Here is a 69,503-nt window from a genome sequence, read left to right as displayed (position 1 = left end):
GCGCGCCCTCCAAGGGAGGACCCGGGACACGAGAAGACACCCAGCTCTCTCTCGGTTGAGCCCCAAATGGATGAGATCAGAAAAGGCACCATGAGAGAGTTCCTCTCCTAAACACCGGCAGTACCACAGGGCACCGGGAAGCGTGGGCATCTGGGAAGCCATGCGGCTCCTCCCAGAGCAGGGGCCTCAGAGTCAGGGTTGCACGGGACGCCCACCAAGACCCGGCTGCCCCGAGCCCCCTGGGTGTCCCTGCGAGGCACATGGGGTACGAAATGCGGAGGGGCTTGTTTTCATCTGCAGTTATTCTTTTCTGTCCAGGTTTTCTCCCTCCAAGCCTCTAACCTACAGCCACGCACACAACCCACCCATGCACACACCCACCCATGCACACACCCACCCATGCCACACCCACCCATGCACACACCCACCCATGCACACACCCACCCATGCACACACCCACCCATGCACACACCCACCCATGCACATACCCACCCATGCACATATCCACCCATGCACACACGCACACACCCACACACCCACCCATACACACACACACCCACGGCTGTGCACATCTTTCGTGTGCGTGGTTTCCCTTCGTACGGCCAGCATTAAGTCCTTTCTTGGTCCTTCGGAAAATATTGCAACAGATTTGCTGGTCACGAGGAGGCTGCAGAGGCCGGGGTGACCGGGCCGGGAGTCTGCTGGTTTCCATACCCTGACTTTTGTTCCCTCTTCCTGCTGGGCTCTCTCCTGCACTCCATTTTTAGTTTTTCCTCCATCCCTTGGGCAGTGATAAAGCCTTTCTCCGTGACTGTCATGCAAGCCCTGTGCCTGACCCTGAAACTGCCCGGCAGAGCTAACCCAGTGCCCGCCGCTGTGCTGGGCATGGGCTGTGGAGACAGGACCCGGCTCTCACACGCTGCTGGCTGCACGGGGACCCACGACAACCCCCTGGGCCGTCAGTCCGGAACAGAAAGTGCGCTTATGCCTGGATGCCCCCTGCCCCTGCTCGGGCCTGGTCTGTAGTCAGGGGCGGCCATGCTCTGAAAGCTGCCCAGCCCGTCTCTTTGTGGGGAAGCCTGGAGACAGCTGCGTTTGGGGGCGCCTGCCTAGCAGCCCAGCACTTTGGAGGCCGAGGCAGGAGGAGCACCGGGAGTTCAAGGCCAGCCTGAGCTACTGAGTGAGACCTTGTTTCCAGAAACCAAAACCTAAAACCTGAAACAGAGCTGGTGTGGAGACACAGCAGGCGCTCACAGCAGATGAGCTGGGTCAGTTATGACGCGTCCGTGGATGGGGGAGGAAAGCAACACAGCCATTAAAAAGAGAGAGGAGAGGCGGCCACAGAGCAGGCAGGCGGGGCGCCCAGCCATGCGGGAGAGGACACAGCCCCAGTGATCCTGCTGGGCCTCGCTGTCCTGCTGTGTGAGTGGGGCTGGGCCTGGCACCCACCCTGGGCCGAGCAGAGCTTAGGAATCAGTGTCCATGGGGGCAGGTAGTAAGTGCCGCACTGTCACTGTCACCGTGTCCACTTGAGAGGTCAGCATGTGAGTGCTGGGCGGCATGGACACCCTGGAAGGGGACCCAGAGCCCTGGGCCCGGGATGAGGGGTTGCGACACGGGTCTATGGAAGGGCTCACTCTCCACTTTAGGGACACTTTTAATAAAAATTTCACAGTGGAGCAGAACTGCAGAAGGGAGATCACGCCGCCCACATCTGTGCCTGTTACGCCCCGTCCCTCTGCCTGGCCTCCCGCCTGTCCACCTTCAGCGAGTCCGACGTTTCTGTGCGTTGCAAAGAGCAGCCCAGCCCCGAACCCCTCTGCTCATCCTTAGCAGGCGCGCAGCACTGCTATGGGGGCTTTTTGTTTTAGACAAAATTAACGTAGAATCACGCACAGACGTGGCTGATGGCCCTGACGGTGCAGCATCCGTTTGCAGGATGAAACGTGAATGGCTGCGTACTGCAAAGCCAAAGGGCATTTTGTGCCCACAGAGGGGAAAGACCCTCCTGGTGTCAGCGTGTAGCCGTGGGCCGGAGTGCTTCCCCTTGCTGTGGGCTTCTGTTCCTGGGAAGTTCTCGGGTGGGAGGCAGAGCTGGAGCTGCCGGCTGGGCCGGGCTGGCGCCTCCCTGGGCCGCTGAGTCCTGGGCACGGGTGCTGGCCTCCCGGGCCTCCAGGCCTCTGCTGGGGCGATGCCGCTGCCGCTCCCGGGCCTGGGGTCCTCGGGGCCGCGCACAGGGTGCTCGGAAAGCCTCAGCGTGTCCTGCAATGATTTCCTGCCTTCCCTTGCCTGTAGTCTGGAGCAGCGGACGTGAGTCCAGAGCTTTGGTTCTCCCGGCTGACCGCACCCCCGGCTCCCGCCTCCCCGGCCTCCCTGCAGAATCCCGGGAAATGAATCCGCCCGCAGCCTCGCGCTTTGCTGATTCTTTGATTACTACATGATTGCAGCGTCCACTCATTCCCGGGGTAAAAAATCGAAAGAAAACAAAAATTTTGAGTCTTTTCCAGTTCCTGAACCCGACACCACTGTTCCTGTCTAGGCTTTGGCAAACCTGCAGCCTGAGTGCCCGAGCGAGCGGGGTAAACAAGTTTAGGTAAACACTCCGCACTGGCTGGTGATTTATCCCCGACAGTTAGGTTCGGCCTCCTTCACCGCAGTGTTTTAATGTCATTAAGGACGTAACTTCTTAGGAAAACTAAGAGACTCTGTTTTTAGCCCAGACATGCAATTAAGGAAATTAGTAACGTGATACACAGTCCTCGGCAGCCCGACATGGTAAGAAATCTCGTGCGACCCTTTAAAAGACGTCCTCGCAGCCCACGCCGGAATGCGCCGAGCTTCCGCGCTCCCCTCCGAGGCAGCGGAAGGAGAGGGACGCTGCCCTGCCCCGAGGCCAGGCGGTGCAGACAACCGGTCCCCTCCGGGCCGGGCACTGGCCTGTCCCTGCTCTTGGGAAAATGGAGGGGGATCTTCTCCCTTTCATTTTAGGGACCATGACAGAGAAGAAGCCTGTTTCTGACCGGCTTTGGGGCTCAGGCACAGTTTCTGGGGACCTGGAGCGTCCATGCCAGGCCTTGCGGTGGGGGGCGTCCTGTGTACGGGGGGGCGGGGCTTGGAGAAGCTTCCTGGTACGCCCTGCTAGGTGCCAGGAGCAGCCCCTGGTTGGGGTGCTGGAAGGCACTCCTGGACAGCATGGTACAGCAGTACCATGAACCTGCTTGTGCTTCAGATGTGGGGAAACTGAGGCCAGGGCCAGTGATCCACCAGACGCAGGAGCACAGCAGGGGAAGGGCACGGGACAGTGCAAAGCGGGCTCGGGGACCAAAGCCCAGCCCTGCTGCTTGGTTCCCTGGAGTCCTGCTTGAAGGTCTCAGTCTCCAGAGCCCAGCAGGACTCGGTCCAATCGGGCTGACACAAGGGACTTGTGGCCTCGACTGGCTCAGCCAGGGAGGTCATTCGCAGAAATGGTGTCACACTGAAGTCAGGTGTAGCAACCAAAGGCAGTGGTGCTGGGGGGCCAGGTGTGTGGCCAGGTCCACAGGGGAGGACGCACCCCAGTCCTTTGCCACTAAAGGGGGTGCCGCCTCAGCCACCTCTCTGCTGCTGGAACGGGAGACCCTAGATGAGGAGGACAGGGGGCACCGGCTCACGGTGAAGGAGGGTTCCATCTGTGGTCACTGGGCCCGTGGCTTTGGGGTCCCAGTGCCCCCTTGTGGGAACACCCCGATATCCCGCTTGCTTCCCCTTGGCCCCACCCCCTGGGGCGCCACCGTCTCCCAGGTCACCGCACCTCCAGCCTGTAGGCCTTCCAGGGTGTCGCCTGCCTCATGGTTCGCTCAGGCCCCCGAGGGATGCTCAGCGTGGTGTCTGCTGTGACTGATCAGGGCCAGAGGGACCTCTCTGGTATTACTGTGGTGGTTGCCTGTGTTGCTGTGGGGGGTGGCGTTGGTGGTGGGGTTGATAGCATTGGTGCTGTGGTGCTGGTGGATACACCACTGGTGATGGTGCTGGTGCTGCCGGGGCCGTGCTGGTGATGCCGCTGTCAGTCTGATGGTGGTGGTGATGTTGGTGACGTGGGTGGTGGTGGTGGTGGTACTGGTGTTGGTACCAGAGATGCTAGCATCATTGATGGTGCTGATGTCTCTGACTTAGACACTGGTTTTAGTATCAACAGTGTCAGTGATGGCAGTGTTGGAGGGAAGGTTGGCGCTGTGGCACCTGGGGGCACAGCCTGAGCACTGCTGGGCCCTGGGACACTGCCCTCCGCTGAGTGTGGTGATCTCTGCATCTGTTTCCTGCCCCAGGAGGACGCTGGGAGACCTCCCACGGGGCCTGGAGCTGGGTCTCCTTGCTCGGAGCAGGACTGTACCCTGTGTCTTTGCAGCTCTGACCCCGGGCCACCTTCACACTGAGCTTGTGGCAGGTGCCCGGGGGAAAGAGGAACCCGAGAAATTCTTAGATACACTTTATGTGGACAGAACAAAGGTCCAGCCCTGGAAGTCACTTCATACCCCGGTTCAACCTTGAGGGTGTAACTTCAATCTGGTTCTCTCAGAGACCAGCGTGGCACAGAGGACTCTGACATGTTCGTTGATGACAGGCACTGGGTGGAGCATGGCGGTAGATGAGGTCCAGATCTTTCTCCAAGAACATGTTCCCAAGGAAACCCGGCCCCCACAGGCTTCTGCTGTCCTCTCCCGTCCCGTGGGCCAGTCATGGGGCATGTCCCTGACGCTGGTGCAGAGCAGAGTACGGGGAGCAGGGCCCCACCAGACACACCCTCCTTGCCCTGTTGGCTCACCACCCGGCCTGTGCCCTCTTCCTGGAAATCCAGCCACCGCTGCACCGTCATGGCCGGGCGCAGAAGCTCTTGGCTTTGGAGAAGCCCAAGGGGAGAAAGGCGGCTGGCTCCTGTCGCCTCGGAGGTGGCCCCCGAGCACACTGCGCAGTGAGTGGGCCCTCTTTCCCCCAAGGGACACGAATCGGACGCCCACAACTTGCAGGAAGAAGTGATTTCTTTGCCTCACAGCCTCAGAGCGTCCAGTCCACGGTCAGCGGGCCCCGGGCAGGAGCAGCACCCTGGGGAGGGGCCTGGAGGCGGAGGGCCGCCGTGCTCACAGGCTGGGAAGCAGAGGGCAAGGGCAGAGGACCCTGAGAGAAGGGGCCGGGCCACGCACAGTCCTCAAGGTCAGCCTAAGGTCACGCCCTGTGACCTCCTAGGAGTGTGCTCTCCTAGTCTGCTAGGCAGCTCTCGGGGTGACGGAGTGACACGGGTGAGCCACAGGAGGAGAGGCGTAGGTCATTACAGCACGGGTGGCCTGGGTCCAGCGGGAGGGGCCTGTCACCCTCACAGGAGCTCTCGAGCCCTGACCCCTGCGTCCCTGCCCCGCTATGGAAGAAGGGGGCCCGGGGCCAGGTGAGGGGCTCCCCGCTCCCGGAGCGCTGAGGGCGAGCCCAGCTCTGCGGCTGCATGGCAGTGCCACGGGTCACCCCCCGTCTGATCCAGATATCTCTGAGTCCTCAAGGTGGGCGGCCTTGGGGTGCAGTGTCGCAGGGCTGGGTTCAAGGCTCGTGAGGGGCCGTGGCTCCCCATCCTGCTGACCGACCGACCAGGTGGGGTTTGGCTGAGAGGCTGCCTGAGAAGTGTCCTTTCCCTAAGAGGTGGCTCCTGGGAACTGAACCCCCACTTTACCCCGCACCCCTGGGGATGGAGCGAGGCAGGCCCACTGCAAGCAGGCTCTGACTCTGGGCGAGCCAAGTGGCCCTGCTGTGGGCGGTCACCCCAGAGCCTTCCGGGGAAGGGATTTTTGTTTTTTGCTTTGTCCTTTGAGGCAGGGTCTCACTCTGGGTTCAGGCTGGCCTTGAACTCACTACAGAGCCTTGAACTCTCAGTGATCCTCCTGCCTCAGCCACCCAGAGTGCCGGGCTGACAGGCGTGCTTCACTACGCCCGGCCCAAGGGGACGAGGTTTCCTTCTGCAGTTTCCTAGCAGAGACCGACGCGCATGAGTAACTCACGGCCACAGAAACACGACACCAGGCGTCAGTGCTGGGTGGCAAACTTCTCCGTTACCACAAATACCCTTTCTGCTCAGGGCCAGCCTGGACGCATTTGGGGTGTCGGTTGTCTCCACCGCCGTCCACGCGGGAGGCGTGGCCCTGGTGGCAGCACAGGCCTGCGCCCTCTGTGCCATCCCCCTCACCGCTGGTGCGGCCTCTCCTGGCACTGTGTGCGCCAGGCCCTGCTGCCCGGTCCCCTGGCCCCGTGTGTGAGGTCCCCACTGTTCAGGAGGCGCAGCTCCCCCAGGCTCTGCCCACGCGGCCCCGTCTCTGGTCTCCTGGCCTTGGTTTATCCCGGTGCCGGGGGCTCCATCAAGAATGAGGTCACTCTGGACGAACGGGGCCCCAGGGCTGCATGGTCACCCGCTGGCCGCTCTGTCCCACGGCGGCCAGGCACCCTCCCCTCCTCCTGGTGCCCACCTTCCCAGCCGACGCACCGTTTACAGCACATGTGGATTAGAGAGCGGAGGGAACGGCAGAGCCCCGCATTCTCCGCCCGTTTCTGGGCTCCGCTCCCGTCCTGCCCACATGGTCCCAGGGCCGAGCTGATGCATCGCTGGCCACTGTGTCTTCCTGGGCTCCTCCGTGTGGTGACGGTCACTCAGACTCCCTGGAGCAGTGCTGCCTGCTGGGGTTTGGCTGCTGTCTGTCCAGGGTGAGGCCAGGCCGGTGTCAGTCCCAGTGCGAAGGTCCTGCCTAGACACTTCGTTTCCTTAAGCCTCGGTTTCCTCCCCTGTAAAATGGGCTTGTAACTGTCCTTCACCCAAGTTGTGTCCAGGGTGAATGTCGTCTCAGGACACGTGTGCTGTCCCTCTGTTTGGACTGCCTGCCGGTCTGTCTGTCTGTCTCTCATTTCTTTTCCTCCTCCCCATCCCTGTCCTGGGATTTGAACCCAGGGCCCGCACACTGGGCTGCATCCCCAGCTCTTTTTATTATTTATATTGAGATGGAAGTCTTGCTAAGTTGCTAACCGCCCAGGCTGATGCGTGCTTGCGTCCTCCTGCCTCAGCCTCCTCGGGTGTAGGAGTCACAGGTGAGCCTCAGCACTCGGGGCTCTGCCCGTCCCTCTCCACGAGGTGATAATCCCGGACACTTAGGAGGCTTAGTCCCTCAGACTGCAGGCGCTCGGGTGGACGGGGCTCTTTCCTGCTTGGTCCCCAGATGATGAGGCCCGGGCACAGGCGTCCTGTCTCCTCCCCGCCCCACCGTCTGCCGTGCACTAATCCCGGCTGTTCCGCGCCCGGCAAACGTCCTCCTAAGAATGAAGGGAACGACACCCTTAATCCATGGAGCTACTTTATCATCGCTGCAAATATTTCTTTTTTATTGGCATGACAGAGATAAGCCGGGACAGCAGATGGGCCTGGCCGCCGAGGGAGCCGCTTCCCAGCCGGGGACCAGGCCTGCGGGGTGGCGCCTCCCGGCTGCTGGCGGGGGCGGAGGGCCATAAAACCAGACCGAGCAGTGGCCAGCGGTCTCTCGGCTGGGCCGCAGCTTCTGGAAAGTTCTGTGCACACAGGAGGCCAAGATGCCAGGCTGAACACATGCGAAGTCTCACTTGCAGATGACGTGGCCTCCGGAGAAACCCGAGAGCCACAGCTGCGTCCGCCCTGCGCAAAGCGGACCTTGCCCCGAGTGCACAGGGACAGGGCCGACACGGGTCACTCAGCCCCCATCACGGGGTGGGCCGGCCTGAATAATGGACCCTGGCCCATTGGGCCGGATGGAGGCTCGGAGGCCACCGTCCCTCTGTGTGAGGAGCTCAGAGCCGCGAGGCGTCCTGCTGCCCCCACAGCTCATGGGTTCCCATCTGACAGAGGAGGAGGCAGAGGACCAGGCGGGAGGGACCCACCGGGGACCCCAGGGTGGCCTGCAGGACTGCAGCTCCTTCCCTGAGTGCTCTGTGCCTGGTGCAGACTGGAGCAGGTCAGGGGGCTCCCGGCTCTCACAGGGGGTGCCTCTGCACCCCCCAGCCGGGCTCATTGGTTACCATGGTTTCCAAGCCCATGAGAGGCAGCTTTGGCTCCTGGCATCCTGAGCACATCTACCTCGTCTCCAGGGCTGCCTGGTGCACGAGGGCATCTCTGGCTGTCTGTACCCAGTCTGCATGCAGGATAGAGTGAACAGAGGTGCTTAGATCCTGTGTGGGCTCTGTGCGTGATCACAGACTGAAACTCCTCACCCGAACCCTGAGCGGAAAGGGGACCACGACCCCAGAAGCCCCGAGATCCTCCCATCCCATGCCACCGGACTCCCACTCTGCCTCTGCAGGTCACTATCACTCCTGCCATCTTCACAGCTGCATAGTATTCCATCGTGGAGCCATGCCAAGCCACACACACGTGGCTGTTCCTGTTGAGGTCACTGTGGGGGCGTCCCATCTGGGGCTGGACAAAGAGGCACATGGCTCACTCTCGCGTGTGTGTATGGAGGTCTTCCTGTCCTGCGTGTCCCCGTGAACAGAACTGCTTGGTCATCCAGCAGGCACGATGTCCGGCGTTAGCAGCAGCAGCCAAAACTTTTCCAGAAGGGAAGCTCACGCCCCCACAAGCAGCCGCTCACATCCTTGCCAGCATTTAATTTTAGCCGTGCTGGTGGGCGAAGCATACGCACATTTCAAAGTATTCAGCGGCTTTCCAGCTCCTTCCATTTCCCCGCCCTCGAAGGCATTTTTCCTAGTCACCCTCATCTGTGACTCACACGCAAATCAGCTGCAGCCTGGGGCTCCGAGACGGGGCCCGAGCACTGTGGTCCTGGGGGGAAGGGGAGCCGGGGTCACGTGAGCCTGGGGCCCAAGGAGCCAGGCAACGACCCTGCCCATCCCGGTGTCCTGGGGTTAGGGTCAGGGTTGGGGGAATGTTTAGGGTTAGGGTTGTGTGCATCAAGGTCAGCCCTTAGGGTTAGGGCTTTGGGTTATGGTTTAGGGTCAGGCTTAAGGGGTAAGGTTAGTGTTTTTGCTTTATGGGTTAGGGTTAAGATTAGGGTTAGAGCTAAGAGTCAATGGTATAGTTTGGATTAAGTTTAGGGTTAGTTTTAGCCTTAAACTTAGGTCTTAGAAGTAAGTTTAGAATTTTAATTTGGTGTTGGTTTTATGGTTTATACTATGACTTTGTGTTAGGGTTATGGTAAATTTTAGGGTAGGGTTAGGACTTAGGGGTACGGCTAGGGTAAAGGTTAGTGGTTTGGTTTATGGATTAGTGTCAGTTAGCATCACTATGTCAGCTGGAATCAGCTTTGCTCCGAGCAGTTTCCTGTGGCTCTGGCCAACTCTGAGGTTCTTGGCTGTTTGGGATTTTGGTGACCCTGGCGGTGGTCTTTAGGATCCCGAGATGGCGTACAGGACTTATCTCCTCAGCCGTCACTGTTTGTCTGTAAGAGCTGATCCCAGTTAGGGGTCCCCAGGGTGCCCTAAGCCCAGTGGACCTTGGCAGAGGCTGTTTGTCTTGCTGTCCTGCTGTCCAGACTCCATGGGACCTGCCCTGAGCCACACTGCTGCGGGTCCCAGGTCAATGCAGCACAGAGTGGCACTTTGAATGGACATTGCCCTCTGCCAGGATGGCCTGGGATAAGAGTTTGCAGACCTGCCCCAGACCACCCTCGTCAGGCCTGCGTGCTGGGGAGCTCAGCGTCAGAGCTGATCGGGTCTGGATACCAGGCTGTGGTCACTCAGAGCGGCCACCGGCCCTCTTCAGCGGCTCACCATTCCTGTCTTCCCTCTGCCCTGCGGAGGACTAGAAGACCTCTGGAGTCAGGCGGAGCCCCCAGTCACCCTCAGCCCATCAAAGAACAGCTGAGCCCCACCCCATCACCCCTGCCTGGAGCTGACCCCAAAGGCACTGCTTTCGCTGATTCATTTGCTCAGCCGCCTCTGTGTGATGTTTCAAAACCAGCTGAAGTCCTAGAAATAGAGAGGAGAGATGGACCCTGGGGGAGATTCCGGTGGACAGGGAAAGAGGTCCCATGACAGGAGGTGCGTGCTGGGGAGGGGACCTTATGGCTTTACCACAGAAACAGGAGGAGGGTGTCTGTGAGGGGCGAGACACGCAGGGAGCTCGGCTGTGGTAGTTGCTCCCGGTGCACGCATCCGTCGCCCTGTGTGCACCCCTAAACACCCACAGTCTGTGCTGGCCAGCTGCGCCTCTGGGTGCCAGGGGAAGAGGAACGCTGCTTCTCCACCCCCTCCTGTCTCCTCAGAGGGGCAGGCAGGGCTGCCCGGAGTGAGGTGACCAGGGTGACCCTGGCCTCTGCTACTGCTATGACGATGTGTCCTCCCTGCCCAATGCTGGGCAGCTGACCTCTCTGTCCGTGTGCCCTTCCCCGCCCTCCTGCTTTGCTGCTTTTGTGTCTGGCTGTGCCCTGCTCTCCTCCCTTCTCCCCAGGCCGCTTGTGCACTCAAGCACACATGCGCACATATACTTGCACACGTGCCCAAGCACACACATATGTGTATACACACCCACCTGCAGATGCGTGCACGGCCCCCAGGGCACACATATACAAGCATGTGTCCACGAATGTGTGCATCTGAGCACACATGCAATGTGTATGTATATCCACTTGCATGTGACAAGTGTACCCGTGTATATGCTATATGTATGCCTACATCTGCACACAGCGTCACATGCGTGTACCCATGCGCACAGGCAACCCACAGTCTGTTTGGAGGAATCCCTGAGCCACACCAGAAGCAGGCTGTTTGTATCTGCAGGGGGTGTGGTGCACACACTTTGGTGATTTTGGACCAGCGTGGCGGGATGGCCAGTGAGGACCTGCGTACTTACAGCCGCCTGGAGTCCCGCTTGCCACATGCTGACTGGGGGTGGGGATGGGTTTACAGTTGTGTACAGGGAGGACAGTTTAATTTACCTCTGCCTTTGAGTGTTTTGCAGACTGCAAGGGTGTCAGGAGCAAGGCATGACCCACAGGGTCCCTCCCTCACTGTGCCACAGGCGGAGACCCGAGGGGACACGGGACAGCTTCCCAGTCCACACAGGGCTGGAGCAGGTCTGTGCTCGCCTCCACAGCCCCCCATCACGGATGGGTGGGCCAAGGGGAGCGCAGAGGGGACACCGTAGCCACGAGCCTTGCTGGGCAGGTGCAGGGGACCTCGTGCTGTGATCCGGATGCTCAGATGAGCAATGGAAGGGTCCTCAGCAAACACCTGGTTTCTGCCCAGTGTAGATTAAACCCCTGTTGCGCTGGATGCTGAATAAGCCTCTGAGTTCGCCCTGCTCACCCAACGCGGAGGGTGTGCGTCTGCGTCCAGGCCAGTCCAGGTAGCTGGACACTTTGAGGGACAGCTGCTCAGAACCGGTCCTGGGACAGCTCACGAGAGCCGGCTGCAATTCTTTCCGGGGCCCAGTTGGCACCTTGGTTGCTCCGAGGGGCGGCCGTGCTCCCCAAGCCCCTCCCACACTCCCCTGTGTTCCGATGATGGGAAGAGGAGTCGCTGTGTGTTCCGTGTGATCTCATTATACAGACACATAACCGATCGCCAGACCCTCGATCTGAGACTCCGAGACCCCAATGGGGCTGTGCAAATCCAGGAAAATCGCCCAGGAGGTTGGAGCTGGGAACTCTCCCGTCACACTGCGATGTCATGAGTGTGTGTCACCGTCAGTGAGACCTCGCAGGACCCGGCACCTGCAGCAGGGGACGCTGGCCAGGCTGCATATAAAGATATACAAGTAGAGGAAATAGCTCTCAGGGCACATTTCTGTGAAAATGACTAAAGACAAAAGCCACATGGGGAGGTTTGAAGGGGTGAAGGGGGCTGGGGTGGCTCGGGGGGCCATGCTCACAGGCACAAGGGAGACCCAGGGCTGTGAGGAACTGCAGAGCCTGTGTGTGCGCCTGCACAGCGGGGAGAGCGGGGAGGAGGCGAGGCTCCAGGTGATTCCGCAGTGACGGAGAAGCGAGCTCCTGCTCCCCAGAACCAAATGCGCCCAGCTTGGGCAGAGGAGGCTGCCCTGCACCCAGGCGTGAGCTGCTCCCCACTTTCTCCCGAATCTTTTAGCAGATACTGGGCATGGAGGGGCAAGTGTTTCAGTTAGGGTTAGACTTTACCTTCTTTATGAAGGCAGAAAATGTGCCTTTATAAAAGACAGGCGACATTCTGCCTAAATCAAACCCTTTTTTCCTTCCTGGGCACACAAGTTCTGATCCCGTGTGAGAGGCAGGACGACCAGGCGGGCTCTGGGAGCTCTGGAGCGATGCCTCTCCCGCTGCGGAGGTCCCTGCGGACCTCACGGAGACTGCAGCTGCGTGTGGACCCACCTGCGCCACAGCACCGAAGACCAGCACGGAGGGTTGAAGGAACAACGGATCCTTCCAAATCCTTGAGTGTTTATTTCCCCGAAAATGCCCCAGAAAGGATTTTCCTCCATTTCACAGGATGCTGAGTTCTCTTCGGCTTCCCCACAAATCCTGAAATTCCTTTGTTTAAAACAAAACAAAACTTGTGGCTTTTCTCAACATGACAAACCAAACACGCAGAATCTAAAATTCCCAAAACACAGCCCAGGCAATAAACCTTTCTGACTCAACAAGCAGATTTTATGGAGACCCCAGTAAAACCCCAGGCTGGCCATAAATAAGTCTTGGACTGCCTCTTCCTACAGCTGCACCTCGGAGCCCAGAGTGGCTGCAGGCTGGGGGAGGCCCCGTGTGCGGTGGCCCTCGGCCGAGGCCTCCGGAGAGTCCTGACTGAGGACCTGGGACCCAGGGGGCTGGGGCTTCTCCTGATGCGTGGCCCCCGGGTCCCCGATCCCCAGCAGGTAGGCAGGAGAAACCTTACAGCCCAGCCACCAGCGAGAACGTGAAGGGATCGCACGGAGACCAGAGTGCAGAGGGCAATTTGTGGTCTTGGGGCCCATCGGTGTGCGCCCAGGCCTCTCATGAACCCAGCTCCATTCCACTGTTGGCATCACCACGAGGCACAGCCAATCCCACCCCAGGGCCTCTCAGCCAACTCTGCCCCATCCCCTGCCACGCTGTCCCTCCTTACCAGGCATCAAATGCAGCCTAAGAACCTGGGTGATAACTGTGCACCCTGAGCATGGAGGAGTCCGAGCCCCTCCCCGCCCGTGTGGTCGTGTCCTCGTAGGAGGGCCTCGGCCTGAGAGCCGAGTGCTGGGCAGCCGAGGGGGGACAGCCTCCTGTCGCCGTCCCTCACGGGGCTTCCCTGAGCTGCTGCTCCCTGAGGCAGGCACTTCCTCTGGCGGGGCCCTGATGTTGTTCCCTGGAAAGTTGCTTGGCCAGCGGGGTTGTCCACCAGGGATTGCAGCAGGAAAATCGAGTTTAGGGCCACTTGTGTGCACACACAGGTGTGCATACTTGTGCACACGCATCACATGCCTGGACACACTCATCATTCACATGAGCCACATGCCAGGCACCCACATGTGTGCACACTCACACACACACACTTGATACCCACACTCATGCACAGTCCCGTGTCACATCCCGACACCCTAGTGAACACACGCATGTGTGCACATCACACACTCAGACACCCACACCAGCTCAGGCCACAGCCAGCCACCAGTGCTGGGGCATCCTCACGTGTGTCCATGTTGCCCAACACAGTGTCCTGCACACCCACACATGTGCATGATACACACCGATGTACAGTTTTGTCACACCTAGCCGTGCACTCACACAGGTGTGCCATACACACTCATGCATCCTTGTGTGTGTCACATACCAAACACCCACAGCCACACTCAATCCCGTGTCAGACACCCAAATTTGTATCCACACTGATACCCACTCTGAGACCCACACACTCACACACACACCCATGCTTGAGCACGCACACTCAGGCACACGCCACCCACCGCCCCTGAGCGCCTCCGCAGCTCTTTGCCCGCAGGTGTGCTGTGAGAGGCAGGCCGGGCGCGGGGTGGGGTGGCCCATCCCAGGACAGCCCCTCCCCCAGCTCCTGCTTGCCCACCGCACGTGCGCCCCAGCCCAGCCCCACAGGCTGGCGCAGGCTGTCCCTTCCCCGCCCGTGCCTGGACCGAGGTCTCTTCATAGCCGCGGCCCTGTCACCTTCCCCATGGTGCCTGGCATGGCACTGGACACAGGGCTGTCTCAGTGGTACCTCTCCTGCCCACTGAGCCCGGATGCAGGATGGGGCCGGAGGGCAGGGCTCAGGGAGCTCCACGCTCCTGCCAGGACCGTCACCGCCTCCACAACGTGCCGTGGTCTTGTTTCCAGAAGGGAGGGACAGCTGTGTCCCTGTGCCCCCACACTTCAGGGCAGGGACCAAGTGGCCTTGCCCTCGCCCTGTGGCGTTTGCTACTGTGAGTTGGCACCGGGAAGCCTGAGGGAGCCCAGGTTCGGGAGAGGCTCGTGGCCGAGGAGCTGAGCTGGGGGCCGATACCCAGTGGTGGGGAGCAGCTGGCTTCCTGTGCGGCTGGCCCAGCCCTGCTCTCTGCCACGTGGGGCTCCAGGTGGAAGAAAACAAGAGAAGCCAGAATTGGGAGCTCAGTGACACAGGCTCATGGATGGCTCGTCCTCCGGAAGCTGGCCGGGGAGAGGCCTCCAAGCCTCTGACCGCTTCCCGAGAGAGTCTGCAACCCAGCCTCAAACAAATCCCTCTCGCCTCGGAGCTTGGAGCTCGGCCCCATAAATGGTGGGCCCTGGAGGTGAGGCTGTCTGCTGGTGAGAGGACCCTGTCCATCACAGGGCAGCTGAGCATCACCTTCCTGCCGAGGACAGTCTGGTGCCCCCGGGCCACACCATGTGATGGGGCTGAGGACAGAGGAAGCCCTGGGTTGTGAGGGTCAGGACAGGGTCGGAGGAGGAGGGCACAGCTCCTCAGAGAGGCCTCTGGCAGAGGAGGAGCCAGTGTGGGCTGGGGACGGCTGCCCAGGATGGGAGGTTGGTGCAAAGTGTCGGGGAGCAGGGTGAGCCTGGGGAGGTGGGAGCCTGAGGGGCCGGAGCTGTGATCCAGGAGGTGGTGGGAGGGGAAGGTGGCACGGGGCTTCTGGCTCAGGGAGTCTGCGTTTTCTAGGGTCACCCTGGCTGGTGGGTGAGAACTGGGCTGAGGTCCCAGCTGGCAGAGCCCTGGGTTAAGGGGTGCACGTGGCTTGAGGTTTTCCCCGGTTTCAGTGGGTCGGCTGTGTCCACACAGCTTCTATTGAGGCATCGTGGATGGGGTCTCATCTGCGCGCTCGGCTGGGGCCGAATCCCGCCCTTTTCCCTGTGAGAGTCCCACAGAATGGAGCCCTTTGGGGCTGTGAGGCCAGAGGCTGGGGGCTTCAGGCTTTGTGTGTCCTGCTGTCCGCTACCCCCTGTAACCAGGCCCCACCTCGGCTCCTGCTGGCCACCAGGCTCCCTGGTGTGGCTGCTTTCTTTTCAGGGCAGTGAGAGGGATCTGGGTGACAGTATGGGCACACCCTGCAGCCCACAGGTGATCCCACCACCTCTGCCAAAGCCTGCAGGTCAGATGGCCACAGGGCCCGCCTGCTGCCACACAGATGGGACCCAAAAGGAGGCCTGAGCTCCCAAGGAAGCCATGGACCACCCCTGTCTGCCCCCCGTGACAGCGTCAGTGGCACTGGTGAGAAGTGGACACTTGGATACATACTTCCAGTGTCCAGCACGGCTCAGCACATTACTGCTCCAGGGTGAGAAGCCAGGCTTCGCCTGAGGGTGGCCTGTGGGAATTAACTTTTCCCCCCAAATCCATGGGGCAGGCGGAAGCTTGGTGGACAGGGCTTGAAGACCAGTTAGGGGTGGTGGAGGGCCTGGGTCTGGTGTCCCCAGGGAGGCAGTGTCCCCTGTCCCTGTGCAGAGCTCTGTGGCTTAAAATTTGGGTTTTTTTTTCAGTGCATGAGGCAGGGCCTCAGCAGGGGCTGCTGACCAGCACATGGGCAGTGATCCTGAGGTCAGCCTGGCCCCTGCATCTGGGTTGGGTCCTTGGCCAGCGCGTGCAGCCACAGGGAACCACGTCCCCGGGAAATGTGCCTGTTCCCACATGGCTCCCCCCAAGGGCCGGTGGTGTCCGTGGCTATTCCCGCCCTGGACGCCAGTCCTGAGGAAAGCAGGTAAGCTTGCTCTTATCTCCTGGGGGTCAGGGCAGCTTGGACCCTGCACTCTTGTGACACCCGGCTGCAGGGCCAGCAGAGGCCTGAGATTCCTGCATCTTTAGAAGGGGGTGACCACTGTGCCTTCCTCCAGGGAAGGCTTAGAGGACACCGAGGGTGACGGGAGATGCGGCACGGAGCCCTCGGAGCCCCTGGACACACTGGCCCAGTTCCTGTAGGCCCCTGAGGCCACCAAGACCCGAAGCTCCCCAAGGGCTCTTTTGCTGGCACCAGAGGACGCATAGCGCCCCGATGTGCAGGCATCTCAGCCTCAGAGGTCACCAGCGGTGCCAGGTGCTGTTTAGGCTTCAGGCGGCACCACGCCCTCCACCCCACGTATGTAGGAACCGGAAGCTTCTGGGGTCTCTGCCGGCCACGGGCCGGGCGTTTGAGATCTGAACTCAGTACCTTCAGGAAACTTTGACAGCAGTGTTTCTGCTTCCTACCCAGACGGCCTCACCATCCGTAGGGGGCTAAATGATAGATGGAGCATGCCACAGTGGTGAGGGTCACAGCAGTAAGGCCACCGAGCAGGAGACGCTTTGTCACCCAAGAGTGTCAGAGACACACTGAAGATCGGTCCCTGCTGGGTCTCACTGATCCACACGGGCTCAGCACGTAGCTCAGTACCCTGGGTGCCGGCCGCCTGCACCAGGAAGTGTGTGGCGGTGCCCCTCGACCCAGGGCTCACCTGTCCCCGCTCAGAGGCGAAGATCCAACCACACAGAGGCTCGGTCCTGCAGGCTATGAGGACCCAGCTTCCCCATGAAGAGCTGGTACCACATGAGCCGCCCAGACAGTGGCTCAGAGTATCGGGCCTGGACCCCAAAGGTGAACCGCGCAGAAATGGAGAGGTGTGCTGGGCGGATCAGCCTCGACCCACGAGGAGGAAACGCAGACTGGCGGAGGCCAGGGTGATTCCCTGAAAAGGAGCTGTGTAGTCCTGGTTTGGTTTCAATTAACTTGAGGACCAATTTTCCTTCTCCGGTTGGCCTGTGTGAAGACAGGGTCTCCGTGGCGACTGGCGTTTCCTGTAATTGGCACTGATGGTCACCCAGCCCCAGGGCCAGAATCGACACCCGAGTGCTGCTGATTTCGGTGAAATTGGACAACTTGGTTGTGACCGCAGAGCAGCTGAGAAGCTGGTGCCCCGGGCCGGGGGAGGGGGTCAGCGGGGCGCACGCAGCTGCGCCACTGAGGTCCCGGCCAGGAGCCGCCCCAGCTGGCCTGTGGCCTGCAGCCTCAGGGTCTGGACCTCTGAGAAAGAGCCTCTGAGAAAGGGGAACTCGGGAACCTGCACCCCTGCTCTCACCCCACCCTCTTTCAGCCACCACCCGGGGGACAGGTGCACAGGCGTCACCCACACTTTGTGTCCCCGGGAAAGGTGCTGGGGTCGCGCGTTCATGGAAAGCAGAGCTGCCTGGCCTGGGCTCTGTGCAGCCCCGTCTGCCCAGACAGACTGGCCCCGTCCCTGGAAGCAGTGTGGGTCCCTCTTGATGACGGTGACCCCGAAGGAACTGGAACGGCAGGTGCCGTGGGCTTTGCTGTGCACTCATGGTGCTGGGGGTGGAACCCAGACCCTGGCCGTGCTGGGCAACTCCTCTGCCTTGAGCTGCACCCCCAGGCCCCGTGCCATTAGCTGGACCACTATGGCTTCCTGGAGCACAGGGAGAGGGCCGCCCTTCACGGCTGTACCCGGCTGTCCCTGCCCCTGCCACCACACATGTCATGTGTGAGAGCTCCCCAGTCCAGAGCTCCCGAGAGCTCCCCCAGAGGAAGGGGCCTGATGGATGCAGGAGCAGAGGTTAAGGGAGGCTTTCTGGAGGAGGGTGCACTTGGAGGGGACTTGAGGATCCCCCCCGCCAGGCCAAGGTCACAGGATCAGCCTCACCTGAAGCCCAAGGGGAGGCAGGTCAGGTAGAGCAGGAGTTCCCAGGATTCTGGGGTCCTGGGGTGGCGTCTGCTAAGTGGACAAGAGGCTGGAGCTTGGGAGTGGGACCAGGGACAGAGGGAACAGGTATGATGGGCAGGTGGCCCTGGAAGGGCCCTGGAGGGGCTCTGACAGCGTGCTCAGGTGTGGGGGTGAGTTCAGGTCCTGGCCTCGGATTGCAGACTGAAGGAGGGGAGGCCGGGCAGGGGGCCGGGCAGGGAAGGCTGGGCAGGGGGCCGGGCAGGGGGAGACCAGTCTGGGAGCGGTGACAAAGCCAGGCAGGAAACACTGTGTGAGAGGCGGATGGTGGAGGTGGATAGGGACAACGGGCACAGAGGCTGCTCAGAGTCAGGAAGGACACAGCTCGTGCTCGCCTTGTGTGTGTGGCTCTCACAGCGGGGAGGCACTGAGAAGCCAGCCCACGGTGGAGCCTGCCACAGAGCCCACCGGGGAGCCCTGCTGCCTGCGTCCAGCTGACAAGAGCACAGGAGGGTGTGGAGGGCAGCGCTGGGGCCCCAAACCTCTTCCCTCTGTGCCCAGTGAGATCATCTCCGGCTGCTGTGTCCCCCAGCAGAGGCCACGGCTCCTCTCTCAGTGACCACGGCTACATGACCCTCCGTGTCCTGTCCACCTCTCTTCCTGCTCTCCTGGGGGGCTCACACCCACTGAGCCATGGGGCCAGCTAGGGGACGGGGGTACATTTGCAGGTCCAGCTCTGGGCGTGGCACAGCCAGGGAGCTCCCTGTGCGAGGTCCCCAGGGAGCTGGTGCCCTGGCCCTGCTGTGGCCGAGCTGCGGGCTGTGGGCGCCCAGTGCAAAGTGGGACAGACCTAGTATTGAGTGCAGAGATGACACTGTGGATGGGCAGGAGCCTTTAGGAGAGTCTGGTGCCCAACTGCCCACGCCTGCAATCGGAGAGCTGGACAGAGTCCCTGAGTTCTCCTCGGGAGAGCCCATGTGCTCGTCTCTCTCCATCTCTGATTCTCTGCAGCCGGCCAGCTGTCTCCGGCCCTGCAGACTCCGGTGTGCAGGATGAATTTAAAACCCGACCTCTGGCCGCGCTCGCTTGGCGCCTCCTCCCTGTCCCTCCACCTCCTCCTCTTTCCCCTGGTACACGAGCTGCAGTGATCCCGCTTTATAGGAAGCCCTGCAGATTCTCCGTGTATGAAAGGCGTTATTAACCTCTGAGGGACCGACGTCAGTAGACATTCGTCTTTTTATTTGAAAATCGCACTTCGTTCCCCGAACAAGTTCCCTGGCGCATTTATGGCATAATTCGAAGGACCAGGCGGGTCACCGCCTGCTGCACCACAGAATGAGGTCTCCTTGGGGCCCTCACCCCGTGTCCCCTGCTCTGACCCCACGGCGGGTCCCTGCCTCCGTCTCTGGGCTCCTCCGCCCCGGTTTGGGGTCCCTGTGCTGTGCTGGGGGTCCCGGCGGCAGAGAGCCCTCTCCCTCCGCTCTTCACAAACGCCGTCTCCTCCCCAGGCCCAGAGATGCCGCCTCTGCCTTTTACCTGGTCCCTGGCCCGCAGTGGTGGCCCGATTGCCATAGGTAAAATGTCACCGCTGTCGGCTGGGAATTCCAGCGTGGATATAAAAGCCCTCGCTTGCTTTCCTTGTGGATTGGATTTCCAAACGGGTCAAACATTTACAGAAATGGCCCAAACTGTACAAATAAACCACAGCTCCAGCGAGGGAGGCAGTTTACATTACTCGGGGGCCGAGGAACACAGGAGCCGCGGCTGCCCTTTGAAAACCACTTCACCCGGCGTGCGTGGGAGCTCTGCGCACCGTCTGGGAGGCCTCAGCGCCATCAGGAGGCCTCGGGGCAGCCCATAAAACCGCACACCCTCTGCACCCTGGCGGGGTGGTTCTTACTCCCCCGCAGGTCAGATGAAGGAACCAGTTCCTCCCTGGAGTCCTTGCACCCGCTGAGGGGGACCTGCCTGTCTCCAGGGCCAGCATGCACCAGGTCGGCCGCAGAGCAGCCTCGGTACAGGACAGGGCACTGCGCACAGGCCCCTGCACCTGTGGCTGACAGTGACTCTCAGGGTGACGTGCACATGGTCACTGAGCTCTGTCCACTCTGTCCACTGGCTGGCTGACAAGCATAAGCCTGGACTGCGGTGCCACCAGGAGCCAGTAGGAAGGCAGGAAGTGTGGGTGGGGGACACTGCTGGACTCCTGGCCTCAGCCCCAAGAGCAGGGCCAGGGTTTGTGCCACGGGGCCCCAGAAGCCCACGCACACAGTCCTAGCTCTGCACTCACAAGACTCCTCTGCCAGGTGCTCCCTGCTTGCTTCTTCTGACGGGAGATGCTGGGGACAGAGCATCTACCCTCCTCCTGGTCCCTCAGCGTCCCAGCATCTGCGGCCAGTCACTAAGCAGGGGCAGCTGGTCCTGTCTGCCATCCTCTCGGGGGACCCCAGAGCCCAGCTTTGCCTCTCAGGATTCAGGTCTCGGCCCCACGGGCTGCTCCTCCTCTGGGCTGCCACCCTCCTAATGCCACCCACGCCCTCGGTTTCCCCTGAAGGTGGCAGTTGAGTCCATGAGCCCTGTCACCACCTCGTCTCCTGGGCCCCTTTGCCTCATTGGTCTGCTAAGCTCTGGTTTGAGAATTATGTAATTAAATCCCCTCTGCTGAAACCACCGGTGTGCTTAATGGGGAGCAAATTCCCCTTGGAAATGAGAAGACCTGGAGGTGGGCGTCGTGGCAGGTGCGCGTGTTTGTAATGTCCCGGAGCTGGACACGTGCAAAGGTCACAGTGGTCAGCTGTGCGTTACATATATTTCATGCCCTCGTGACACCTGGTGTGGGCTTGTTCCGTGCCTGAAACACCTTGTTGGAATCCTGCTGGCAAGACGCACGTGTGTGAGGTGGATGACAGCCGTTCGTTCAGTGGTTGCTGGTGAGCACGCCTGGACCCGCACCCCTGCACTGAGGTCTTATAAATCCTCTCCGTGGGTGATCGCAGAGGGAGATGGTGAGCTGCACTGGTCAGTGTTGGGACGACAAATGGAAATGAGCAAATAGGATGGACTGAACTGATATTTTATCATTATGTAATGTATCTCTGTCTCTAGTAATTTTCCGTTCTAGAGCCTATTTTATGTGATATAAACGCAGCCTTTTCTTTTTAAATTAATAATTGCCTGTGATATCTTTATCCACCTTTTTATTTTCAATGTACCTATATTACTTTCTGGAAGTGAGTTTCCTGTAGACAATATATGGTAGGACCATTTATAAAAAATTTACTCTGCCCGACTCTGTTTTTCAATTATCTAGCCCATTTACATTTAATGTATCATTTCCACTTAATGCAGCTTGGGCCTACCATTTTGCTATCTTGTTTCCTCCTGATGCCTCTAGTTCCATGAATGTTTTTAGGCTTCCTTTCCAGTTATCTGTAATGCTTCTGATTGTGGAGCCAGTGGGGTTTCCTCAGGAGCGGCTCTGGATGCTGCAGTGTTTTCTGTAATCTGTCATGGTCTCTCATGTTAAGGGACGTTTGGAAACAGTACGCTGGGGACCCTTTGCACCTCCCGATTTTTGAAATAGAATTGTCCTAGGTACTTTCTCTATACACACTAAACACGCCTCACGCGGACTCCTGCGATTGGCTGGGGCTCTCAGATGTGGCTGAGAGGGTCGGGAGAGGCAGCCCTCCGGGCCCCTCTTTCTGCCCTTCTCCTCCCCGCAGGGACCGCTGCAGCCCCTACCAGGGCACTCATGGACCGGCTGGTCTCCTTCCCCTGAGACTGTCCGGTCTCCCTCCCATCCTGGAGGGAGGCGAAGCCTGGTGTAGAGCTTCTGGCCAAAGGTTCTTCTCTGTCATCTGTTGAAAACTCTTGTGCTGATCTTTCCTGCCATGGTTTTGGACAAGAGACTCCGTCAAGTGGGTTGGCGTTCTCTGGGAGATAATACATCATTTTTAAAGGCTTCTTTCAAGCTGCTTTACTCAATGCAAAACATGGTGGCAGATGCCTGCAATCCCAGCACTCTGGAGGCTGAGGTGGGAGGATCACAAGCCTGGGGGCACAGCTCGTAAAAGGCAGGTAACTGGGAATGTAGCTCAACTCTGGCTTCAGTCTGTTATCATGGGAAAAATTATTAGCACATCTATATTTGTAATTGTTTGTAGTTTTCAGAAGTCTGGTTAGGGTGTGTTCAGCGTGAACTGATTTGGATCTGTATCATCTGTTTTCCCTGAACCTCCAGCTGGGTTTACACCTGTCACCAATCGAAGGAATTTCCAGCCACCGCTCCTGAAACACAGCTCAGGCCCGGAGCTCTTTTCCCTCCTGGATTCTGACAGCAGGAAACCAATCGCACCTCCAGAGTCTCCCCCAGGCCTCGGGCTCTGTCCCCTGGGTGTCCCCCCTTAATGTCCCTCTGCTGTTCTAATCGCACAACTTCCATTCTTCCGTCTTCGAGTCCCGAGCGCTCTCCCATCGTCCCATGCTTCTGCTGTACCGTGGGGCCCCACTGGCCACAGTGACCCTCGTTCTGTCATGGCTGGCACCTGGGCCGGGGGAGGAGGGAGGTGTTCGGAGCTCTGTCAGCTTGTGGGTCGGAGCAGCGGGGCTCACAGATGGGGGTGCAGTCAGCACGGCCGCCATCAGCCCCACAGCCTTCCTGCCCCGTGTTGGAACAGGAGCTCCGCTCCCCATTCTGCTGCAGGGACCCTCGGGGCAAGAACGTGGGTACCCGGCTGCCACTGTCCCTCCTGCCCGGCAGGACACTGCGTGACACAGCTCTGGGCGCCCAGGTGGCTCTCAGTGGGCATCCACCGACTCACACGTGGGCTCTGACCACTTCCTGGCTGGCTCGGCTCCCACCCCCTTCACGGCCACCCCGCAGCACGCATGCCCTCCTGTGGGACTCGAGGACAGAGGCTTCCTGGCCACCGTCTGGGGGAGGCGGACTTCTTGGGTGGCCCCGGGACGTGGTCAGCACACACTGATGGCTTGCGATGTCCTCACGCAGGGCTGGGGACACAGCCAGGCCCGCCGGGTCTCGGAAGCCAGGAAGGCTGACAGAGCCCATCGTCTGGGTCATCGCCCTGGTGGCTTCCTGTCCAGGAAGGAATTACAGAAAGAGCACATTTCTTCACATCTGATTTTTTAATGCAAAAGCTATGCATTCTGCATAGAAATGGACGGTCACACCATAATCCACCCAGCTATGCAGATAAAACCCCTCCCTGGGTACAGACACACAGGGAACAATCTGCGATTGTTGGCACGGTCACACGGCGTCCCAGGCAGGTGACCGCATCTGCCGCAGCGTCACCAATGGCGTCCTTAGTGCTCAGCGCCCTGATTTGCCCTTCAGTCCTCCCTCCTCGGGGCTGTGACAGAGCAGGAGACACCGATGGCCGCGCCCTCCAACTTCCTCTCACCTCGGAAGCCCTCCGAGCTCAAATGCATTTCTCCACATGAAATTTGGGGAACGGGGCAGAATTTGGAAAGTCCCACGGAAGAGAGCAGAAACCGGAGGCTGCAGAGTCCTGAGCCATGACATCAGGGCGGGCCGCCTTGTTTACACAGCGGCCTCGGTTCCAGGAACCCGGGCCCCCCAGGCACCGGGCAGAGGCCAAGGGAGGTGAAGCCCAGGGACCCGGCGGCCAGGGCCAGCTTGGCACCCAGCTGGAGCCCACAGGGGGCGTAAGCGATCGTGCCATCCGGGGAGGTATTGTGAGCATCCCTGAGCTCAGCCCGGAGGCCGCGCTGGCCTTTGTCTGCGACCCGCTGGCAGGAGGACGGAGGCGGCTCCCGAGCGGTGGGAAATGCCTGGGCTTAATTGCAGAGGGTGGAAATTTTTCTGCACTCAAACCGAGCTCCTCTTGATTACGCGGCTGCCCCGAGGCCTGGCGGGGACGCTGCTGGCTGCGTGGCTTTCAGGAATTGTGTGGAATGAGCCTGCCTGCTCATCCGCCCTCCATCGCCATCTCATCGCTGTCCTCCATCCTGACCTGGTCTGGGGACATCACTGCCGCCCCCAGGAGGGCTCCCATCTCAGGTCTCACCCTGCCCGGCTCCCGCCCAGCTGGGAGGCTCAGAGTGCTGTGTGATGCAGGCCACTGTCAGCCTAACAGCTGATTGCTCTGCCCTGGCAACGCAGACATCCCTGCTCGCCAGCCATGAGGCCGCACGGAGGCCCATGGCTGTGGAGGCCGAGGGTCCCCAGGCCATGGGCCTCCCGGGACCCCAGAGTCCCAATCGGGGCACGCACAGAGCCACCACACACAGGGCCACGGGGCTGGGGAGGGAAAATGAGCCACGGCACCATCACCTCAGGGACAGGTGCGTCCCCTCTCACATCTGTGGCTCATGAGTCATGGCTCTGAGTCACCGTCCTGGAGAGGAAAGCGGACCCCGGAAGTGACCATGATTCAGCAGGAGGAAGACTCAGTTTTGCGCTCGGGCTGTTACACAACAAGGGCTTGGGCTCAGCATGGTGACGACGCGCTTGCCCCGTCACCCGCCCATGGGACACAGTAACCGGAAGTCAGAAGCTCCGCTCTAGGGGGCCCAATAAGTCAGGGCTGGCCGCCTGAGCCCCGAACTACACACAGATGTGACAGCTTTGATTGGCTCAGCCACACCAAGAAGACAAGGGTCCACCGTGTCCAGGCGGGCAGGGGCGGGCAGTCTGGGGACCAGTCTGGTTCAGGTCCAGTGTGGCCTCCACCGCGGTGACTTGAAGCTGCCGCTGCCCAGGGCGTGGTTTTTGCCGTGGCAAGGCAGTGACACCTCTGCCTTCGTGGGGGGACTCGGAGCAGAGGAGACACAGAGGTGGGTCTGGACCCCAGCGGCGGCTTCGGGGAGCCCTGCAGGCCCGGACGTCAGTGCTTCCCTTGGGGAAGTCTCCGCCGCCTGCCTGCCTCTTCCCCGGGCTTCCACTTCCCGCGCTGAGGCCCGGGGTACCTGGAGTCCACGCCGAAGAGCTCAGGGCCTCATAGCTCGCAGGGACTGGAACCTTCCACACTGCAGAACCTGCATCGGCACCGGAGAATCGGGCTCTGGGTGCCTCCGCAGCGCAGACTGCTCGGCCGCAGATGGGGGCGTGGGGGGAGTCCCTCTAGCTCAGGCAGCGCTGCCGGGACAGTGGAGTGCTCCAAGCCCATGCCTCCAGGATTGGGGCCAAAGGCAGAGCTAGACTTGCAATCCTGCCTCGGCCTCCCAGCTGACTGGAATTACACATGTGTCTCACCGCGCCTACCCCGGTCTTTTTAAACGTAGAAATTCAAGTCATAACCAAAGCGTGGCATATTTTGTTATAATTTCCTCTCCAGAGAGGAGAAAGAGGGCACAAGGCTTTCTACTCCTGTTATAGTGACCCTTATTTATCATAGTTGAGATATAAGCAGAAGCTATTGTGTGGCCTTCCAAGAAATACCTCATCCGAGAAGGCTGGCTTTAGTCTTTCTCCTCCCAGCCCGGTCTCATTCCATGTGAAATGATGCAATGGATGGAGACACAGCAGCCTTCTTGGACAGCAAGGCCCTAAAGACAGCTTTCAAACTGGAGGCCAAAGGTGAGTCTTCCTGGAGCCGACGTCCAGCTCCCCCTTCTTTTATTTAAGGGAAGAATACACGAAAACACACGGCCTGAGCCCAGCTCCTGATGCTGCTGTCTCTTAGGTTGCTGCGCATCCCGCAAGGGTTGCTCCCGACTGCTCCTGTGTCTTAGACTCCACTCCTGCTCTTCTGCACGGCCGGTTAGTGCGCGGTGTGTAGTGAGTCCATCCGCCGTGCTAACCCACAGCAGGAGCCTCGCCCAGCCTGGCGTCTAGCTGCACCCTTGCTCTGTGTCACCGCACACACTGAGGGCCAAGACCAGGAGGAACCACCCTGCCTCGGCCTCCCTAGGCGCTGACCAGCTCCTGAGGGCTGCACCTGCCATGTGCCTGAAGCCCGCCGGACCCTTCCGGCTGGGACACTGCGGCAGGGCTGCGAGCACCACGGCTGCTCCCGAGGGTGGGTCTCGGAAGCGGGGCTTCCTGCCAGGGGTTAGGGCTCCTCCCACCGCCGCGCAACGTGCCCACGTCTGTGCGTGTGCACGTGTGCACCTGTGCGTGTGGCTGTGGGCGTGTGCGTGCTCACAGGCGCTAGCAGATTGGGCCTGACCCCAGCAGCATCCCCTGCTCTGCTGTGGGACTGTGGCAGCCCGCGGCTGGCCAAGAGGAGCAGAGGCCTGGCGTCTCGGCCCGTTTCTCTTTTGGGCGAAGTGGGAACGTCAGAGGTGAGAAAACCCAGGAGCTATTTATGCAGCCCTTCAGCTCCCAGGCCTCTGTTCATGCTCAGCCCCTCGGGCCACGCCCACCACGCCTCGACTCCGCCTCAGTCCACGCCCCCGAACCACGCCCACCACACCGTAACCCTCCAGCCACGCCCACCACACCAAGGTGCCTAAAGCCATGCCCTCAGGCCACGCCCACCACACCTCGACCCCGCCTCTGTCCACGCCCTCAGGCCACGCCCACCACACTGTGACCCCCCCTAATCCCCTGAGACCGCAACTTCTAGGCCCAGTCTACTGAGGGAATGGTCTGGGGTTGGGGGGCTGTGCTGTGCTGGTGACACAGACGAGGGGAGCCAGGAACGCGGTCCCTGCTTGGGGCGTGGGTGAGGGATTGGGCTTGGCATGTAGTAGACAACCAATCAGGGAAAGTTGTCATCGATCCCACTGTCATCGCACTTACTTAATTGAGGCGCACTATGACATGCACACTGAGTGCATCTGGCATTCACCACCGTGTGTGCACTGCACACAGCCAGTGTCTCGGAGTGCAGAGTCCCCGGGGTCTTCCCCCTTTGTGGGGTTTGATGGCATCCACGTGAGCTATGGTCCGGTGATGCCCCGGCTGACTTTCTCTGTTCCTGTCTGTTCATTATTTGGACAAGCTGGGGCCCTGACACACGGCTCAGAGCTTTGGGGAAGCTGAGGCAGGGTCGCCCCTTCTGGTCCCGGTCCCTCAGTGTGTGGCTTTATAAAGTGCACCTCCTGAATAGTAACAGACGGCAAATATCTTGGTGACACAGAGCCGGGAGGGACACTGGTGGCCAGGTGACACCGAGGCTGGGAGAGGGCCAGTGCAGATGGGTCTGGATGAGACTCCTTATGCAATTCTGTTTTTAGGGTGACCATGTGTCCTCATCCCGTGACACAGGCCAGCTCCCTGGAGTGCTCTGCTACTCTCCGCTGTCCAAATGCAGCCTGGGAACCTGCCGGTGGCTGAAGACTTAGGCACCGTGCTGCACCCAGGTCCTGTCAGGGTGTCCGTCTCCAACGGCACATAGCCTCAGGCCAGGGGACTCTGGTGGGCGCCTTCCGGAGTGCAATCCTGTACTCCACGCCTCTCTGACAGTGAGGCTCAGGGTCAGGGCGGGGCCAGGATCAGAGAATCCTCAGCACAGGTCATCCGGATGGAGGCAGGTGAGGTCCTCCAGGTAGGAGGCGAAGCCCACTCACCACCCTTCTGGCCAGTAGCCAGTGCATGGGCCAGTGCGGGGTCCCCCCCTGCTTAAGAGTGGTGGTGGGGTCTCTGAGCTGTGAGGGCTGCAGGTAGATGATTCTCTGTTCCTGCTGCCTCCCAGCCTCTGGTAGTGTGTCACCAAAGGACACCTCTGCAGGCTGCCATGTCCCTCCTGCAGTGGTCTCTGGGCCGCTATCACAGGCTTGTCTCCAAGAGATGCTGAGAAGTCCCGGCCCACTTCAGGGCTGCAAACACAGGGACCAGGGCTCCAGCCGAGGGCTGTGTGACCATTCATCTCCTTACACAGTGTTGGAGCTCAGGCTGAGGTCCCCAGATGTGGCTGTCACCAGGACAGAGCACAGATCTGCTGGCCCAAGCGCGGGGTGACATCCTGTGGCAGGTGCTGAGTTGGAGGGGGTGTCACCGACCTGTTTAGCAGAGGGTGGACGGGAGCTCCGTGAGGTGAGGGGTTCCCCAAGGACTTTCAGCTCCATTGCCCTCTCCCTGCCCTGCTGCCCATCTTCCAGGTCAGAAAAGGAGGCTGCCCCGGAGATCAGAGCTACTCTGGAGAGCCAGGTCCCCCTGAGTCTCGAAGTGTAGTCATGTGACACAGCTCTGGGTGACAGCGGGGTATCTCAACCTCAGGTTGGGTTCCATGAGGGTGACACTGCCACAGGTGTCCGGCGATCTGCTAGTCCTGTCCGGGTGGCCCAGTGGACCCAAGCTTACAGGACTAGAGCATTAAGAGTGCCATGAGGACAGTCCCCTCTTTGTGGGCCAAACTCTAAGATCCCCAAAGAGTGGAGAAGAGAGACCTGAGAAGCCCAGCTCTGGCCTGCCCGCCCCGCCCCACAAACTGCCTGTTCTGCCTCAGCCTGGCAGGGTGCTCGCCGAGGTGCTGATTAACTCCCAGTGGGTGCGGACCCTGGGCCAGCTGTGTGCTCAGCTCCTGTATGACAAGCATGGGTGGGGCCCCACGAGGGGTGGTGGGTCCCCTCTGAGTCCGTGCTGCAGCCCGGGGTGGGGCTCCGGGTGTGGGGATGCCCCGGCACAGGAAGCAGAGGGAACCCCAGTTGCTGCCTCAGTCTCCCCCTCTGGGCCTGGGAGGGCTGGGACAGGGCGGCACGGTGCGGTGGGGGTAGTCACCTGGCATGATGTTAACGGGCATCAGGAGCCCAGGTCACAGAGACAAACCTCGTCCCAGTTCAATACCCAAGACAGTGCAGATGCAAAGTGTGGGGGATGCCAGGCCTGACCCACACCCGCCCTGAACGCGGGTTTTTCATGTGCATGTGGATCCAGGTGTCTTCCTCTGATGACTGAGTCAGTCATCGCCCAGGCCGCCTCCCCTGAGCCTCCTGCAAGCTCACAACTCCATGCCCTGTGCAGCTGGGTTCCAGGGGACTGGAGACTCTGAGGTTGACTAGGGTCATGGGGCACCCCAGGAAGGCACGGTGGATGTGGGTACCCCTGTGGGCACAGAGGGGCCTGCCGGGGCCGACGGGTGCCCGAGGTCTGCAGGTCCTGTCCCGTCCTGCATCCACTCTGTGCAGGCACCAGGGCCGAGTCCCAGGCAGGACAGGAAGCTGGACATTAGACACAGGAGCAGGGACCCACGGCCGGTGCAGGGCTCTGCTGCAGGAGCTCAGGGACAGGAACGCGGTGGGGGTCGCTCTGCAAGCCTCGAGCCACCCTCGCCCATGCCTGCCAAGGGCACGTGCCTGAGTCTGTGTCTCACCCAGCTGCTGGGAAGTCCCGAGTTCTTCTGGGGAGTCCGTCCGCAGGTGAACAAGGCCCCTAAATCCAATTGGTGAGTGTGGCCCCAAAAGTCACCTGGCTGTCCTAAGCTCCTCACTGCTGAGGACGGGTGTGGCCGACCCCGACAGTGTCCCTGTTGCGTTATTTTTGTGGTGGCTGCATTTTCTGCTTTGTGTTTCTTTCCTCATCAGAAATGAGGGGAAATGGCTGGCCGTGCTGGCGCACGCCTGTCATCCCAGCACTCAGGAGGCTGAGCAGGAGGAGCACTGTAAATCTGAGACCAGCCTGGGTTACAGAGTGAGCTCAAGACCGGTCTGACCTGCATAGGGAGACCCTGTCTCAAAAAGACAAGAAAGAAATGTAGAAAAGCAAACCGAACCTCACGGAACTGCTTTAGGCTACCTTCTCTGCGTGCAGTGGCTCAGTGCCTCACTGCAGGCCGAAGGCAGGTGCACATGCTGGCACCGGGCATGGGCATCTCCTTTTGGGGTGATGGAGACACTGGGGAGCTGGACAGGGCTGGTGTTGGGAGCCGCGTCTGTGATAGCTCGCCTTGCGCGGCGGACGTGCGGCCTGTGGTAAAGAGCAAAGCCTGAGGTAGATTACCCCTCCCATCGAATATGTTAGTTTCCTGCTTACCGCGTAAACAACCCGCTCAACAATATAGTCTGCCTGGCAACTGATGATGTTAGCCAATCAGCTTGCCTTGCTTACTTTAACATGATTGGACACTGTACCCGTATATATACCGGTGCCACCCCTGGGCGGAAGAAGAAGCCAGGTAGAAGCCCAGAAGTAAAAGCCCAAAAGGAGCCGCGGAGAGCGGACCGGTAGAGGCTTTGGGGCAGACTGAAGCACAAAAGGAGCCGCGGGGAGCGGACCAGAGGAGGCTTCAGCTGGGAGAACCCAGGGCAGGCTGTACGGAGAAGGAAAATAAAAAGAAAAGGTTGTCCACTACCAGACTTTGTCGTGTGTCCTTCCTGCCGGCCGGGAGCGACATCGACATTTGGAGGCCCGCCCGGGGACTGATCACCCCCGAGACGTGACAGCGGACAACGCTCCAGTACAGAGCTGCGAGACAGGTGAGTTGGGGATAAGCCTGGGCTCTGGGTGGCGCGCACCTACAGGGCTTTTAGACTCCCCTCAGGCTCACGCGTAAGTGGCGGATTCCTTGGGCCTCACGCGGTGAGTAACATATTAAAAGATGGGAAACATGCTAGGTAGCAACACTAAGAGCGAGGGTGGTTGTGGAGAAAGCTCTCAAGAGCTTACAAAAGTACGCAGGGTATCTGAGCAGGCCCAGTCAGGGAGCTCCCGAGAGGGGTCCGTCAAGGGGAACAAGGATGCTAAGGAGGAGGACGGGGCTCTAGCCTCGGAGTCGTCTGACTCCGAGGACGAGGGAAAGTTGAATGGCAAGGAGGCCAAAGAGACCAGCTGTCAGGAGCCTAAATCGCTCAATAAGGGGTCGCAGGGTTCTTTTCCAGCGTTGCCCCGCGAATTGCGCTCTGCTCAACCTGGTCTGCGGAGGAGTAGAGAGCTCCTGAGCGCTCCCCGGCGCGAGAGGGAGGCGAAGCCTTCCGCCCCACCTTGGGGGCCGTTTCCGGAGGCGATTCCTCGCCACGAGGCGGCCGCGTGGGAGCTCCCTCCCCTTTCGCCAGAACAGGAAGTGATGCACGGGCCCCCATTTTCCGCCCAATCACGGCCGCCGTCTTATGCTCCGCCGCCGGCGGGTCGGTATTTTTACAGGGGGCTTTGGCAGGGGGGACGCTTGTCTCATGAGGTACATCCACCTGGGATAGATAGTGGCCCCTACGGGATATTTCCTGTACAAGTAGCTATGGGCCAGGGACGCAATGTATGGGAGCCTTTTGAGATAAAGCAGATTAGAGAACTTAAAAATGCAGTTACAACCTTTGGGCCGACTGCGCCTTACACCATTGCCATGCTGGAGAATCTGTCTTCTGGGCCCCTCACCCCCGCGGACTGGATTCAGCTGGCAAAGGCGTGTCTGCCCTCGGGTAGTTACCTGGATTGGCGAGCCTGGTACACAGAGTTCTCTGCCGAGCAGGCTGAGAAAAACGCCGGTCGAGGAAATGGGGCTGGAGGTTTAGCTCAGTGGCATAAGCGCCTGCCTTGTAAGCAGGCAATCGCCAGTTCGATCCCTGGTACCAATAAAAAAAAAAAAAAAAAAAAAAAAAACGAAAAAGATAAAAATAAAAAATAAAAAATAAAAAACAAAAAGGGGGAGTAAGCCAAGGCCTGCCTCCAAAGGCGCGGTTATCTATGACAGGACAATGGATGGGCCCGGATCCAGTGGTCAGCTGGAACCGAGGCGCGGTTTGTGTTTTCCCACAGGAACCGGGACGAGAACCACTGTGGATACCGGAGAGACTGACACGGGCAACAAAGCCCTCGACTGAAGATCAGACCTGCCCTACTGGAGATCCATCACAGACCAACCAATAAGATGAATAGAAATAGCGGTAGCCCGAAATGGACAAGAAGATCCTCAGGCATATGCATGGCTTGCTCAATTGGCCCACGACCGAGTCTAGATATGGCGGGCATCCCTCATTCTCCTCCATAAGGTGACAATACACAGCAGGGTAGGTGAGTCAATGACGGGTAAGAGCGTGCCTCCCCAGCACGACTCGACCTAAGCCAGGCCCTACCCCATCCTGCACGTAAGCCGCTGGACTGTTAGATGCTGCCCAGGTCTAAATTTCTCTCCGAGGGGATTTCTTTACGGAGAGGAAATGAGTGCAAGCTTGTGTGCATCCAGGTTCCGTCCAGTTTGTGCCTGGCCCTAGAAAAAGGACGAGGGCCTCAGGGCCTTGGCGGACCATGGGACGGCCAACCAGGGTCTAAGCCAAGGACCTACGGTGGGCCTACGCATAGGGCATAAGCCTCTGCACCCAGTCCAGGAAGGGCTACGATGCGCACATTCATAAAAAATAAAATAGGGGGAGATGTTGGGAGCCGCGTCTGTGATAGCTCGCCTTGCGCGGCGGACGTGCGGCCTGTGGTAAAGAGCAAAGCCTGAGGTAGATTACCCCTCCCATCGAATATGTTAGTTTCCTGCTTACCGCGTAAACAACCCGCTCAACAATATAGTCTGCCTGGCAACTGATGATGTTAGCCAATCAGCTTGCCTTGCTTACTTTAACATGATTGGACACTGTACCCGTATATATACCGGTGCCACCCCTGGGCGGAAGAAGAAGCCAGGTAGAAGCCCAGAAGTAAAAGCCCAAAAGGAGCCGCGGAGAGCGGACCGGTAGAGGCTTTGGGGCAGACTGAAGCACAAAAGGAGCCGCGGGGAGCGGACCAGAGGAGGCTTCAGCTGGGAGAACCCAGGGCAGGCTGTACGGAGAAGAAAAATAAAAAGAAAAGGTTGTCCACTACCAGACTTTGTCGTGTGTCCTTCCTGCCGGCCGGGAGCGGACATCGACAGGCTGGGACATGCTGGCCGCACTGATGCACACTGCAGTGTTCTCTGATTCTGGGTAATTCTCCCACGTGTGAGCCCTACTCCACGGGAGGCACCCCAGGCTGCGGGCCTGTAACTCCGCATCTGCACAGACGAGCTTCGGGGCCGCCTTCCCTGTCTGCCCTGCTTTGGGCTCAGCTCCCGTCTCGGTCCCTACCTCAAGCGTGACCCCCGTGCTGCTTTAGGGTCTCCTGAATGCAGAGTTCTAGTCTGGGCCTCGGAGGCCAGAAATCCTAGCCCTGTGTTTCAAAAACAAAAAAAGAAAGAGTGTGCCTAACAAAGAAATAGGATCATATTTCATGCCAGAGCCGTAGCTCAGCGGCACAGCGCCTGCCTGGCAAGCACGAGGCCGTGAGTTCGATTCCCGGCACCAGAATAAATAATAAATAAGCAGCAAGCATTTCCTCCCCCTCCGTCCCCTGTCACTGCCTGTGATATTTGAGATGGCGCAGAGGAAGAAAATGTTGAAAAAGAGTCACCAATGAAAAAATTAAGGTCAGGGAAGGTGGTTGGGGGCACGGATGGGAAGGTAACCAGAGCACTCGGAAGCTGTGCGGGCTGCGGTGGTGGCCACAGTGTAGGCCACACGTTAGACCCCCAGGACCCCTTCCTGTGCCACAGGAGGCGCGACCGGCTCTGTGTGGCACTCACCCGAGCCCTCCAGACCCGCGGCTTCCCCTCAGCCCCGCACACACCACCGCAGCTCACACGGCGGACACTTACGCCTTGACACACACGTCGACCTGCGTATTTTTATTTCAGTGGCTAGGAACGTGGCCCCGTTTTGGCCAGCCTTCTGCAGGGCGGTTTATGAACCGCACCTCTGCACACATGTGCATGGGGGTGCGTGGGGGGCTCGGGGCGCACGGGGGCGGCCGGAGGTGCTGGGGAGCGCAGGGGTGTGAATCGTCTTGTAAACGATCGCTGTGATTTATAGGGAAGCCGTTTACGGCCTGTGCCTCTCGGAGCCTTACGTGGACCCGTTTTCTTTTTATCTCCGCCTGGCCGGTCCCCCTCCCACACTCTCCTGCCTCCCCCTGCCCCTGAGCAGGTCCAGCTGGAGCAGACAGCCGCGTCCAGGCGCGCAGACAGCACTAAAGTAAACACGCTGGCCACGGGCGGGCGTGCGCGGCCCGGACAGATGATGGTCTCAGGCCGGGAGGACCACACACACAAAGCCTGCGGACCACACAGCGTCGCCTGCCGCCCCGCCTGCATGCACGCATGCACACACACACACACACACACACACACACACACACATACATGCAGGGCACACCCAGTCGCCGACGCCATCCCTGAGCCCATCAGAGAGATCCCGGTGACCTGTGAGCCCTGGTTCCCGGGGCCCCGCTGAGCCCCTGGGCCACGTCCCTGGAAGGAGCAGAGGGCAGGAGCTGAGTCCTGCACTCAGGGAGGGCGTCCCTCCACCCCCGGCCTCAGTTCCCACCCTGAGCTGGGAGATCACAGGCTGAGTGGACGAAGCCCCCTGGACCAGCCACATTGCCTCACGCCTGCCCGGCCACCCTGCGCCTCTTATGGGGGTGACGGTGTCGCCCCTGTGCGGGTGCCAGGCTCCGCAGTGCCCACTCTGTACCTAGCCTCTGCTGCCCTGTGGTGGGAGATGCCAGGTCTCCTGGTGATGGGCCACCTGGGAGAACACAGTGGCAGTGCCCGTGGATGGGCCCTGGCTGTGATGATGCTCAGGCAGCCCGGGCTTGCGGAGACTGCTGTGTCCTGCTCCTTGTCCCATCCCTTGGTGCCTGCCCTGGGCACAGGGGCTCGTGCTATCCTGCCTGCCTGGGAGCCTGGTGTGGGGTCCCGGGGAAGGTGTCCAGTGGACCTGCCCCCAGTGCAGCATATCTAGGGGGACAGTGGCACCCCATTGGTCCTTCTGGCTGCCAAGATGAGCAGAAGCCAGGAGAGACCCACCACCCCATCCGTGTTCACCCCAAAGGGCTCCAAGGCCTGAAGGAGGAGCTCGGATGGCAGCAGTCCCACTGGAAGCCGTGTGGCACAGAGGCCTGGCCGGGCTCACAGCACGGGGCGGGGAGGGGCACCAGGGACAAGCTTTGTACCCAGGTGACGCCTCATAGGTATCAGGGTGGCCACCTAGGAGCCCCCTTGGGGGTGCTTTGGCTCACCAGTCCACCAGACCATCTGTCCTCACTTCTTGATTTATTTGGGGGCTGGCAACGGGTCTGTAGATCACAGAGGCCAGTGATGGGGTTTAAGTCCTGGGTGCTAGCAGGCACCCTGACTGACTGACCTGGGTGCCAGGCATCCCTTGCACCCACGTGGACAGAGGCTTCCTCACTGGAGGGAGAAGCAGGTGCAGAGTAAAGAAATGGGGTCCCAAGAGAGGGGAGAGCCCCAAAATCTGTCCCGACATGGCAGAAGACAGGATGGCCAGGGCCTGGGATCCACCAGGACTTGGGTCTCGAGGCTCTGAGAAACCATGTTGTCCTGAGCCCTCCTTGTCCCTGCAGCCTCCACCCAGCCCATCAGCCTCAGTTTCCAGGTCTGGAGGATGGGCTGGCTGAGCCCCCCTGCGGAGCTGCCCAGGGACCCTGTGTGGGGTCCTGGGGAGGAGGAATGGCTGTGATGCCTCTGGAGCAGGGTCTCCATGGTGGACTCAGGTGGGGACAGGAGGTCAGGAGAGGACACTGCTGTTAGGGCTGGGGTTCCCACCTGCGGGCCGCCATCAGCTTGGCCCGACAGCCTGGAGTTACAAGTGCACAGTGACACAGTATCATGCATCCCCCAGAGAGGACCTGAACCCTGCTTTCTTCCTGCAGAAGGGGGCATGGCAGTACCCCAAGAGGGTGGAGTCCCAGCAGCTTCGGAGGCTGAGGCAGGAGCATCACGAGCCCATGAGTTCCAGACTGTCCTGGGTGGCATCACACGGGACCCCGTCCTGGCCCCTGCCAAAAATGAAAGCTAAGGACAGGAGAGAGGTGGTGTCAGTGCAGAGGAGGACTTCCCGATGTCCTTGGGGACCACTGAGGCTGACCACTCACCGGAGGGGAACCGAGGCAGGGGATGCACTTCCCTGGCCCTCAGTGAGCTGCCCCTAAACGGGGACCTGCAGGCAGGCTTAGAGAGGGCAGCGCCAGGCGCATGGCCTGGGGCCTCTGTGGGTGCAGCAGTGCCCTGCTCCTCCGCAGGGCACTTAGGTGACGGGTACCTGGGCTTTCTGGGCGTGGCTGGCCCGCACTCGTCCCTCCTCGTGTGGGGAAACCAGACACAGGGGCCGCCCAAGCCACCTCCAAGGGTGGGCGGCTGAGACGGCTCACTGCCCGGCCTGAGCAATGCCCAGAGGTGAGCACAGAGCAGCCGGCTGCAAAGCAGAGCTCAGAGCAGACCTCGGGGACGGGGCTGCCGAGCCCCAGTAAGCACAGGGCAGGCCACACCCAGAAATACCGAGGTCACGACCCCGGCCTCCCGCTGCCCTCTCCACGCTGGACACTGACAGCAGCGTGTTTACGTGGCCGGCACAGCCCAGGCCACGGCACCCTCGGGCGAGTGGGAGACCCTTCACGCTGTCCCAGGCTGCCACTCACAGCAGCCTCGGAGACACACACGGGGCCTCCAGAGTCACTCCCGCAGGGGCTGATGACTGAGGGGGCCTGGCCCGGCAACACCACACCTTCCATAGGAGCCTAGACATGGGTCGGTGTGCCGAGAGCCCGGGGTGCCACCCACTGTCACCAGTGCCCCCTCTGCAGGGTCCCTCTGCCCTCAGGTGCAGAACCCGTGCTGGACCTGGGCAGAGAGGCTACACTGCAGCCCTGGGTGCAAACCAGCAGGGACCCCCGGCCGTGACCCCAGCTGAGCCCCGGCCTCCACCAGCTGTGCCCTGGGCCGGATCGCCCGAACCCCCAGCCCATCTCTAGTAAAGGGGAATGGGGACAGGGCTCCTCAGGGAATGTGGGCCCATGGTCGGAGCGGAGACGGGGCTGCCGGCCTCCTCCACGCACTGTCCCTGTCCCAGCCTCTCCCCTGTGTGACCTGGGGTGAGGGACGTAACCTCTCTGGGCCGTGCAGGTCTCCCACAGTCACTGGCATCTGGCAGAGTGCCTGATGTCACCGTCAGCATCATCGTCACCCCAGGAGAGTAGCCACTGCAATAGCCCATGTGACACAGCGGTGCCGGAAAGGGGGGCCCGGGAAGACTTTGGTTCTCGTGAGTCTGGTCTCCCTCGGGCTTTGCTGTCACATGATGGGGGTCCCTGGTCTCAGACCCCGGGCTGGAAAGTCGCCCTCAGCTGCAGACTGCACGAACGATGGACACCCAGATACTGATATGAACGAGAAGCCCCTCTGCAGTTTCCACCTCATAGGGAGACGTTTTTGTGACGCATGGAGGTTTTGGTGTCTTTTGTCACAGAAAGGTCCTAGAGCCTCTCGTCTTTGGTGGTGTCCGTGCCCGGGGGCTGTGTGTGACCGCGTGTCCTTGTGTGTGTCTCTGTGAGTGTGTGTCTGAGCCGTGTGCGTGCCTGTGTCACACTGATGTGGAAACCCAGGGTGGCAGGGCTGGTGTTTGCCCTCCCTCCTGTCCCAAGGTCCCATCCCTGGACTGTGCTGGTCCTGGTCACTCATGGGCTTTGTGGGCTGCGCCCTAATGGGCTTCTGCTCTGCAGAGAGCAACTCCTTGGGTGGTGGCGGGGCCAGCCGACGCGGTGTCCTCGGGGCCTCGGAGGAGCCGGGTCGGTGCTCCTGGAAGCTTTTGGGTGACTCACGACCACACACGTGCAACACGCGCACGTGTGCTGGGGACTTCACGCTCCCATCCCCCTCTGATCTGAGCAGGGCTGCCCAGCCCGGTGATGGGCACTTGACCAAGCCACCTTGTCGAGGGCCTGGGACCAAAAAGCCAGGCTTCCTCCAATCCCCAGGGGTCAGGGTCACCGGCTGTCCAGTGGTGGCTGTCACTGACCACCGGCAGTCCCAGGAAGCCCCAGGGAATCGGGTCCCCCCTTGGCCCACCTGTCCTGTGCCTCTCCGAGAGCTCCTGAGGTTCCATGGCCCCCGCCCCACCCCGTGCTGGGAATCTAACGGGGGGGGGGGGACGAGTCCAGCCTCCCAGCAGGGCCCCATTTCCTGTTTGCTCTGCAAGTAGCTGGGCGAGGGGGTCTGCAGCCTCGGGGTTATCTCCCGATCAGCCAGATGGGCCTCGAGCCCTGGCCTGCGAGGTCGGCTGCCCGGGGACCAGGCCTGGGAGAGCTCGCTGCTCCAGGTCAGGCATCCACGAGCTAATAAAACAACAGTAAACCCCCTTGAGCCAGTAAAGTCTGAAGAAAACAGTAACGGTCCCCAAAAACGTTCTCCCGCAGGATAACATTTTCTTAATATTTTGTGGAACGTCTGTTTATGCAAATTATTTCCGGAGAGAGCCGTTGGTTTTTAAGAACAGGTCAGATCCTGAGTGCTGCATGGCTAAACTATTTTTAACTTGATAATCTGGCCGGAATGCGTTTCCATGCCAACCACGCTCGATCAAGCTCAGCTGCCCGTGGTGGCCTCGTATTCTGCGGTTGGGAGCTGCGGCAGTGGCCTCGGTCCCGTGTAGCTGCTGTGTGTGAGGGACAGCTCCCCGCTCCCCAACAAGAGGCCACGGCACGTGTGTCTCAGCATCCCCTTGGGACGGGTCCCTGACATCTGACACATTCCCAGGGAGACGGCCATGCCGCCAGGCAGGACCAGGCAGGACTGTCACGCCAGCAAGCTGGGCCCAGCCTGCCCTGCACCACACCTTCGATGGCCCTGCACTTCGGTTGGGCTGGTCCTAGACGGGTCAGTGGTGTCACACCGATGCTTTCTGGCCTTTAAAAACCTTTGCATGTTTTACGTGTCAGGCACTCGGGCACTTGTGGACTGGTCCAGCTGTTCGGGGTTCAGTCATCGAGGCCCAAAGCCTTTGCATCAGCTGATCTGGCCCCACGGCTGCCCCTTCTTCTGCCTGGCCTCTATTCCTCTCATCCGTGCTCTGCCATCCATCCGTCCACCCATCTGTCCTTCCACTGACCTGCCACCCGCCACCATCCTTCCTTCGCCTTGGTCATCCTTCTGTCCATCCACCCATCCGCTCATCTGTCCACTGCCATCCGTCCAGCCACCCACCCTCATCCACCCTCATCCGTCTATTCGCCTTCATCCATCCATAAATTCGAATCTGCGTGATCCCTTCGCCCAGCAGAGCCACGCTGTCCCGTCCCCCTGACCGCCCCTCAGAAGGGGCCTCCGACTGCCAGGGGAGCTGCGGTGTCCCCAGCCTGAGTGACCAGCCTCTGGGGTCTGGGCCCGGGCCTGAGCAGGGCTGCGGGCTCCACAAGGCTGACAGCCACATCACTGTGTCCACCTTGGCTCCCACAGGGTCAAGAGGCCAGTGACCTGTCCAGGGCCACGTGGCCATAAAGCAGCGAGAAAGACAGCTGAAGCCCAGGGAGACCACGTGATTCCAGGGCCCCCAGAGGATGCCGTGGCAGTGGCTGCGTTCTCACTCAAACCACCTCAGTTTTCCAGGCTGTGGACGTCTTTACAGGACCCTGCTTCAGGCCCGAGGGCAGCCAGCTGCCAAGAAGCAGGGCCACTGTCCACTGCGGAGCGGCTGAGCCCAGGCTTTGCGCGGGGCTCCCGGGAGCAGAAGTTCAGCCTCGCCGTGCGTCTCAGACTGGAGGTGCTCGGCTGCACGGCCAGGGCGGACGCCCACACCCCAGGTGACTCTGAAGCCCCCGCCTGCGTTCTTCCCTCTGGGAGCTGGCTTCAGAGCTTAGGTTCTCTGGGGGGCAGAGACGCCCCCAAAGCCACCAGAGACACATTGGTGACGACCCCACTAGTCCTCGCTGGCACTGCCTTTCTAGGGACCTGCCATGTTCCTAGTCACCAGTCATGTCAGCCCTTAAAACCCCATTCCCCTGGTGTCCAGACCCCAGGGCTCTGACAGAAAGGCTCTAGCTGGTCAGTCACACTTCAGTATAAGTCAGTCCAACCACGGAATAGCCCTTCTATGCCTTCCGGGGAAGGGGTGATGTTTGTTTAGAGGGGACCCCATTCATCCGTGAGGTGGCTGCTGGTAGCTGGGATGGGAGATTTCTCCGCACACTGAACTTAACCGTAGGCCTACTCTCACGCTGCCTTTCCAAACGGCTGGCCTCTCTTGAGCACCTGTCCACCCACCGCCCGTGCAGGGAGCAGGCTTGGCCCTGGGCTGCTTCAGCTCCCAGGAAAAAGAGCCACAGAAGTGAAGTCCTTCACTGTGTTTCAAAACAGACCAAAGTAAACTTCGTGGAAAGAAAAACAATCACAAAACACAGGGCACCCAGGGTGCCCCGAGTCCCAGCCCTCCGTGCACCAGCCCCGCTGCGGCTCCAGGCTCCTGGGGGCACTGCTGGTGGGGTCCTGGGCCTGTGCTGGCCCTGAGAGCCAGGCCTCTTCCTGGCTGTGTGGAAAAAGAGGCTCCTGTGGGCTGGGAACCTCCTCGCGGCCACCGAGGAGGCGGGCCCGGCGTGCTTTTCTCTTGGCATTTACTGCCCTGAAGAATGATTGCGGCTTCCTCCGACCGCCAGAGCCAGAGCCGGAGAGGTGACTTCTCGGGAGACTTTGTTTACTTGGAGCTCGGGGAGGCCCTGGCATGAGCGAGCTGGGATCTGCGTCCGGCCTCGGGCTGACCCCCAGGGGCTGCCATGCACAGCGCCCCTCGGGAACAAGGGGGAGCCTCCCGGGAGGAGGGAGGCAGGACGGGGCCCTGCGGTCCGGCCAGGGTGGCACTGTGGCCCGGGCACCCCGTGGGCACAACACACGCCGGAAACCATAGCCACCCGAGCCCCAGGTTCTGCAGACCCCAAGGAGTGGACGATGGGCCCACGGGGCTGTTCACAGGGCCACACTGCAAACAGGATGCGGGTGCTCGTCCTGGGTCTCAGCCCAGTGGCAGGGAGGGCTTTGCACAGTGAGTGACACCCACGTGGCTCCGCCTGGCCTCCAGCATGGCACGAATCCGGCTGGGAGGCCAGAGCACAGCGGTACAGCACCTGCCTGGCGAGCAAGAGGCCCCAGGTTCCATCCCCGGTACCCCACACCCGACCCGGGTCGGATTCTGAAGCCCCTGTGTCACCAGTGTGTCCTCCTCCAGCACGGCCTCCACACACCCCACGCGCAGAAGCTGCATGCTTCCCTCTGCCGTGGGAAGCAGCGGGCGCCCCGGCACCCGGGGTGTCGCCAGAGGAGCCTGGGTGGATCCCTGGAGCCCCAGCCCCAGCCATGCCACACTCTGCCGCTTGCTGCTCCCCACGCTGAGGGTTCCCAAGCCCCACTTCCCCTCCCACGGGGACACCGCGGAGGCCGCTTTGGAACGGTTATCTGTGATTTCCTGAAATTAGGTAAAAAATATTCGACATTTTTTTGTTAGCCCAAGTACCTGCTTCCTGGTAGATTCCAAATGCTGACCCCATGGTGACCAGAGGAAGGGGTGTGCCGGACCCGGCCTGGGCGACGTCAGGGTGTCTGGCTGACAGCTCGGGCGGGAGTGTGGCCGGCTCTCTGGTGGCCGCTGGCCACTGAGTCACAGCCACCCCCACCCACGTCCTGTGCCCTCAGCTGGGCCCAGGGCTTCAGTGGCCCAGGTCCTGAACTGTCCCTGGAGCCCCTGGGTCCGAGACTGGGAGCCTTGCCGTTCCCCAGGGAAGCCTCGGTTTCCGCAGAGACCCAGAAACAACCTCTTCCTGCCTCCCGGGATGCTGAGCGGGTGCAGGGAAGGGCGGCCGCGGGGCACCGAGGAGGAGGCCGTGCGAGCTGGGCTCCGCTGTGCGATGCCATCCCTCTGCCCAGCCCGAGCGGCCCTGGCTCGGGTCACCTTGCTCCTTACCCTCCCCCGGTCAGCTCCTTGGCGACGGCATCCTGGCTCCTGCTCCTCGCGTGACTCTGAAGTCTCCGTTTCTGTCTGGACCTCGGGGCGGCTGCTACCAGAAAGGTCGTCAGCCCGAAAGGAAGTGAGGCCTGATAGGGCACCGGAGCTGGCCGGGAAAGCCCCTCGGCGCGGGGCTGGCGTGAGGGACGCTGCACACACAGGTAAGGGTACGGTTGTGTTAGTTCTCAGCAGCAAGCCCTGGGATTTTCCAAATCAGCAAACACCACTAGGAAACCAGTGGCCCTGCCCAGGGCCTTCTGGAGGAGCGGCCGGGCCAACATCGCTGGACATGGGGGCCTATTTACAGCTTGGAGTTTACAGTGAACCGATCATCCAGAGAAAACCACCACCAACAAAACATCTGTGTCCATCCATCGAAGGCCCGAGCCCTCGGGAGGACCAAAACGGCCCGGGAGCCACTTCCTGTCCAGCGCGGGTTCTGCAGAGCCCGGAGAAGGTGCCAGGGCTCCCTTGAGAGGTCTGTCCAGAGCACACACCCTGCATCGGCCAGCTGGGCATGGGAGAGGCCAGGGCCAGCTGCGGGGGACCAGCACTGCAGGGAACCCAGGTCTCCCGTCCCCAGGGCCGTGGGGAGCCTCGCGTCAGGGACTGGGGTCCCGCAGGCCCCTTCCTGCCACAGCTTCATGGAGTTGTAACTTTCACACCCTAAGGCTCCCCTCTGCCGCCTCCTGCTCCTGCTGACCCCAGACCCTTCCCACCTCTGCCCATCTGGACAGCATGGTCCTCCCTGCCCACCTCCTCTCAGCATCCTCCCTCCAGGTCTGCCCGCAACCAGTGTCCATGCCCCCGTCCTCCTGTGCCTGGGCAGTGGCCCCTAGGTGGTCTGCAGGTAGCAGCCTGGGCCTGGGCTGGCCAGTCTCCCCTCGCAGGTGTGGACCGGCCATTCCGGGCCCAGCACGCTGACCAAGCTGCCCCCAGAGTGCCCGCAGTCTTTCTCAGCCTCCCTGCGGTGAGTAACAGCTCGGTTTCTGAGCTCCTGTCTCCCCTGCCCGGGGATGGAGCTCGGGGCCTTGTGCAGGGCACTCACCTCCTCCTCAGCCCTCTGTGTTTCTCTCTGGAGACAGGGTCTCACGAATGGCCCAGGCTGGCCTTGAGCTAAAGATCTTCCTGCCTCAGCCTCCCCTGTGTGGTAGCTGGGGTTATGGGCCTGTACCGCAGCACCCAGCCTGAGCTCACTTTTGGGCAAAGCCCCAGCACAGAGCGAACTTCCTGTGGGTTAACTAGGAATAGTAATTAGTAATCAGGAATTCTCCCACTCGGGTGACAGCGCTGATGGACCCAGCAGGCCCAGGAACAAGGGGCCCAGGTGAGGACCTTGGGGAGACCCGGCCCAGCCCGTGCTGTCCCTGGGCATCAGCCTCTCCCACCCCACAGTGGCTCCTCGAGCACACCTGTCCCCCAGTCAGTGTCCACTCTGCTGATGGCACTGGCCCTGGGCTGGGTGCTCAGGGATGTTCTGGGTCAGCAGTGTGGTCACGCTGTGTCCTCACCACGGGGAAGACTTGGGGGAGTCAGTGCTCCATGCCAACTTCTGGTCCACTGCCGCCTGGCCGAGGGATTGGACCGAGGCTTGCAGGGCATAGGTACAGTGCTGGCAGAGGACGTCACGGCCACCTTTCTGGATTCTCCAGAGATGTGGGGCGAGGGCAGTGGACTAGTCCTCAGCCCCCACCCCCAACGTCCACTCCACCCCAGACGCAGCCCCCGGCTCCAGGCACAGGAGGAAGAGAGGCTGCCCTTAGCCGTGCCCTGCAGCTCCATAAAGTGGGCACAGATGGTGCTGGGCCCTGGGGCCAGGGTGGATGCCCTGAAGTGACAACCTCGGACCTCTAAAGTGATCTCCGGGCCTGGCCGCCATACTGTGACCTGAAGACCTCCACCAGCACTGCCTCGGGATGGGCACCCGTGACAGCTGAGGCTCAGGGTCCCCTGGGACGCAGGTGACCCCCTCGAGGTCCCGAGAGACCAAGGCGCAGAGCCCACTGGCAAACCAGCGCCTGGCCAGGAGCCCAAACCTGGGAGCCTGCGGAAATCACTTCTGATCAACCTTCTGACGGTCAGCGCGCTCCAGGTGTGTGGGACAACCGGACGGATGCTGTGCTGGGTGGTAATCAGGAGCGGATTCGAGGGGCTCAGCTGGCGGCGGGGTCCATGGCCTCCACAGGAGCTCGTGGTGCTCAGGAAGTTTGGTTTTAATACTCAGCTGCCTGCCTGACTCTCCCAGCAATCATAATAATTTGTCCTGATATGGAAACCCCAGGCACCCACCTTGGGGGCGGCCCGGTGTGGGAGCGGAAGGTGGCCCGGGGAGGGCACTGCAGGACACCATAGCCAGGAGGGGCAGGGTGGCCCGGTGCACAGTCCGGGGTGGCAGGGCAGAGCCAGCTCCCCCTTCTCCTGCCCTTCCCCCTCCTCCTCGCCGTCGCGTGGTCTGTCTGTCCTCACACAGTGCAGTGCCCGGGGTCCTCCCATGTCCCTGGGTAGCCATCGAGGTGACCCCTGCAGCTGCCACCCCGTGCTGCCCACTTCACCGTGTCCCCTGTCCCAGGGTGGCTGAGGGTTAGAGGGCCCTTTAGCCGTCACCTGAGAACAGACTCGTGTCCTCACAGGCTGAGAAGTCCTGCCTGGGGGCCTGCTGAGATCTGGGCTCCAGGGCAGCCCTGTTCCTGCCTGGCCGCACTGGGCCCCCGGACAGGAGTTTCCGTGTCATGTCGTGTGAAAATGCACAGTGTCACAGCCTGGGATGGTTGGCTGGCGCTGCCTACCAACTTAATGACAGAGAGGACCCAGGAGAACTTTGTGAATACTCACACCGATGGCATTTAACCTCGGGCTTCCTGGCAGCCAGAGGAAAAGGTGAAACAAGTTGGGTTATTTGATGCTCATTATCCAAAGGGTGGAACTGCACGGGCTGGTTCTCCAACTGAATCTCAGATGCTGCGGCTGCTGAGGAACCGTTTCTTCATGCTGATTTCCAGAGTTATGGTGATTTACTTACTTTTTTGTCTTTTTGAGACAGGGTGTTGCTACGCAGTTCAGGCTGGCCTTGAGCTCACTTTGTAGCCCAGGCTGGTCTCGAACTCGCAGCGATCCTCCTGCCTCCCAAGTGCTGGGGTTACAGGCGTGCACCACCACGCCGGCTACTCATGGTAAATTAATGAGTACAATAATGAAATGAAAGCACAGTTGTCTCATTTAATGCACAAGTTCTTTGAAGAAAATAACATGCCACACTAACCCACTGTTTATTCCTGTCTGTTTCGGAATCTGGGATCACGGATGGCATTCTCTCTTTCCATTTTAAAATGAAGTTAATAAGTGAATAAAGCAAGTTAAGGGTGACGAGGGTCCTGTGGCCCTGCTCATCAAACACACAGAGCTGTGCATGGAGAAGATCACCGTGCTGTTCCTGGTCCGTCTGCCCGCCGCGCTGACCGCAGGTTCTGGGCCCGGGCTGGAGCCCTTCCCTGGGAATCGACCGTTTTGCTGGGCTTCGCTGGCTTTTATTCCTTTCTGAGTTCATAAAAGAACCCCGAGCAGGGGTGCACCAGTGCACACGCAGAAGGGGGCCCCTTCTCCAGGGCCCTGGGGGCCGCGGTGGGCAGGCCCAGGAGGGACAAGCAGCAGGTGCCTCCCTCCTGGGCCCAGCGCAGGGTCACCTCGAGGCTGGTTTTAAAACAGGGACGGGGTAAGGCTGCACGCCGCTGCCTGTGAGGACCCGGGTCGTTCTCTGTCCCCGAGCCTCGAAGCTCAAACACAGGTGTCCAGCTGTGTCACGCAGGGGAGTAGAGACTCGTGTGAACACCTATTGTGGCCGGAACCTTCCCTGGCCCCGCTGTGGCTGCTGGGGCCGAGGTCCTGCAGACCCAGCCGTTTCGGGATCACCCTGAGTGTGACATAGCTCTGTCGCTCTCAGGAGGCTGCAGGGTCCAGCACTTGGGCTCCTGGGCACCCAGCTGCGTGTCCCTAAGTGGGCGGTATTGTCTGCTGGGGCAGGGGCTGGGGTTCGGGGTTCCGCAGGGTCTCCCTGGAGCGTCAGTGTAAACGTGGTAAAGGGCCACAGGGGGAGGGCGGACTGGGCTTGTTGGAGTGGAGTCACACACGGACTGCGGCCCCACCCGAAGCCCTGGAGCTGGGGCGCCCGGCTAGCTGGGAGCTGGCGCACTCAGGGTGATCCAAAAAGACCCCAAATGTTTCAGAGGGCTCCCCCCGTCCCACGCACGCGTCCCATCATCCTCACCGATTCTGCAGCAGCCCTGGAACCCGCTCTCCTGCGAGTGCTCGCCAGGGATGATCAAAAATCGGGGGCTGCTTTCCCCGAGTGCCACCTCCGCCTGCCGCCTGGGCCTGGGTCCCCCGACTTCCTGCTCTGCCTCAGTGTGAGAGAGACCCTGGCATCCACTGAAGGGACTCTGAACCAGGGCAAGGCTCGGGCTGCTGGACAGCCCACTGAAGACCCTCCGGGAGAGGACTCGGGCAGCGGGGCGGACTCCCCATAGAGCGGGTACCTGGACTCTGCCCCCTGGCCGTGGTCCAGCTGGTCCTCTGCAGCAGGCCGGGAGCTTTCCTCCTGAAAGGACTGAGCTCAGGTCTTCGGGGCGGACTTGGGTCTGCACCAGGGCGATGACCAGAACCCGGGAGATGCGGGGAGGGCGGGCGGAGAGCAGCACAGCAAGGGTACAGGCCAGCACTCGGGAAAGGCTGATTAATCTGACCTCGCCCCGCCCTTGGGTTCTGCGGGTTTTTTAGAGACAGCCAAGCATGTGGCCAGTGGGCGGGAGGCGGGACGGACGCATGGTGCAGGGCATGGGGCGCGGCCGTTGGAATGAGCCCCCCACCCCGCATCTGGTCCGACCCGGCTTATCTGTCCTGTTTGTGGCTTCACTGTTCGTTAGGAAACCAGATTTTACTTTTAAAATGCAACAGTGGTGGAACCAACCTAATTAGCAGCGAAACCAAAATCTTCCCCGTCCAGAGTTTTCTTTTCCTAACCCTCAGCGAGAGGGAGTAAAAATCAGATTATTGTTAAATCTGATTTGCGATAGGTTAAGAGCCAGGTATCAGCTTCAGTGTTTAAAGTCGTCCCGGTGACCTCCTCGGGCAGGAAGAGCGAATGTCATCAGGAAAAAATAACAGCAGGAAAGAAACCAGGGTGACTGCCCGGCGGAGAGAGAGGGGACCTCCAGCCAGCCTCGGGCTCGGCGCTCCACACGGCCTCCGGCCGCCCGTGCCCGATCCTCCAAAGCAGTCGCCAGTCAGCCCCTCGGGCTTCCACAGGCTCAGGGCTCTCGGGCGAGACGCACCCGCACAGTGTGCCTGATCGCTGCTGGTAACTCACCCTGAAAACTCCGATTTCTTAATCGGAGGGGAAGCAAATTTAAAAGCCCCAAACACTGCTGTGTGCTTTGCCCTTGTAATCCTTAGCTGAAAGCTCAGATCTGCGCAGCTCCAGCCTCTTTCTCTGCCAGCCTAATTTCTGCCCATTCTGTGCCCAGGCTGCTGCGTCCCTGCCATGTGCCGAGATCTCCCTGCCACCCTCCCTGGACCCCACCCGGGTGCCCTTCCCCTCCCTGGATGTCCTGGTGTCCTGAACCCACACAGGTGCCAGCGCTGGCTTTGCCCCACAAATTCGGCACAGGGGCACGGGGCACACACCAACCAGCGTGGGGGAGGCGACGGGAGGCCCGCGTTGGGGTGTGGTCCTGCCTGGGTGCCTTGCTTTGCCGGGCCTCAGTTTCCTCATCTGTAAGATGGAGGTGACGGCGGTGCCTATGTCCAGGAAAGTGTGCCCAGAACAGGAAGACACAGGACGCTTGGGCACACAACTGCTGGCAAACCCACAGGCCCCCAGGAAGGGAACCACGCCGGCGATCTGGTGGCACCCCCTCCTGCCACACGAGCTGCCTGCGGGCCAAGGGACCTCCCTTCTCCCTGGTCCCCACGTCCAGACGAGCCAGTGCCCAGGCCAGCACCCACACCAGTGAATCCAGGGTGCTTCCAGAAGTGGTTTGAGTGCCAGTTCCTTGAGAGCACAGCCGGTGCGGTCCCGGAAGCCCGGCCCGACTCAGCCGCCAGTGCAGGCGAAGCTGCTCTCTGCCAGGTGGAAGCCTCTTCCAGGGTGCTCTGTCCTCTGGCGGCTGGGCCGGTCCTCCTGCCTCCGCCCCTGCTTTCCAGCAAGTGCATCTGTCCCCCAACCTGATGTCTCCCACATTTGCGTCCTCAAGGGCCGTGTATGACCCTCTGGCTCTGATTTGCACAATGAAATGGAGCCTCAAGGCGCGGGCTCCTCGAGCCCAGCAGGGGTGAGCAGCCCTGGTCTGCAGCCTGGCCATGGCAGACCCTGCGCTCAGGCTGCTGGCCAAGGCCCTTCCTGGAGGGGACACCTGCCTGCCAGGGCCCTCTGCTCCTTGCCCCTGAAAGGAAGCTCTGTCCGCTGGTCTCCAGTCCCCGTCCTGTTAGCTCTTCCCACTGTGGCTCAGCTTGAGGACAGGGAAAGGTGCTGCTCCCAGCCCCAGGTCCCCTCTGCTCCCACCCTGCTCCCGGGCTGAGCTGCAGCAGGGGGTGTGGGGTGGGCAGCTGTCCCCTGTCCCTGGACTCCAGCTCTCTGTGCTCCATCGCCGTGGTGGGACAGCCGGAAGTTTAGGGCAGAAACAAACTCTGCTCCTGTCCCTGCCTCCTCCAAAGCCGAGGTGCCCCAAGGGCGCCTCCCGCACGGCCTCCTCTAATCCTCCAGGCACCCGCAGCGGATGAGAGCAGGCCACCCAGCAGGTGTTTGCCGAGGTCCTGCCAGCTGCCAGCTGCCAGCTCTGGGTCCACCCTGGTCTCTAGGAGCCGGAGGCTGAGGCCCAGAGGAGGTGGGCAGAGGTGGCAGGAAGTCATCCCCAGCCCTGGGCGCCCTGGTCCTTCCTGGGGACCGGATCCTGCTGGACAGGGCTCAAGGCGACGCCTGCTGCCACCCAGAGGGCCCAGCCCATCCTTGTCCCTGCAGACCCCCGGAGCCCCAGGAAATCCCTCCCTGGCAGGGAGCGATGACAGGCTGAGAAGGAGCAGGGTCATCTGCTTTGGGTTAAAAAGAAGCAAAATCAGATTTTTAGAGGGAAAGAAGAGAGGAGCACAGGCGCCCGCAGGCCACCGTCCGGTGAGCGGCCTGTGCTGTGTCCCTGGTCAGGTGGCGTGGTGGCCACCTTCGGTCACTGGGGCAGCCTCCCAGAGGGCTGGGGTCAGACCCACGGCCAGTGTCACCGTGATAGCCCCAGCCCTTCGGGAGCCCGGGGCACCGGCGGTGGCAGCCGGGGCTCGGTGGCCGGCGTGGGTTTGTTGTACAAACATCAGCTTCTGGGTCTCCCAGGCGGTCACCGAGCGGTAACAGGAGCCGGTGGCCTCCTGCTTGACCTTTCACCCCTCTTTGCTAAATAGGTCCAATTATTGCATTTGTCTGTCATTTGAGCCACAAATGACCCATTCATGTCGTGGCGGGCGGCCGCGTCTCCGCCTGTCTGGGGGCCCTAATTGCATCCTTCAGGCTGAGCTGGGGGAGCTGCCCGGCTCCGCTCTTCCGGGATGGGACCGCTCCACGCCTCCAGGGACAGGGGCAGTGCCCAGCAGCCAGCATCCCTTGGCTGGACCTGGTGGAGACCCTCTGGCACCGAGAGCTGACGGTGACTCTCTGCTGGGCACAGCCTGGGCTCCCAGCCCACATGGAGATGGAGATGGACAGGGCCCCTCCTAGTGGCCACACCTCTCTGTGAGCTGGGCCCGACCTCCATGTGGCCAGGGCACCTGACCTGGCCAGTGGCTGTGAGCAGATTGGTGTGGCTGCCTAGCCCCGTGTCTGGTCCACTTAGAGGAGAGGGGCACTGGGCACCTGGACAGCAGGCCACAAGAAGGGAGCAGCCGGGCCCCCAGTGACCAGGGCAGGGGCGGCCGTGCCATGGAAGCCAACAGAGACACACAGGCTGCTTCCTCCACACTTGGCCACTCCGACCTGCACGCTGAGTGGTGTCCCCACCCTGCTCCTCCAGGTGAAGTTTCCCACCAGGAGAAGGGTGCTGCCCGCCTCCCTTGCAGCTAGGGTCGGACAGTGAGCACCAGCACGGCTGTGTAGGACCTCTGAGAGACCTTCTGGGAAAGAAAAGGGCTCTGTTTGGGGACTCATCTGACACAAGAGAAAAGCAGACCTTTATGTGTTAAAACCAGCATTATCCGAGGTTTGGCACACAAGGTACCTCCTACAAGTACGTAGGAAGCTGCCAACATTGAGTGAGGCCGTGCCAGGTGAGGAAAGAATCCGTTACCAGGCAGGTGCAAAAGCCACCTGAGCAAGTGGGCAGTCTGACCACGTCACCCCTTGGGGAGGTGTCTGCTTACGGATTCATCTTTCTTCTTCGACTGTGTCTTCTCCTGGGGACAGAGCTCCTGCCCTTCTCAACTCTGAACTGCACAGCGGAGGATTGTACTACCAGCGATTAGAGGAAGTTTGTACTATCAATTGCATCTACTTCACTTGAAAATTTATTAAAAATACACTATTAACTGATACATGTGTATCAGGCTGAAGTCAGGCATCAGGTTTCTGCGCCATTTCTAAATGTTTGTAAGTTCACCTCTGACATCCCTGGTGGCCAAGGCGAAGTGGGCACCAGGCACTTTAAAAGTCCAGGGCTTTCCCCGCCTGCTGCGGCCTCCTGGGTTTAACCACAGAGAACAGAAACTGTCGCCTGGCTTGGACTCTGCCTCAGGGCCCCCGGGAGTGGTCACTGTCCCCAGCTACAGTTCAAGTCTGTGAGCCACCAACTGCACCCCTGCCAGCTGAGCTGGGGCAGAGCCCCAGTGGGTAAACTGAGGCACAACTGAGACGAACAGGAGGAGGCAGCGAGGGTTAAACCCTTCGGGTCTGGATTCAAATCCAGCCACTCGCTCGTGGCATGGCTAGGGCTGAGAGCATTCTTGTTCCTCTGCCTCGGTTTCCACTCCTGGAAGTAAAGATGAGGCCCCTGCAGAATGCGGGTCCCTCCTCCCCAAGCACACCTGCCCCGGGGTCTCTGCCCTCCTGGCTGTGTCCTCCGTTTTCCCAGATCTCCGCAGCAAGAGGTGGGGGCACCCTGACTCCAAGGGGCAGCTGGGGCCCCCTGGGCCACCCGGGGGTCCATGGGGCCCCCTCACTGCTCCTCAGAGGCCCCTGTGAGGCCGTGTCACAAGAGGCCTCTTTGCTTAGCTCCTCCTTAGAAGGGGCGCCCTTCCTGGGGATACCAGTTCCCAACACGGATTTCAAGGAGCTGATGTTGATGTGCGCCAAGGGCTGCTGTTCCGCCCTGGAGGCGCAGCAGAGCTCTACAAGAAGGTATCAGGGCGTGCTCGGACTCTGGGCTGCTGGGCACAGTTGTGCAGGTTGCTCACTGCCCAAGGCGCCTGGCTTCAGACACCAGCGGGAACTGGGAGCCAACCTCTCCCTAGCCTCGGAGCCGTGTCCGCGGGGAGTCAGGCCCAGCCCTGCGGGCTCCTCCTCAGCGGGCAGAGACATCGGGAAGCTTGGTTGAGAGCCATGGGTGGATGCTCCCCGGGGAGCGGGCTTCTTACCTTGCCTCAGCCCCATGTGGGGCAGCCATCACCGCGTCCTGCTGCCCTCTGGGCCGATGTCTCCTTTGTAGCCACCATGAGTGTCTGGCTGGGCTTTGCCACTGCCACTGGGGTGGACCAGGGCAGCCAGCTGCCCCGTGCATATCTCTGCCCGCCCTGCTCGGGCCGCATGGAGCCAAGGAGACATCGCCACCAGATACTTGGTGCCTTGGTTGGCCCAGGGGTCCAGCCCCTGAGCCTTGACTTCCGGAAAGTGGCCCCATGCTTAGGAAAAGCCTTGAACATTTAGGACCAAGGAGCCTCCAGCCAGGCGCGTGGCACGGTGAGGCGTGGGCAGTTGAGGGCTCCGCTGACAGGTAGGAGTGCTTAGTGTTCTCTTCGTAACCTCTGAAGGCCTGAAGCAGAGCAAACACGCTCACGCACAGTGCACGCACACGGCATGCGCGCACACTCACACAATGCACGCACACGCACACGCACACCCGGGCCGGCAGCTGCCCAGCGCTCCCACAGGGCTAAACCCCAACCTTGGGAACTGAGTGGCCCCGTCCAGCACACGCTGGCCATTCTCACCCCGCCTCCTCCTGCTGGGCTTTATTCCTGCCCAAGTGGCCGGTGCTGGGCTAGGGAGGGCAGGGCCAGCGCCCAGTGCCTACACAACCCCGCCGTGCACTCAGGAGGGCCCTGGCCTGGGCATGGCCGGGCGAAACCCCTGGGGCTGACAGGTGCATGGCACAGTGGTGCCAGGCATGGCTGTGTCCTGGGGCACGGGGTGACGGGGACGTGGACTCCCTGCCCGGGGTCCAGTGGGAGAGGGGACCTGCACGCACGGTGAGACCCGAGGAGCCCGGGCCGTGCCGTCTGCAGCCCCTGCGGCCTCTGTAGCTCACCCACTGCAGAAAGTGCTGAAAACCAAGATGGCAGAAGGTGGGGGCTGTGGGCGAGGCGTCCTCAGCATCTCGCCGCCTTCCCCGGCCCAGACTGCCTTCTCTGTGTTTAATCCAGTCCCTCTCTCCAAACAGCCTTGCTGGGTCACTGGCAACAGGAGTCCAGCGCTAGGCTAATGACTCATGCCCACCCCCAGAACTGCCAGCAAGGCCCAGGGCCAGTGGGGGAGGGCACTACCATAATTCTAATAGCCATTGGCAAACCTGAGCTGGACCCTTCAGTTACTCCCGGTGGGCGAGCTGCGGCCCCAGAGCTAACGGCCACCTTGTGTGCAGAGCGGACTGAGCTCCGGTCGTCCGGGGACACGTCCAAAGCCACAGGCGGCCTCGGGCAATTGGATCTGGGGGAGCATGGGGCTCCTTGGCATCGTGAGCAGAGACCTGGAGCGCCCTCACCCTCTTGGGCACGGCCCGTCTCCCCAGCAACCACGTTCCTGAGGCCATCAGATACCCTGTAGGTGTCCACGACAAGTGCTCGTCCCTGTCGCCTGCAGAAAAGACGCTGTCACGCGGCGGGGAGGAACAGGTCGCAGGGCTCTTGGCCACCTCCTGAGCATCTGGTTTCTTTTTGGCGAGCCCGGAAGATGGGAATGAACACACGCGGCATCTTTGCTGCATGACGTGTTGCAGAGATGAGCAGATGGCGCTTCCACAGCCAGCGGCTGCCCTCGGACGTCTGACCGCCCCTTCTGGGACGTCTCCTGCAGATGCCCACAGCACCCGGTGCCCAGCGAATGCCATCTCTTCCACTGCCCGGCCCTGCAGGTGCAAGAGGCGGACCTGGCTCTGTTTAAAGAGTGTGCCAGGTCCTGCAGCCCCAGCCCCCTGGAAGTTCTGGGGGAGCTGCACCCTGTTGCAGAGAGCGTCCGCTTGCCACCTCCCCATCCACACCCACCTTCAGGGCCTCTGGGGAGTAAGATCTCCAACGTGGGCACCAGGACAGGGTCGCTGTGACCCGGGAACTCCGACCTCTAGGTGGGTCAGTGGGCCCCGGCACCATGACTGACAGGCCTGGAGGGAGGACCACAGGGGAGCAGCCTGCGTCTCCATGGAAACAGATGCTGCAGCCCATCCCACGCCACTGAGTCTGTGACAGCCTTCCCAGACATCAGCAGACCTTGAAGCTCCTCGTGGCAGGGCCGCTGTGTGTGTGGTCAGGGCAGCAACAGGACAAAGCTGCAGCCCCTTCCCTCAGGAGGCCCAGGCGGGGGTGACAGTGGCCCTGCTGCCCAGCCTGGGAGGAACCCCGCAAGAATGTAGGGTACACTTTAGGTTAGGCAAAGCCTGCATTGGTGTTCTGGACTCTTCCTAACCCATGTTTGCACCCCGGCTTGGCGTCTCAGTTTCTAAGAGGTCCCCTGTGGGGCGAAGGAGCTCCTGACAGGTCCGAGGGAGCGACTGACAGCTTTGAAGCCCACGAGGGCAGAAGTCAGCCCTGGGGACAACCAGTGCCCCGGGGACACGCCTGACCTCATTTGGCTGCCTGGACCGGAACTCTGGGCCTTGCCCACAGGAGTGTCACTGGGTCAGGGACGGTCGGGGCCGCTGGCAGGCCACCGTGAGAGGGAAGGAGGCGTCTGCAGGGGCTTCGGCCGTGGCTCTATTTACAGGCCGGGGGGCGGCCGCCCACCTCCCCAGCCGGGGAAGTTGGCGTTTATTGTGCTCCGTGGCCTTGGACAAATTCCTTGATCTCTTGCATTTTAATTTCCGTTAGAAATCGGAGGTGGTTTGGAGACCTTGCTAAGGAAACAAATGGAAACCTTTGCCAAAGAAAGCCCGGTCCTCTCTCGGGGCTTTCTTCAGAGGCTATTTTTGGGAGCTGTGCCTGCCCGTGACCGTGCGCACTAAGGTGTTTCCTGCGGGGGTCTGGGGAGGTCTGTCCGGGCCAGGGTTGCCGAGCGCAGCGCTCACAGCCCCGCCTCCCGCCCGCCGTCGCGGGGCCACCGGGCTTACCACATGGACCCTATTTTTGTATCATTTTCCCTGAAATAGAAGGGCAAGAGTGTGTCCCTGGGGCTCCCCGGTGGCTCAGCCTCTGAGGGAAGGACTTCCCATGGCCCCGTTTCCTTCACCACTTCCTCGGCCCCGCGCTGGGGAATGCCGGCTGGGCAGGAAGACCCGACGGCCAAGGCCTGGCCGGCGCCTGGACCCTGCGCTGTCCCACTCGGTTTCTGCGTTGCCGCCCGATGGAGCAGAGTGCTGAGAGCTGTCGCCAAATCCCTCCAGGGCCGCTGCACAGCAGGGCAGGGTGGGACCTCCCGTGAGGCAGTGTCAGGCAGGGTGATGCCAAAGATCCCCCAGAAGGGGCAGGCCCCCGGGGAACCTGGTTTCCGGTGGACAGCCAGCGAAGTGTTGGCCGAGCACAGGATCCCGTTTCAGAGACACTGGTTTCTTTGCAACTGAAATTGTCACGCATCTGTCCCCTCCCTGCGCCAGGTGGCCTGTGCAGCGGGGACTTTTCCTGACTGCGGCTCTCACTTGGCTCCCCTCTGTTTGTGCACCTACTACGCTGGACCCGGAGCCCTGGGTCTCCCAGGGCAGAAGCGACACCCCCCTGGAGGTCTCTGTAGGCTGAAGTCTGACGCAGCCCCCACAGGCTCGCATCAGAGTGTCCCCAGCTGCGGCTGCTACGGGCTCTGGAGGAATCTGTTTTCTCTGCGCCTGGGTCGTGAGGCCGTGGCCTTCCCTGCCTCCCTCTTCAAGGCCAGCCCTGGCCGGCACAGCCTTCCTGCTGGGCCGCACTGGCATCCCAATTCCCTCTGCGTCCTTCAGCCACTGCCGAGGACCCTGAAATGACAGGGGGCTCCTGGATAAGCCAGAAAATTCAGGGGGTCTCGTTCCTCCCCTTTGTGCCCAGCAGCCCCTCCCAGCCGGGGGCATCCAGGTCTGGGGTGCAGAAGGCCCGGAGTGACGCTGACGGTGCTCTGCTTGCCCCCCATAACCCGCAGCTGCTTGCATCTTTGAGGTGCTTTGGGTCCCCCGCGCCCCCCACGTCTCCTGAGCTCAGAGTGACGCTCTCGAAGGGCGGCTGTGCTCATCAGCTGTTCAGCCATGGAGACATTCATGGCTGATGGCTCCAGGGGGCACCGATGGGTGCTGGTCACTGGGGTGTGGCCTGGAGGCCGTGTCCTTGTCCCTGACTGTGCCCTCCTCCCTCTGCCTCCTGGCTGCCCTGGGGCAAACAGCTGTCCTACACTGCCCCGTTCACCATGCTGTTTCTGCTTGGAGCCAGCTGACAGCTGACCACAGGCTGAGCCCTCTGAATCCGTGAGGCAAGATGGACCTCTGCCCCGTAAGCTGTGGGTGCCTGGTGTTGTCCAGTGACGGGAACCCTGGTGGATAGTCATTTGCTGTTCACCCCAGCAGCCCACCACAGCAGGGCGTTGACGTGGGTGGCACTTGCACCCCCCAACATCGCTGGTGGGGAACCCCGAGCTCCCTGGGATGGAGGTGCTCACACAGTGCCTGCAGCCAAGAAAGCAGGCCCGACTCGGGGTGCCGGGGCAGCTCCTGGTGCCAAAGCCCAGGGCTGCCGGGCCTGGTGCTGTTCCCACCCCGCCCTGTCACCTCGGCCTCACAGGGTTCTGGGAGCCAGCAGAGCCCACAGGGCAGTGTCCCAGGGGCAGGGTCCTGGAGACTGTGCAGTGTGGGGGCCAAGTGTCCCCAGCAGGACATCCGGCCTCCAGCCCGGGAGCCCCTAAGTCTGGAAAGGGAGGATCCCTGCGTCCCTACTATGTGCCGGCTCTGGGTGAAGTGCTGGTCTGGAGACCCACAAGGTCCAGATCCCGTGCTCTAGCAGGACAGAAAACCGCGAGGATCACCATTAGGACCCTGCTGCAGACACCATGGGACTGCAGGTGACAGATGCTGACCTCACGCTTTCCCGGGACCTCTCACCTGAGGTCCATTTCCTGTTTCACAGCCGGGAAGGTGGACTCTTTGGATTTGGAGCGGTGGTGGAGATCAGGTGGCCCCTGAGTCACAGAACCAGGACCCGGAGCCAACCCACACCTGCAGGGCCCAAGGCCTCATGGCAGGAGGTGGCTGGAGCCCAGTGGAGTCCACGGAAGCCTGGCCGGGGGCCCAGGGCTGCATGACGGGTGTAAGACCCCTGTGCAGTGTGACACACGCCACCCAAAGACAGCGACTTGGGACCTGGCAACTCTTGGAATCACAGCACAGGGGTTGGGGGTGGGCAGGTTACAGGGCAAAGCGGCCAGTCGGAGGAATCTTGCTTATGGCACAAAGCTGGAAGAGTAGAGCCCCACGTTTCCCGATGGGTCCTGCTCGCAGAGTCCAGTCCCGGGTCCAGCAGCCCTGAGCATGACCAGGAGGCCCCAGCCTGGCCACTTTTCCCTGTGCAGTGCCCAGGTCTGGGGACAGACCAGAAGCAGCCACTGCCATCCCCCCCACAAGGCTCTCAAGGTCCTAGTGAGAGGTGGGCAGGGAGGCGCTGGCAGTGACCACTTGATTGTATCCCCAGCGGCCAGCCTCTCTGACCACCAGTGGCCCCTGGACCATCTGTGTGGAAGCAGCTGTCCCCACAGCTCTGGACCCCTCAGGTGCCAGCCCACCTACCCCAGCCTGCTGCAGGGCAGAGCCCGCAGGTCTAACCCCCTCATCCCCGTCCAGGCACCCACACCCTGGAGCAGCACGGGGGACCTGGGCAGGGGCAGGATGATGGGCTGGGAAGAGGGTCCTGTCCCGGGAGGCCGCCAAGCACAGCTGAGTGCCTCGCCTGGCTCCAATAATCCCTTATCTCAGGACATGGCCCAGGGCTGGGGTGGGGGTGGGGGGTCAGCCCTCGTAAACCGCAGGGCAAGTTTTATGTGCTTTCCCACCAGAGCCGGAGGACCCTGAGAAAGACTCCAGGGAGATTAGATGGCTGGGAAGGGGCTCCTCTCTCCCTGGGGGCTCCGCCTGGGCTCCCACCCACTGCAGCCTGGCCTCAGCACCCCAGTTCTGCTAGGGAGCTTGACTGGGTCCCGAGAGCTGCTCTCTGGTGGGGTCACCACAGCAGGGGGACCACTGAGTGGGAAGGGGCACCAAATGTTCCCACAAAGTTCTGCCAGTTCATGTTTATCTGCATATTCATGATATATTTGCATATTCACGTTTTATTTGCATACATCTCCATTTTATGGTATGTGAATCACCCTGCCACAGTTCTGCAGGATAGCTATGTGCTAAGTGTGGGGTGTCAGGGAGGAACACGGCAGCTTGCAGATAACGGGGCTCCTGCATGTCTCGGCTCTGTCCCCTAGTGAGTCCTCTGCCGACAGGGCGGGCTCAGCTCTCCAGACTGCCAGGGCTGCTGTCTCCGGGGTCTAGGGCGGAGGCCCAGGGCAGGGACGGCACCTGGGAGCCTTGCTGGCGGGGACGGGAGTAGGCAGGAGGGGACAGCTCGCTCTCATCAAGGGACAGCTTTGGCTCCCGAGAGGACAGGCTGGGCAGCACTGTGCTCCTGGCCCTGGGGAGCTGGGACCAAGCTTCCTTGGATGGCCGCTGGGGACTCTGCTGTGCCCTGGGCTGGTGTCCTCAGTCTGTGCCTGCCTGAGGGTGGAGGCCCCAGCTCTGGTGCCCTGCGCTACATTGAAGGACACGAGATGGCAGTGGACACGGGGTGACACCGCATCCTTGAGCCTGGCTCAGCTCCCGTCCCCGCTCCGTGTCCCACTTAGGGAGAACTGGGGGCGCAGTGGGGCCAGGTGGAGTCTCTGGGTTGGGGTCCTCCTCAGACAGCCACCAGTTCCATCTCTGTGCCCTACACTGGGTCACCCCAGGACCTGCCCACCGCTCCAACCCCGGCCTCGTGGGGCCCCCTCTCCTGGTGCGTCTGTCTCCTTCTGTCCTTACTCAGCCCCTCTCAGGAGGACAGAGACCCCTCAGAGACCCTGTCCTGGATGCTGCCCTCCCTGCTCCTGTGCCAAGGCCACCTGCCCGGCGTGTGCTCCTGCTGGCTGCCTGTCCCAGGCGCTTATCCTCTGGGCCAGCCTCAGCCCTGGGAATTTCAGACGTTTGCTGAGTGAATGAGTGAGCGTGGTACATGTGGTCCTCCCCCGCTGGCCCTCATGCCGGGGCTGGCCTGGCCGTTTCCGATGGACATGAATAGATGGCCTCCTGAGAGATGCCTTTTCCTGTCAGGCTTCCGACTACCCGTGTCCCCCAGACAAAGGTCCCCATGTGGACTCCACAGTCCCTTCCCTTCCAGGCGGGATCTAAAATCACCCCTCAGCCCCTCACCACCTCTGGCCCCACTGTGGGCCCAGTGCAGTGGCTGCAGGGCATTGCCAGGGACAGGTGGGGGCCCGGGGTGGGCGCTGCCCAAGGGATCAGGCGTTAGAGCCTGTGTGTCCCCCACTCGCGTGTCCTGTCCGCCCTGACCCCGTCCCCGGCCTCCTCCTCCTCTTCCTGTCCGCTTCCTCCTGCTGAGGTGCAGAGAGCCCAAGGGCGCTGGGGTCGGGAGCCCTGGTGTAGGGCGCGGGGCGAGCTGGGCTGAGGACCCTCGGGCCAGGCCAGAGCGCAAAGGCCGGGCCAGACGGGGACGCCTGGGGGGGAGGCACAGGACCCCAGCTGAGCGCCCCCGGCCCAGCCAGGCAGAGCCCGGCACCGAGGTCTTCTCTTCCGGTTGAGCTGAGGGGACCCTGGTTCCTAGAGTCTTCCTTGTTGACTCCCCAAATATTTAGAAATCCTGGCATGGTCCCAGCATCTGAGGGCTTCCGTGTGAACCACAGCGTGTGAGGAGCGAGCTCTGGGGGGCACAGGCTCTGCCCCCCACTCCTGGTGGAGACCTCGATCCCCAGGATAGCCCTGGAGTCTGCCAATCCCAAGAAATGCAGAGCCACTACCTCCCAGCCCGCGCTGGGACTGAAGATCCAACCAGCTGTCTCCCCTCCATCCCATCCCTCCCTCCGTCCCCCCATCCCCATCCCCCCACCCATCCTCCACCCATCCTCATCCCACCCATCCCCCACGCATCCCCCCTGCCACCCCCCCACTCTCCCACCCCACTTCATTCCCCTCCCACCCTCACCCCTTCCAAAGCCGTCCATCAGACTGACTCACGGTCCAGCTGGTGTGTGCCTACCTCCCCGCCTGCCGCCCTGTGCCCGGGCCGTCTCTCCTCCTCCTCCCTAAGGTGCCAGCAGTGGTGTCCTTCATCAGCTCATGGTAGCACCACATGAGGTCCACGATGCTGAGCTCCAGGCGAGGCACACAGGCTGGAGGGGGCCCAGGCCTTGCTGGACTCAGACGCCACTCACCTGAGGGGTGTGACACGCACCAGGGTCCCGGACACCCTGGACCTCGGTCCTCCCTGGGGCTTGTTCTGGGCAGCAAAGCCACGGAGTCCCCAGCCCCCCTTCCTCCCTTTGTCCTCTGTGCCCACAGCCAGGCTTGTCATCCTGTCAGCTCCGGGCAGCGGGGGTCCTGACTCAGGAAAGCAGCTGGGCAGGGTAGGACCTGAGCCCGGGCCCTCTGGGCGCTCGGCCACTGGGAGGCTGAGGCAGGAGGATCCAAATCTCCAGCGGCTCCTGGGCCACTTAGCAAGACCCTGTCTCAAAAGAAAAAAGATTCTCAAAAGTGCTGGGGATGTGGGTCAGTGGAAAGGCGCTGGGTCCAGTCTCTGTGCCAGGAGGGGAGAGGCAGGGGCAGGGTGTCTCCGGGGCTCTAGGTGGCTTCTGCTCCCTTCAGGGCCGCTGCCCCGCCACTGAGTGCACTTGGTTCTCACCACCAGGGGGCGCAGACGAGCCCTCGCTGCACCTGGAGAGCCGCGGGGTGGACGCCCTGTGCCTTCTGGGCTGCATCCCGGACACCTGGGAAACTTCTAGAATCCTGAAGTGTGGGTTCCTATATTTCACCCCAAGACAGCCTGGCATGGAGCAGGGTCCAGAGATTCCCAGAGGCTTGCGGGCTTCTGCTGTACCTAGGCTCCCTGGGCCCACTCCTTTCCACGGTGAGCTCAGAATCAGCCCGGAGCTGGTCACTCCCTGCTTGGCCACTCTGGAGAGGGGCCCCGGGTCCACCCCACTGCTTCTCCGAGTCCTTGGCTGCTGCCACCCCTGGGGCGGGGGTGGGTGGTGGAGGTGGGTGCAGCTGTCCCTGGGGTCCTCCAGAAGAGGGGCGCCCACAGGAGCCAGGCCGGGGCCACTCCTGCCATCACCCGGACCCGGGACCCAGCTGGCCCTCTGTCCACTGGGCCGACGCTGATCCCTGGCCGATTATCCAGGCTATGGGCCCTGGTCCTGGCTCCCAGCTACCGGCTCCGTCTGCTTCCCCTGCTGACCACAGAGGTCCAGTGCGTTGGGGCAGGAGGTTCGTGTGCAAACTGGTCATAAAGGGCTCAGTGCTTCTGCTCCATTCTGATCCAGTGCCCAGAAGGTGTGAGCTCTGCCCACAGCACAGGGTAGATCTAGCTGGGCCTCCCTCTCTGGGCCAGTGTCCACTCGCCTGCTCCTGTCCACCATCCCTGTGACTGGTCATAGGGGAGGTGACCAGTGATTCTAATGAACTCTAAGGAGTCCAGTTTAATATCTCAGCCCCCTGGAGGGCTGGGTGGGTAATTTAACAGAAGAAAACACCTCGGAGTGTAAATCTATTAGGTCCCAGCCACAGGACAGTGTCCCAGCCTGGACAGCGTGCCGGACTGCCACACTGAGCGTAGAAATGGGGGAGTTTTTGCTCTCCACACGGGTTCTTTGCAAAACCTCCAGCCTCTGAGAGGAAACTGCTTGCTCAGTGAGCAACGTGGGCAACCGCCCAGGTTCATCATCGAATTAAAGTCAGAGACGGAGCTGGGTTCTGTGTCTGCACCACGTCTCAGATGAAGCAGAGCGCAGGGCAGTGGCTGGTGGAGCTCACTGCCTGGTGGGTAGAGAGGCCCGGACAGGGGAGGGCATGGATGGGTGGACAGAGCATCGAGCAGGAAAGAGCTTGGGTGACCAGGCCCGCAAAGGCTGGCATTGGCGAAGCGCCAGCCCGGACTCTGGAGACCTGTCCCACTCCCGGGGGCCCGAGCGGCCCCGCCCGCTTCCGTCAGGGGCCCCGACTGTCCGAGGTCACCCGAAAGCCCCTCCCGGGATGTTTTCCAGAGAAAATCAGGGCCCCGGACAAGACAATGGGAAACACCTGACCCCGCCCGTCTCCCTGGTTTTACAGCCCTGGTAATGGGAGCCCGGAGAGGCGACTTGCGTCACCAGGGGTCACGCGGCTATTCTGTGGCAGGGCCAGGCTGGCCGGGCTTTGCTTCGTCCTGGTTTCCTGTGTGTGACGCACCAGCCCCGAGTGTGGAAAAGAAGCCTTGGACGGGCTTGGGAGCCGCGCAGTGACCCTGTGCCCTGGGGGACCCGCGGGCAGCGTGCCCCGCACCCCTCACCCACAGAGCCAGCCCCGTGGCAGCTGGCGGCCCGGCTTCCTGGCCAAGATCACCCTGACATCGCGGGACACACAGCTCAGTGTGTCCCCGGGGCGGCCGCCGGTGCCATTCAGCGGGGTTTACGATTTTCCTGGAGCCTCTCAGCCGGGTGATGCCAGAGGCTGAGCCAGGAAGAGAAAATCTCTGGGTGATGTAAACGCAGCCAGCGCTCCGGCTCCTGCGAGGGCTCGCTTCCTGCTCTGGGAAGGAGGGTGCCGTGCGGGCCGGGCCGTCCTAGATCCAAGCAGGGAGAGAAAACCAGAAAGCAGCCCCGCCCGCCCACGCCCCCCTCATCGCCAGGCGGCCAGCAGGCATCAGCTGGCCATCGTGGAGCTCCCCGGGGGACTGGACGGGTGGGGCTCTGGCCGCATTATTTTATTTGCAGATGAAGTTATTTCGGTGGAGCTGGGCTTGCCAGGGGCTGAGGCGATAAGATCGGACTGGTTTTCGCTGCCAGATGTCCCATTAGGGGACAGCGAGGCCGGCAGGCCGGCTGTGTACACTGCAGGGGTTTGGGTCGGCCAGAGGGAAAGCCAGGGTGACGGCCCTGCCCGTGTGCACAGCGCCCTCCCCAGAGCCCCTGCCCCAGCACCAGCGCCCATCCCTGAAGGCCCCCGGGGCCCCTGAGCCCATGGCCCCTCTCCGAAGGCGGCAGCCACAGCCAGGGCCCCGCACAGCAGGGAGGACACCCCAACCTTGCTCCTCCCAGAGCCGGGGTCTCTGCAGCTGCAGACATAGAAACTGGGGCTGGTGCCCAGCCTGGACTGGCCCTCCATGGTGGGCATCCTTGCACCACGCAGACGCGGCTTGAGCCACCGGCAGGGCTGCCCCGGGACTGATCACCGGGGTGGTGCTGTAAACGGGACCCCCACGGCCCCCTTTCCACTCAGCTCCCCTTCTGCCCCGCAAAGCACCCCGAAAGCAGCCTCGGGCACCAGGCCCTCCTGGAGGCAAATGCCAGGCTGTCTGAGTGCCTGCTGTTTGCCAGCCTAAATAATCCGCACGTGTGGTCGCAGCTTCTCGCCTGCCTGGGATTTTTCCTTTTTCTCTCGCTGTGGTGTGACGTTTGGCATTCAGCTATTTTTAAGTCAAAAGTCTTTCTGACTTGCAAATCTGAAACCCCCTCTCTCCATGAAACAGCTTCCTGTGCCCCTGTGCCCGGTGACCACCGCTCTGTCTTCTGTCTCTGCGAATTTGCCGGCCTCAGAGGAGCGGAAGTGACTGGTTTGCTAACACCGCGTAATGTCTCGAGGTTCCGTCACGTTACGGCCGGTCGGAATTTCCTTCCTTTTGAAGGCTGAGTAATACTCCATTGTCTGAACAGACCACATTTGATGGATGTGTTTGTCTGTCACAGGGTGCCTGGCACCTCTCCACTGTGCTCCTAACACTGATTCACACAGAGTTCCGCCTGAATTTATCTGTTTTTCTCTGGTTGCCTGTACATTTGTGGGTGTCACAGCCCAGAAATCATCGCCAGGTCCCAAGTCCTTCCTTTTCCTCTAGGAGTTTTCTAGCTTTGGTTCCCATGGTCAGTGCTTATGCGGACGGTCTGTTGTCCACTTGCTTAGGCGTGAGGCAGGAATCCCGCTCCAGTTTCCCTCACCGCCATGGGTGCAGGACGGTCCTTTCCACTGTGTGACCCGGACCCTCACCTGCGCTCGCCCACATGTGTGGGAGGTTCCTGTCTGTTCCCGCAGCCCCGTGGGATGCCCAGAAGTCAGGCTGTGGCCCTCCAACCGCCCAGGTTGTCGCTCATATTTTTTACACATTTTGACCCATTTTATAGATGAGACGATGGAGACCAAGCTCTACTCTGGAGCTCTCAGCGGGGTTGTGAACCGACACCTCGCACAGACTCACTGGCCTCCAGTTTCCCGAGGTTCCCCAGCTGGACCTGCACGCAGGGGCTGCACAGCCACCCCAGAGACAGGGGCTGGGACCCCGGGCTGTGCAGGCCAGGCTGGGCTGTGAGGAGCGGCCCCAGAGGCCGAGGCTGGCTATCTCCCACCTCAGGAGAGGGGTGGGGAGAGGGTCCTCCTCCCCCGAGCCAGGAGAGCTGGGCTCGCCCACCTGGATTCCAGCTGCCAGGGAAGCTCTGAGCTATCCGTGGGCTCAGCTCCTGCCACAGGGGCTGGCAACCGGGGACACGGTGTGCTGTGTCAGGAGCCCAGCCGCTCCGCTCCTCCTCCTCCATCTCCCCCCCATCTCCCTCCTCCCCCATCTCCTCCTCCTCCATCTCCTCCTCCATCTCCTCCTCCTCCATCTCCTCCTCCATCTCCTCCTCCATCTCCTCCTCCTCCATCTCCATCTCCTCCTCCTCCTCCATCTCCTCCTCCTCCATCTCCATCTCCTCCTCCTCCTCCATCCCCTCCTCCTCCATCTCCTCCTCCTCCATCTCCATCTCCTCCTCCTCCCTCCATCCTCCTCCTCCCATCTCCATCTTCCTCCTCCTCCTCCATCCCTCCTCCTCCATCTCCTCCTCCTCCATCTCCATCTCCTCCTCCTCCTCCATCTCCTCCTCCTCCATCTCCATCTCCTCCTCCTCCTCCATCCCCTCCTCCTCCATCTCCTCCTCCTCCTCTCCATCTCCTCCTCCTCCATCTCCTCCTGCTCCATCTCCTCCCCTCATCTCCTCCTCCTCCTCCATCTCCTCCTCCTCCATCTCCCCCTCCTCCATCTCCTCCTCCTCCATCTCCATCTCCTCCTCCTCCATCTCCCTCCTGCTCCATCTCCTCCTCCTCCATCTCCTCCTCCTCCATCTCCTCCTCCTCCATCTCCCCCCTCCTCCATCTCCTCCTCCTCCATCTCCATCTCCTCCTCCTCCATCTCCTCCTCCTCCATCTCCCCCCTCCATCTCCTCCTCCCCCATCTCCTCCTCCTCCACTCTCCTCCTCCTCCATCTCCTCCTCCATCTCCCCTCCTCCATCTCCTCCTCCATCGCCATCTCCCCCTCCTCCATCTCCTCCTCCATCTCCATCTCCTCCTCCTCCATCTCCCCCTCCTCCAGCATCCTCCTCCATCTCCTCCTGCTCCATCTCCTCCTCCTCCATCTCCTCCTGCTCATCTCCTCCTCCTCCATCTCCTCCTCCTCCATCTCCTCCTCCTCCATCTCCCCCTCCTCCATCTCCTCCTCCTCCATCTCCATCTCCTCCTCCTCCATCTCCTCCTCCTCCATCTCCTCCCCTCCATCTCCTCCTCCCCATCTCCTCCTCCCCCATCTCCTCCTCCTTCCATCTCCTCCTCCATCTCCCCCTCCCATCTCCTCCTCCATCTCCATCTCCCCCTCCTCCATCTCCTCCTCCATCTCCATCTCCTCCTCCTCCATCTCCCCTCCTCCATCTCCCCTCCATCCTCCTGCTCCATCTCCTCCTCCTCCATCCCTCCTCCTCCATCCTCCTCCTCCTCCATCTCCATCTCCTCCTCCTCCCTCCATCCCCTCCTCCTCCATCTCCTCCTCCTCCTCCATCTCCTCCTCCTCCATCTCCCCCTCCTCCATCTCCTCCTCCTCCATCTCCATCTCCTCCTCCTCCATCTCCTCCTGCTCCATTCCTCCTCCTCCATCTCCTCCTCCTCCTCCATCTCCTCCTCCTCCATCTCCCCCTCCTCCATCTCCATCTCCTCCTCCTCCATCTCCTCCTGCTCCATCTCCTCCTGCTCCATCTCCTCCTCCTCCTCCATCTCCTCCTCCTCCATCCCCCCTCCTCCATCTCCTCCTCCTCCATCTCCATCTCCTCCTCCTCCATCTCCTCCTGCTCCATCTCCGCCTCCTCCATCTCCTCCTCCTCCATCTCCTCCTCCTCCACTCCCCCTCCTCCATCTCCTCCTCCTCCATCTCCATCTCCTCCTCCTCCATCTCCTCCTCCTCCATCTCCTCCCCCTCCATCTCCTCCTCCCCCATCTCCTCCTCCTCCATCTCCTCCTCCATCCTCCCCCTCCTCCATCTCCTCCTCCATCTCCATCCCCCCCTCCTCCACTTCCGCCTCCAGCTCCATCTCCCTCCTCCTCCATCTCCCCCTCCTCCATCTCCTCCTCCATCTCCTCCTGCTCCATCTCCTCCTCCTCCATCTCCTCCTCCTCCATCTCCTCCCCCTCCATCTCCTCCCCCATCTCCCCCTCCTCCATCTCCTCCTCCATCTCCAGCTCCTCCTCCTCCATCTCCTCCTCCTCCATCTCCTTCCTCCTCCAGCTCCTTCTCCTCCTCCTCCATCTCCTCCTCCTCCTCCAGCTCCATCTCCTCCTCCTCCTCCTCCCCTCCTCCTCCATCTCCTCCTCCTCCATCTCCCCCTCCTCATCTCCTCCTCCTCCATCCCATCTCCTCCTCCTCCATCTCCTCCTCCTCCATTCCCCCTCCTCCATCTCCTCCTCCTCCATCTCCATCTCCTCCTCCTCCATCTCCTCCTGCTCCATCTCCTCCTCCTCCTTCTCCTCCTCCTCCTCCATCTCCTCCTCCTCCAGCTCCCCCTCCTCCATCTCCTCTCCTCCATCTCCATCTCCTCCTCCTCCATCTCCTCCTGCTCCATATCCTCCTCCTCCATCTCCTCCTCCTCCATCTCCTCCTCCTCCATCTCCCCCTCCCCACCTCCTCCTCCTCCATCTCCATCTCCTCCTCCTCCATCTCCTCCTCCTCCATCTCCTCCCCTCCATCTCCTCCTCCCCCATCCCTCCTCCTCCATCTCCTCCTCCTCCATCTCCTCCCCCTCCATCTCCTCCTCATCTCCTCCTCCATCTCCTCCTCCATCTCCCCCTCCTCCATCTCCTCCTCCATCTCCTCTCCCCCTCCTCCATCTCCTCCTCCATCTCCATCTCTCCTCTCCATCTCCCCCTCCTCCATCTCCTCCTCCATCTCCTCCTGCTCCCATCTCCTCCTCCTCCATCCCTCCTCCTCCATTCCTCCCTCCTCCATCTCCATCTCCTCCTCCTCCTCCATCCCCTCCTCCTCCATCTCCTCCTCTCCTCCATCTCATCCTCCTCTCATCTCCCCCTCCTCCATCTCCTCCTCCTCCATCTCCATCTCCTCCTCCTCCATCTTCCTCCTGCTACCCCTCCTCCTCCCTCCTTCTCCTCCGCGCAAGCCGCCAGCTCCTCCTCCTCCATCCGCCCCCTCCTCCATCTCCATCTCCTCCTCCTCCATCTCCTCCTGCTCCATCTCCCCCTCCTCCATCTCCTCCTCCTCCTCCATCTCCTCCTCCTCCATCTCCCCCTCCTCCATCTCCTCCTCCTCCATCTCCATCTCCGCCTCCTCCAGCTCCTCCTGCTCCATCTCCTCCTCCTCCATCTCCTCCTCCTCCATCTCCTCCTCCTCCATCTCCCCCTCCTCCATCTCCTCCTCCTCCATCTCCATCTCCTCCTCCTCCATCTCCTCCTCCTCCATCTCCTCCCCCTCCATCTCCTCCTCCCCCATCTCCTCCTCCTCCATCTCCTCCTCCATCTCCCCCTCCTCCATCTCCTCCTCCATCTCCATCTCCCCCTCCTCCATCTCCTCCTCCATCTCCATCTCCTCCTCCTCCATCTCCCCCTCCTCCATCTCCTCCTCCATCTCCTCCTGCTCCATCTCCTCCTCCTCCATCTCCTCCTCCTCCATCTCCTCCCCCTCCATCTCCTCCCCCATCTCCCCCTCCTCCATCTCCTCCTCCATCTCCATCTCCTCCTCCTCCATCTCCTCCTGCTCCATCTCCTCCTCCTCCATCTTCCTCCTCCTCCATCTCCTCCTCCTCCATCTCCTCCTCCTCCATCTCCTCCTCCCCCATCTCCTCCTCCTCCATCTCCTCCTCCATCTCCCCCTCCTCCATCTCCTCCTCCTCCATCTCCCCCTCCTCCATCTCCTCCTCCATCTCCTCCTGCTCCATCTCCTCCTCCTCCATCTCCTCCTCCTCCATCTCCTCCCCCTCCATCTCCTCCCCCATCTCCTCCTCCTCCATCTCCTCCTCCTCCATCTCCTCCTCCATCTCCTCCTCCTCCATCTCCTCCTCCTCCATCTCCTCCCCCTCCATCTCCTCCTCCCCCATCTCCTCCTCCTCCATCTCCTCCTCCATCTCCCCCTCCTCCATCTCCTCCTCCTCCATCTCCTCCTCCTCCATCTCCTCCTCCATCTCCATCTCCTCCTCCTCCATCTCCTCCTGCTCCATCTCCTCCTCCTCCATCTCCTCCTCCTCCATCTCCTCCCCCTCCATCTCCTCCTCCCCCATCTCCTCCTCCTCCATCTCCTCCTCCCCAACCTCCTCCTCCATCTCCTCCTCCATCTCCTCCTCCTCCCCAACCTCCTCCTCCATCTCCTCCTCCATCTCCTCCTCCTCCCCAACCTCCTCCTCCATCTCCTCCTCCATCTCCTCCTCCTCCATCTCCTCCTCCATCTCCTCCTCCATCTCCCCCTCCTCCATCTCCTCCTCCTCCATCTCCTCCTCCTCCATCTCCTCCTCCATCTCCTCCTCCTCCATCTCCTCCTCCATCTCCTCCTCCTCCATCTCCTCCTCCATCTCCTCCTCCATCTCCCCCTCCTCCATCTCCTCCTCCATCTCCTCCTCCATCTCCTCCTCCATCTCCTCCTCCATCTCCCCCTCCTCCATCTCCTCCTTCTCCATCTCCTCCTCCTCCATCTCCTCCTCCTCCATCTCCTCCTCCTCCATCTCCTCCTCCTTCATCTCCCCCTCCTCCATCTCCATCTCCATCTCATTTCTCATCCCCCACCTCTCCCAGCCACCTGGAGCTTGGCCAGCATCTGAGTCTGGGCACTGGTCTCCAGCATCGAGAGTGCCAGGCTCCCGGGGGCTGTGTGGCAGGTGACCTGAGGGATGTGACAGTCCCTGAGCTGTGTCACTTGCTCCCCTTAGGATCCCATTTTTCCCCCTGAAGGTGTCTCCAGCCGGAACCCCGCACCCAGTAGGTGGACCCACACGAGGCCTACAGGCCAGCTGGGCCACTGTGGCACAGGACACTGTTGGAGACACCATTCTCCCTTGCCCAGAGGGGCCACAGAAGGAAGGCTGGGCTGGGGGGTGACGTCCACCGGTGGGCAGTCACAGCCCCAGCCCCAGCTCACAGGTGCTGGCATCACAGGTGCTGCAGATGCTGGGGTTCAGGGTCAGCCATCAGGGTCAGGTTTAGGGTGCGAGGGGCCCCTTCTCAAGGGGCAAAGGGTTCAGTTCAGGTTAAGGAGGTGAGAGTTTTCCTGCTGAATCACTGGGGCAGGGGTGAGGGTCAGGGTTAGGGTTAGGGCTGAGGCAGGCTTAGGGTTAGGGTTGGCGTAGGGCAGGGTTAGGGTTATTGATTCCTAGGCCTACAGCTTCGGCTGGGTTAGGGTTAGAGTTCGACTAGTTCTAGGGTTAGGGTAGCATCAGGACTGAGCGCGGTTTGGGCTGGATTTTGGGTTAGGGTAGATGCAGGTTATGCTCAGACTCGGAGCCTGGTTCGTGCTGACTGAGATGCCAGCTGCTTCTCCGTCTGTGTTCTGGGCTGCCCCACCGAGGTTTGGCCAGCTGCTCCACTCCCTGGGTGCCTGCCCTTCCTGCCTGGTTCTCTGAGGGCCTCACAATCCTTGGTGTTCCCCGGCCAGCGTGGGCTCATGAGGCCGCTGGACCCCTCCTCCTCAGAGCCCAGCGCCCCCACCCCGCCCCTCTGCATGACCTCTGTTCAGTGTCTCCCTGGGGCCTCCTCGGCTGGGGGACCCTCAGCAGCTCCCCACAGCCTTGCACCTCCTCGCCCCGCACTGCTTCTGGGTGAGCCCTGACTGGGCTCTGCGGCCCTTTTGTTGTTTGATAAAGTCCTCAGTACACAGCTCAGGCTGGCCTGGAACGTGCGGTATCCGCCTGCCTCAGCCTCCCAAGC

At 61.3% G+C, this 69,503-nt stretch overlaps 1 long non-coding RNA gene across 1 annotated transcript; it reads left to right on the top strand.

The window, feature by feature from the left end:
* Nucleotides 1-40,259: 40,259 nt before the first annotated feature.
* Nucleotides 40,260-45,156, top strand: LOC134475824 (uncharacterized). Its single transcript, XR_010047090.1, has 3 exons — nt 40,260-41,884; nt 42,031-43,815; nt 44,354-45,156. It is a non-coding gene; the product is annotated as an uncharacterized LOC134475824 (long non-coding RNA).
* The last annotated feature ends 24,347 nt before the right edge of the window (nt 45,157-69,503 follow it).

The sequence above is a fragment of the Cavia porcellus genome, unplaced genomic scaffold, assembly GCF_034190915.1.
Source record: "Cavia porcellus strain 051 isolate PalLab524CR breed Dunkin Hartley unplaced genomic scaffold, mCavPor4.1 scaffold_4, whole genome shotgun sequence".
Lineage (NCBI taxonomy): Eukaryota > Metazoa > Chordata > Mammalia > Rodentia > Caviidae > Cavia > Cavia porcellus.
The sequence above is the reverse complement of the archived record's forward strand: the minus strand, read 5'-3'. Positions and strand labels throughout refer to the sequence as shown.